The sequence below is a fragment of the Engystomops pustulosus genome, chromosome 10, assembly GCF_040894005.1.
Source record: "Engystomops pustulosus chromosome 10, aEngPut4.maternal, whole genome shotgun sequence".
NCBI classification, from domain to species: Eukaryota; Metazoa; Chordata; class Amphibia; order Anura; family Leptodactylidae; genus Engystomops; species Engystomops pustulosus.
The window spans coordinates 57171794-57243882 of record NC_092420.1 but is presented as its reverse complement, the minus strand read 5'-3'; the positions used below and the strand labels follow the sequence as shown (position 1 = coordinate 57243882).

At 42.5% G+C, this 72089-nt stretch overlaps 1 long non-coding RNA gene across 1 annotated transcript; it reads left to right on the top strand.

The window, feature by feature from the left end:
- The first annotated feature begins 33495 nt into the window (after window positions 1-33495).
- Window positions 33496-53627, top strand: LOC140104854 (uncharacterized). The gene is made up of 3 exons (XR_011850431.1): window positions 33496-33592; window positions 52164-52234; window positions 53353-53627. It is a non-coding gene; the product is annotated as an uncharacterized lncRNA (long non-coding RNA).
- Window positions 53628-72089: the final 18462 nt, after the last annotated feature.

The following is a 72089-nucleotide window of genomic DNA, read 5'->3' as shown; positions in this document are numbered from 1 at the left end:
CATCTTTGTATGCCTCTAAAACCATAGTCTTAGAAATATTTAAGATGAAACATCCTGCTGTCTAAATGTGAAGTATTGTCTCTGTTGGCATGACTTCTGCTATTTATCTTGTGTTTTCATATTTTATCTGTACCAGTGAAATTAGGCTGAGCTTTCTCTTCGCAGTCTGCCTCCTCAATTCAGGTACAATTATAGCAGAATGACACTTTGCAGGCTGCTAAAATGTTCCGATTTTAATTATCGCAAATCTTCTATTTATGGTCAGCATCTTCTTTGTTAAAAAAAGTAAAGAAAAAGGTGCTCAGGGGTTTTAGGCTTGTCTTGAGTTGTGTTATTGTATAATGAGATTTGGTTTTTATCTTTTAGTCTTAAATGAGACAGTTTTAAACACAGACGGGGAAGGTTATGGCATATTTTAAGGTTAGTTTACCTGTAAACTTATAAGCCATCACAAAAATATAACTTGGGGATGGAGGATCTTTTACCTAAGCCTATAATATCCATATCGCTGCTGATATTATTGCACTACAAACCTCAAGTGTCATTGAAGAGACATTGTACAATATAAAATCAATTTAGTGACAGTGGGCCCAATATATTATTTCTCTCCATCCACTTTTTTGGAGTGATTTAGAGTGTTTTTAGCTTACAGCCAATTTACCACTTCTGGCTTTTAAATAGTTGATAATACCAACACCAATTTTCTTGTGCAAAATTTCATGGGACTTTATTATATTTATATTCTACCAGTTATCATTTTATAAAGGAGAATCTCCCCTTTAAAATGCACCACGTAGGCGCCACAGAACCTGAGTTATCCACAGTTAAAGTTACAGTGGAGAATTAGATTAGAATTAGGGACAGAAGTGGAGCAGGTTGGTAGCTATAAATATTTGGGCGTAATCATTGACAATAAATTAAGTTGGCATGAGCATATTGATAAGGTCTCTAGACGTGCTAATAGTAATCTATTCTTTTTACGTAGACTAAGAGCATTTGACATCCAGAGGACTATGTTGGTCAGTTTCTATAATACCTGTTATGGTGAGCGCATTTGCATTTGCCCTAGTGGCTTGGGGCAACTGCATTTCTAGTAGGGACTGTCAAAAGATGAATAAAATAATTAAGAAAGCCTCCTCGATGGTGGGTTTGCAATTTGATCGATGGGAAAAACTTGTACAGTGCGGGATAATAAGGAAATTGGAAAAAATTAGAAATAATAGAGACCATCCAATGTATGGCGTGCTGCAGGCACAGGTCAGTGGTTTTAGCTCCCGTTTTATTCTCTTGCGCTGCAGGTCGGAGAGATTTAAAAAGACGTTTATACCGTCCGCTCTCGAGCTGTCAAATATCGCAATTAGGGGTAACATAGGAATGTTTTAGAAATTAAGATTATTGGAAATATGGGTTCCATTTTATTACTTTTATAATCTATTTAACTAATTATTTACTTTGTGTATTGGTGCTTTTACTCTGTCTTATTGTATATGTGTTCTTTTTATGTGAGTGTTTTATATATGTGCTGTCTTGTCAATTTTATGTATTGCTGAGGTGACACTTTAAATGCCCTTCTGGGATAATAAAGTATTATTATTATTATTAAGATTTATAGCTCCTACTTTAACTTTACAACTGTTGATATGTCAGGTTTTTTGGCACCTAGAAACACAATAGTAATATATTAAAAAGTAGATTCTCCTTTATGAAGTGAGCCTTATTTCTAGATACCACCGGTCAGAAGAAAAAGCCATTATAGTGGGTACAGAAAGTATTCACACCCCTTTTGCTATTTTATTAAACATGAAACACTGAAATATCACATGGCCATAAGTATTCAGACCCTTTTCTGTTTTTTCTCCTTCATTGAAGTTCAGCTTTGTTTAATTAAATTGATTGAACTTGATTAGGAAAGGCCTCACAACTCACAGTGCATGTCAGAGCAGATGATTATCATAAGGTCTAAGCAACTTGCAAAGGAGCTAAGAGACAGAATTGTGGCACGGCTCAGATCTGTCCAAGGTTACAAAATAATTTTTGCAGCACTCTATGTTCCTATAAGCACAGTGGCCTCTATAACCCTTAAATGTAAAAAGTTTGGGTCGACCACAACTCCGGACCATCCAGCCAAACTAAGCAAATTAAGTGTTCTATGCATTTATGTATATTTGATGGGTTTCTTTTACATCTTGGGTTAACTGGTATAATTTCTTAAAAGTTTTCTACATGATCTCCACTGCCTGGGTTGGCTAAAGTAAAACAGCAGTAATCAATATTTATCAAAAGAATCATTGCATATAAACTGCATCATCACCGTTAGGAACAATTCAAACAATATAGAATCCCCAAAAAGTTTACTATGATTAGGGTTGAAGAATTTGTCATAGAAAAGTTTTATTTTCACACAAATGAAAAACACTGGAGTTACAGAACATAATCCATAGAATGTTTTGTACAGTTTGACTGGGGGTAAGAGCAGATGGTTAGGCAGTGTGCCAAATAAAACCTCACATGGTGACAACAGCATTGGGGTGGTTCGTAGATCAAAAAGCACCAACGTTAAAGCATCAGGCCATTTCATAACTGTCCCCTTACAAAACTTAGCAAGGTTGCCGTTTATGGTATGGTGATACCTTTCAACTGTGTATTTGCTATTTAACTCTTACCATACTACAAATGGTCTGAAATATGTCCAGTGGTGGAGCTTGATGACTGGAGATGATCTGAGGAATGCCATACCAACACAAACTCTTTGCAAATTTTTGCTGCTGTTACCTCTGCATTGATACGGACACTTGGCTACACTTCTACCCAACCTGAAAATTGATTACATAATAGCTACTTTTATTTTCCAAAACAATAAATGTCTAAAGTTAATTTACAGAAAAATAATGGCTCATATACCCCCTTGTTTTCCAAGATTACTACATTATTAAAAAAAAAGATAAACCAAGGTATAAAAGGTTTTGTGCGTGAAGAGGGTACATTTTTAGTAATTCATAATTTAATCAATAGGCTTATAAAAAACCTTTTGATTCTTGAATAATTTTTCTCCACTTTTACCCTTCTCAAACATGACTAAATCCATTCCATGGCAAGAAAAGAGTTAATTTTCATTGGAAAATGTGAAGGCACGGTGAGAATAATGTGTCACAACACCACATGTATTTCAGACAAGCCAACCTCCTGCATGTAAGCTGTGCATTGCAGTGAAAGGATAATTGTACGGTAGTTTAATGCTAACTTAACTGAAATGGAGTCTGAATGGAATACACATTATTATTTTCATGCATCAACTGTTTATAAAATTATAGGCCTAAAGTAATAAGGAGTAGAGCAGACTCTATCTGCCTCCGACAGAGCTCCTGCTGCCACGTATAGCAAAGCCATGAGGACTCCATCTGCCAGGACAATGTGCATTATAATCTGATTGTCTGAGGGCCGTACACAAAATAAAAGGGTTTATAGTAAGAAGGGAAATAGAACATTAGGAAGTATTCTAGAAGTAGAATAGAGGTGGGAAAGCCAGTCATGGATTAGGTAACTACAAAGCTATTGGAAACATCTTGGATAGTTGATACTGTTGGTTCAGGTTAATGTCAAACTTGTGGTTGTGAACGGAATGTTTTCCCGATCACGACTCCAGATCTAGCCCGTCTGTGGTGCAGTCCCTGATGTCAATTGTCAACTCATTTTTATTGTAAAAGCCTTGGCTGATATATTTCTGTTATCTAAATGTCTCGATTTATGAGCCAGAGAAGCAGGACACAACTTGCCATCAATAGACAGTAGTGATGAGCAGAACCATTGAAATTAAAAGTTTTAAGAATATGTTCGGGTCTGTGTAGCAAACCTAGACACAAATATCCACCAGTACCTGTTTAACTGTGTTAACTGTTTAAATGCTACTGACAAGGGCACCAACAGCATTTAAATTACTGTGGCCATTACGTCATGATGTCATCTGGGCGCAATTATCGCCCTCAAATTGGCTTTCTAGTGCTGGCGCATAACCACAGTAGTTTTAATGCTGCAGGTGACGTTGTCAGAGTTAATTGGGGGGGGGGGGAAGGTTGAGCATAACCCAGACCCAAACCTAAAGCTTATAGTGTTTGTTTTAAAAGGTTTTTATTAGGTACATATATAACAGTTATTACAGTGCTGTACTTCTAAAGATTGTACCCATTTTACAAGGAACATAAAACAACATAACATAATAATAACCTAATGTATAAAGTTTTCCCATCCTTTCTAAAAGCATCACCATCAGAACATCAATGCATGGGGGAGAGGTCCTTTAGTGGTAAATATTGTGGGACTTGGGAGAAAGGGAAGAGATGATCAAGAAAATCAAGATGAGTTGTCTCACTTGCTTTTTTATGTCTATCTAGATAACCAAGGTGTCCATATTCACAGGAATTTAGCCCGAGAGCCAGTTGCCCAATGTGCTAGCTCTTCAAAAGGGGGGGGTCTTGCTTAGGGTGAAGTCTGAATCAGTTATACCTGTATGGTCTTTTTTTTTTTTTTGGGACTATGGAACTTTTTTACTATGGAACAAAGAAGTCAGTTATAATAAAGCATGACCAACATATATGCATCTGTATAACTTTAATATGTTTTTCCTACCACACCATGACATATATGAGTTCTTTAATTGGTCTAATTGGGACTTGATCTGGGAAATTAGAGGTACATAGTTGAGGTTGCGCAATCTGCCCACATCCTAGGAGAGTTTCATGCCTAAGTATCTAATGCTATGTTTTGGCCATTTATATGGGAAGTTCTTTTTCAATTTTCACACTTTGTGCTCTGGTAGTGTTATATAAAGGGTTTCTTAAATTCACTTTTAAATTTGAGTGATCTCCAAATTTCGAAGTTTAAAAGGTTAATGATGATGGGGGAGGTAGGTGGATGGATTGATCGTTATATATCTGATTAGGATCTCCATGACCAGTATAAATAATGTAGGTGAAAGTGGACATCCTTGCCTAGTCCTGTTCCTTATGTTGAAAAGGGCTAATAGGGTGCCATTTACTCTGATCCACACACTGGGGGATTTGTATAGGGTTAAAATTGCCTCAATAAACTGATCTAGGATCTCCAAGTGTGATAAAGTGGATTTTAGGAAAGACCAGCTTAATCTATCAAATGCCTTCTCAGCATCTGTGCTCTTCCAATATTTTCTTCACTATACCACTTCTGTACTGGTGACTGTGCCCATGGACTCTCTGTTAATTGCTTTAATACAAGTTTTCTCTCTCTGTTTGTGCACTAGGGTGGACACCATTTTCATCCCCTTATTCCCATGAGCAACCTGTTTGAACCTCAGAGTTTGCAACTAGGGTTTCAGGCTAAGCCCTTATTTGTGAGATGATCATAATAATAATAAAAATAATATTTCTGCTGGAAACTGCTTTTTTGCAATAAATAGGTAATCCACCCTATGACATGGGCCATGAGAGGAAAAGTAATAAGTGTAATTTTTATCTGTAGGGTTAGGAAACCTCCATACATCTACCAGATCCAGTTCCCCTAAGGATCTCAGAATCTTGTAAAGTTTCCTGTGTGGGGGAGGTTGTGTACTAGTGGTATCTAATAATGGTTGCAAGACAATAAGTTATATTTGCTTACCCGGTCCGCGGAGTTCCCCCGAAAGTCCATTGTCCGACCGGAATGCACTCTGCCGCGATTCACTAAGATCATGCGCCTGATATCCTGCATGTGTCGCTTCCCCACTCAGGTCAGCCAGAGTTCACCTTCTTCTTCCTGGTGCATGTAAGTGCTTGATCTTGCAACACATTTTGAAAGTTATATCCCGCGCTCAGTCCGAGTCAGTCGGATCGGCCGACAGCCCACCCCCCAACTACTGTCGCACGGAGCAGCCGTACCACAGTCTGGTCGCGTGTGACACAATCCCCGGCTAAATACCTGTTAACTAAAGGCCCAATCTTTAGAATTTCTCCTACTACTACTGTTCCCTCTGCAAAACATCATAATTTAATGCCACGGGCGACGCCATGGAGAGGGGGAGGGGTGCCGGTGCATGGCGCCGTAACACAGGGAGGGATAGGACATGTCCCCTATACTGTTGTGTGAATGTAGCCTCACACTGTCTCATGAGCTTCATCCTTATTGTGATGTATACTTTTCCTAGGCTTTATAATATAAAGTAGGAAAATCATCATTTTGCTAGGAATATGTGTTATTTTAGCACTTTGTCAGTTGGTGCTACACGTGACTAAAGAGCTGTCAGAGAGCAGCAATTATTAGTATAAGTGAAGCCACAATCTGTGTGTAGACTTGATTTATTACTTTATTAAATTATAATGTTTTTGCTTTGCTCTGTACATGTCATATGTGTCTAGTGAGAAAGAACTAGAAGAAAGAGCATTAAAAGGCACATACAGAAAAGCAAAATCTATTGACAATGTAGTATTTTAAAAAAGGTCCTTGCTGGGAGCAAATAGCTAGGATCCAACATCTCTTTGCAGCTTTTATTTAAAGAAGATAGTAACTTATTTTCTTTACACTGTATGTCGGTTCAAAGAAACTGTTGAAAAAGCTTTGCGCCACATTTTTAGACACTTCTCAAAAAAAGGGTAGGGTATCACTAGAAAGGGTTTTTTTCTGATAGAATCTTGTTAAGTTGAGAAAGAGAAACTAATTTGCAGTCTCAAGAAATATCGAGTTTGACACACGTTTTGGTGTTGAATGCATAGATATGAAAAGGTTTGTACAGTTAATTTTATAAAAGTTAAAATTATTTTTAAAACAAAGTCAAACAAGATATTGTATCTCACCATTTCACTTCCTCTCCCATTCCATCAATGCCTGCTGTCTACTTTTAGTGCAGTGATATCTTGGCAGTGGCAATGTGACTACTATCAGTAAGTGTCCTTGGTTTATCCATGCTTAAATCTGATGGTAGATTTCATTTAAGTAATATATACCTATTACAGCACAAATGATTATATTGTGCACTACTGTGCCCACATCTGTCATGAAATCAAAATAAACCATTCCCTTTTTTTGTAATTAGGATTAACAAAGTTGTTTTTTTAAGGTATTATTATCACTTTCTGAAAAGTTTACATATACTATGCAAATTAAACAATTCGGGACAGTGCATACAATGATGTCATGTCTTTGGAAATAGTGTATAGATATATAGATATGTGTATTGGCAACATCAGAGTTTATTAGAGTTTGGATGTTTTTAATAAATGCACTGCTTCTTTGTGAAACTTTATGACAAAACTCAAAAAATATCAAGAAGAGAATTGTGGACTTACACAAGTCTGGTTCATCCTCGGGTGCAATTTTCAGGAACTTGAAGGTGCCTTGTTCATCTGTGCAAACAATTTTACGCAAGTATAATCTTAAGGTCATTGTGGAAGTTTCAGCACACAGTTGGATGAGGTAAGGGCCCCTTGCACACTGCAACAGGCTGTAAGTTTGTCCTTCTGGCTTGTTGTGTGTATAGTATATACATATACTCGAGTATAGGCCGACCAAAGTATAAGCCAAGGTACCTAATTTTAACACAAAGAACTAGGAAAACCTATTAACTTGAGTATAAGCCGAGGGTCGGAAATGCGTTGGTCACAGCCCCCCAGTACATAGTCAGCCAGCCCCTTTTGTATATTACCATCCAGCCCCTGTAGTATATAGCCTGCCTGACCCCCAGTATATAGCCTGCCTGCCCCTGTAGTATACAGACTGCCAGTCCCCAAGAGCATTCAGCAAGCCAGCCCCCAGTAGAATACAGCCAGCCAGCCCCCAATAGCCTACAGCCAGCAAGCCCCCCATAATATATAGCCTGGCAGACTCTGTAGTATATAGCCTGACAGATCCCTATAGTATATAGCCTGCTAGCCCCCCATAGTATATAGCCTGCTAGCTCCCCATAGAATATAGCCTGCCAGCTCCCTGTAGTATATAGAGTCGGAATGGTGAGTACAGTGTTAATTCTTTTAATAGACTCGAGTATAAGCCGAATTAGGGTTTTTCAGCATAGATTTTGTGCTGAAAAACTTGGCTTATACTCGAGTATATACAGTACTTTTAGATGTTCATTTTAGAAGTAAGGAGGCAATAAATAACAAATACAAGAAGATTACCACAATTGTCTCTGGTTTGTCATGATGAATTTTGTGGGTTGATTTCCTCTAAAGCACCACTCTCGAACTTTATATGCTTTAATTTACCTACATTTCCTTCTTATCAATTAATTAAAACATTGTCAACTCCTAATCAACTTTAGCACAGAATAAAGGAACCCTTATAAATGCAGCTCACTACTGAATAACACAAAGTAAGTTTTATATAGTATGAAGCAAACACATTTAACAACGAATTAATCTATACAGCATACAGAGCACCTATCCTTAATGTATTTATATCTAGCACCCCACTGATGAATTGCGTTATATACAGAATCCCTGCATGAATTAATTTGTATGCTGAAACACCCTGTGATGTGGCCAATTATAAAACAATACAAGTGACTCAAAAAAGCTGCAACTTCTACTAACTAGGTTTTCCACTTGAAGAAAGATGCAGGTGGCACCACAACGTCATTGGGCCGCTCGCCATAGAAAGAGAGATACAGATATGTGTGATATTTGGCAGGTCCATACATCAGAGAGGCGATTTTGGACCTAGACACTTCCCAAATGGGCTTCATTACAATCCACCATTGGTGCAGGGATAAAAGCTGCTTCTGTTCACATAAAACAAGATTTTAAACAAATTCAGACATTAATTTGATGAACATATCTTCTAAGTGAGAGGTCTTGGTTTTTTAAAAAACTTTTATCCAACCAAAGAATATCTAAATACATAGCCAAAGGAACGTTCTCCATTACTTCCATCTTTATTATAACAGCCTCTAGTGTAAGCAGGATACAGGCATTAATAGGTTAATGATAGCTTGGTGAACCCTTTTCCTGGTGGTAGGAATGGAGCAATGTCCTTGGACAGTTCTTACCCATGTCATAAATAGGTCACATACTCTCGAATAAAATATACTATATAATAAACATGTCAAAATGACATTTGCCTACTCCCGCATGTTTAAGAACGTACACTCACTGAAATAGATATTTTCATGAAGGTAGAAGCTATATTTATCACGTGTGGATATGAACATATGGCTTTAGGAGAAAAAGTGTCTTGTAAACAAAAACAAAACTAAAAAAGACATTCAGGCACTTCCTTCCTCAGCGTCTTGAAGGATATCAGTGTTAAATCTCTGTTATATGATGTTATTTCTGAGTATATATGATTCTAGAGAATATGAAAAGCTAGAAAACAATGATAGCATAAATTATAAAGATATTCTTATCAGTTATTACCTATGAATTATAAGGCGGTTGGTAAAACCTTTCTTTAAGTATTTTACAAAACGTTCAAATTTGTTTTCTTAGATGGAAAAAGAAACAGTTTCACTCGTATTCCCCATCCAGTTTTCTTTCATCTATACCCTTGGTTCTAACATTGACGTAAGGTTTTAATATTAACTTTGTGTTGTGCAGAGTAGAGCTCTATGGAGGGGATTTATCAGTTGCGTAACTTGAAGCTGATTGGCCCCAGTGCAAATTCTGTGCTAGACCCCCAACTATGGTTTTTAGTACTAGTCTACTCATATGGGAAAATTACTCTTTATGGGCCCCCTAAACCTCTTGGGTCCAGGTTGCAACCACACCCTCTGCACCCCCTCCAAGTTACACAATTTATTGTGAGTAGCTTGAGCCTGGGTGAGTTCTATGCCATGTGCCTCCTGGGGTAGAATTATGCATAAATGCCATGATAGATTCCTCCCCTCTGTTGCTAGTCCCAACAGACAGCAGAGACCGTACAAATCATGTGACCGCTGTCCTTTCAACTCCATTTCTTTGCTTTATTTAATCGGTGCAGATCCACTAATTTCAGTGCAGTGAAATTTCACTTTAGGCTCAGATGGGCTCACCTGATAGTAGGAGAGCCATAGTTTGGCCCCTTTCTCACAAACTTATGCTTTTTTTACTGTCATGTATTTAAGTGCTGTATTTGGAAATATATATATATATATATATATATATATATATATATATATATATGACGTTTTTAACCATTTGTGCATTTGTGTTACCGTATCCGTTACATCGCCATACAAATACAGACGGTTGGCAAGTTACGAGCTTGCTCAATCCCAAAATCCGGCAGCATATGGCGCAAAACAGTATACAACATGTATTTTAAACATTGCCATAGGTTTCTATGTGGCATACAGAACGGAAATACAGGTGAAAATACAACATACCCTACATTTTTTACTTCTCAGTCATGGTGCGGTATGGTGGGCAATATGCCCATTAAAATGACCATGTTGCCCATTGTAGTGAATGTGGCTGCGTGCTACCCATTTTAATACTGGGTATGAAAGAGGCCTTATATTTTGAAGTCTGAAAGTAATGCCACTGATTGCTTGGTGACACTTGGGAACATTAATATTTACATTATTAGATAGGAACAAAACACACAAAAAGGCCTTTTCAATTTTACAAGTGGTGTCTATGCGATCGCTTATGGGACAGCAGAGGTAGTTTACAGCTGGTGTTCCGCTCTTACAGCAAGAACTGATCTTTTCCCAGACATGCAAGCAGTAATGTAATGTCACAATGACATATACATCATTAAATTTGACAATTTTATAAAAACAATGATTGTATCCATGTGTAACATCTATGCCTGTTTGGATTTCAGAGACGTCCTCTGTCCACATGACAGGCTCTCTGATTCATACTGGATCTTAATTGTGAACCACTTTACCTATAATACTGACTTTGAGTCACTGATAGGCATAAAAGGGAAGCTTGATTAAACATTGACTACATAATGGGACAAGTCACAGATTTGGTTGGAAGTGCATGTTGGGAGATTCTCCCAAGGTATACCTTCACCAAACATACCTACAACAAAATGTGATCAAAACTAAGGTTAAATATAAATAATTTTAATATCTGAAAATAATAATTCCTCAAACTGTTACATACAGTAGATGGAAAATAATAAAAAAGACATAGAAAAAATGTATGTGGGAAACAAATATGTAACAAATTGGAATCTCGGGTAATTGGTGGTGTTTCAGGACAATAATATAGTGGTTTATAATATTATGTGTTTTTCATGCAATCGGTTTCCAAACTTTATGTTACCCCAGAAATATGCTCAGTGTTTGTAGTTTTCTGCTGGCACAAATACTGTGACATTAATAGATCTACTGCCATGAGTAGGAGTAGAATGCTAAAATACTGTACCAATGATCAAATGGAGATAAAGACATGGGTGCTTAGTATCTCTTGCCCCCTATGCCATGGTCACAATGAAGATGAGGTGTCCTTGCGGTAATGTGGATGAGCTCAGAGTCGTTGATTAGAGGTGTCTCTGTCACCCTGCGTTAGTGACATACTGCTCTCCGGCTGACAGGTCTCATCTACTCTGCTGTTCTTTGCAGTAATTCCGGCTGAGTGTGTGACTCTCTCCCTCTGACAGCTCATATATTTTACATCACTCACCTCTTATGACTTATTTCAGCTCTTAGACCTAAAGCTAGTATTCCTCTTTAACTCTTCAACTGCATGAACTAAATATAATAGAATATCCTAGACAGGGTTCTGGTTTAGTGAAAATGTCAATCTGGATTTTTTACATCAAAATTTGCTTTCAAGGAAACAATATAGCATGGAACATATAGACATATGCGAATAAGCTGTAATAGGCAATAAAGGATTTCCTCCAGCACGCATACAAAATAGATTAAAAATATAGACTTCCTTTAGTGTTACATGTTAAAAGGGGATATATATCCAAAAAGACAGGACAAAAAGATTGGCGGGCCTATGTGTTTCAACCTCTTTTCATTCAGCTCTTAACCTGTGTGGGAGATTTGGCCCAGTAGAGACCGTGGTAGCGGGGTGCTGTGATGCAGTTCAAGACAGTGACACCAAAGTACAGTCCAAAACAGGTCTAGCCTGTGTTTATTTCAGCAGGAATCATAATAAAACAGCCTTCACATTCAGGCATCAAAACAAAATAATATCCTACCCGTCAGGGTGCTAACTAAACACGTATTCCACTAACTCACCACTATACAAAATCACTTGGCTGCTCCAGGCACAGAGGTCAGGGCTGTGTGCTCTCCAGCCTCCTTCCAGAGAGAGAGCACATTCTGAGCTCTGCTCAGCCACTTTATGCAGACTAATTAGGCTGCTCCCATCACCTGTGTCCAAGGTGCTGGACAACATAACCTCAGCACTAAGGCCTTGCATAATAGCAAAACCTAGGGGAAACATACCGCCCATCCACAGTTAACCCCTTCAGTGTCTCACATACCCTCCCCCTCTGTTTGACCCTGTGGGGGCGAACACTTTTGGCCATCAGACAGTGGGTACGAGACAGGGCATCGCCATGCTTTCCTGCTCGATGTTCCACCGTGAATTTGAAATTCTGCAGCATTAGGAACCACCTTGTGACCCTGGCGTTCCTCTCTTTGGCCTGACTCATCCAGGTGAGGGGAGAGTGATCGGTCACTAGTGTAAACTGTCGCCCTATCAAGTAGTATCTCAGGGATTCCAGAGCCCATTTTATTGCCAAGCCCTCCCTCTCAACTATGCTATAGTTCTTATCAGGAGGTGTGAGCTTGCGGCTCAGGAATGTCACAGGATGTTCCTCACCCTCCACTACTTGGGACAGGACAGCCCCTAAGCCCACGTCAGAAGCGTCAGTCTGCACAATAAAGGTCTTGGTGAAGTTAGGGGTGATCAGTACCGGTCCCTCGCACAAAACCGTCTTAAGTCGCTGAAACGCCCCCTCAGCCTCTTCACTCCACTTTACCATCACCGCCCTGCTACCCTTGGTCAGGTCAGTCAGGGGTGCCGCTATGGTAGCAAAATCGGGGATAAATCGGCGATAATAGCCCACTATGCCTAGGAAAGCCCTCACTTGCTTCTTGCTCATAGGTCGTGGCCACTGCTGGATCGCCTCCACTTTATTTACTTGGGGTTTGATGACACCTCGCCCAATACGGTACCCCAGGTAACGGGCCTCTTCCAGACCCAGCGCACATTTTTGGGGGTTCTCTGTCAACCCTGCTGCCCTCAGGGAGTCTACCACTGCTTGCACCTTGGCCAGGTGACTCTCCCAATCGTTACTATAGACTATGATGTCATCCAGGTAGGCCGAGGCATATCTCCGGTGAGGTTTTAGCACGAGATCCATTAACCTCTGGAATGTGGCGGGAGCCCCATGTAGCCCAAAGGGGAGTACCACGTACTGAAAAAGCCCATCAGGAGTAACAAAAGCGGTCTTCTCTTTGGCCCTGTCAGTAAGGGGTACCTGCCAATACCCTTTCGTCAGGTCAAGGGTGGAGAAGAATCTAGCCTGTCCAAGTCGTTCTATCAACTCGTCAACCCTGTGCATGGGATAAGAATCAAATTTGGACACCTCGTTCAACTTCCTAAAGTCATTGCAGAACCGTAGGGAACCATCAGGTTTGGGAATCAACACAATAGGACTCGACCAGTCACTTTTAGACTCCTCGATAACCCCCAGGTCTAACATCTGCCTGACTTCTTCGGATATGGCAAGCCGGCGCGCTTCAGGGACCCGGTAGGGTTTTTGGTGTACCCGGATGTGGGGTACGGTTATGATGTCATGCTTGATGACTGAAGTACGTCCCGGTAACTTAGAGAACACATCCACATTTCGGAGCACAAACTCCTTCGCTTCCTGAATCTGGGCCCTGGAGAGGGACTCCGAGATCCATACTTCAGGCACCTTGGCATCGGGTACACCTACCTCCGGTGTCACCTTCTTGGGGACAGACGCTTTTTCTACTCCCGCGGCCATCAGGGGCTCTCTTTCCCTCCATGGCTTTAGGAGGTTCACGTGGTATATCTGTTCGGGTTTCCTTCTCCCCGGCTGAGATACCTTGTAGGTTACCTCCCCCACTCTCTCCATGGCAAGTTCTTGCCATTTTGCCAAGAACTTGCTCTCAACGGTGGGCACCAGAACTAGCACTCTGTCGCCTGGGTTAAAGGTCCTGAGTCTGGCTGACCTATTGTAGACTCTAGACTGGGCTTCTTGTGCCCTTGTCATGTGCTCCTTTACAAGGGGCATTACCCCCGCTATGCGGTCCTGCATAAGGGAGACATGTTCTATCACACTACGGTGGGGGGTCCTCTCCTGTTCCCAGGTCTCCTTGGCTACATCCAAAAGCCCACGTGGGGAACGGCCATATAACAGCTCAAAGGGTGAGAAACCTGTGGAGGACTGGGGAACTTCACGTATGACAAACATCAAATAGGGCAACAAACAATCCCAGTCCTTCCCATCTTTGCTGACCACCCTCTTTAGCATCCCCTTCAAGGTCTTGTTAAACCTCTCGACCAGGCCATCTGTCTGAGGATGATACACAGAGGTGCGGAGCTGTTTAACCTGCAGTAACTTACACATCTCCTTCATTACCCTAGACATGAATGGGGTACCCTGGTCAGTCAAGATTTCCTTGGGGAGGCCTGTGCGTGAGAATACCTGGAACAGCTCCCTAGCAATATTTTTGGAGGAGGTGTTCCTTAATGGAACCGCCTCGGGATACCGCATAGCGTAGTCCAGGATAACCAGGATGTACTGGTGCCCCCTTGAGGATTTGACTATGGGGCCAACCAGATCCATGGCAATCCATTCAAATGGCACCTCTATGATTGGTAGCGGGACCAAAGGACTCCTGAAGTGGGACACCGGGGCAGTAAGTTGACACTCAGGGCAGGAGCTACAATACCGGTTTACCTCCTCCCACACCCCGGGCCAGAAAAATCTCTGCAGGATCCTCTCTCGGGTCTTCTCAGCACCTAAGTGCCCTCCCAGCACATGTTTGTGTGCCAACTCTAGCACCAGCCTAGGTGAGATTGGGGTACTACAAGTTGCTCAACCTCCTCACCCCATATCTGGTCGACCCTGTACAACAGTTCCCCACCAATCACCATTCGGGGGTATATTTTGTCAGCCCCTGGTATTTGGAGTACCCCATTTATCACCTTAACATTCTCCCGTGCTTTAAACAAGGTAGGGTCCTGTAGCTGTGCAGCCCCAAAATTTTCACGGGAAATCTCCAGGTCCGGCATGTCGGCCACCTCCTCGTGGCCCTCGACCTCACCAGCTAGGACCTCTAGGGGAGAGAATTCATCACATGGGGGTCACCCCTACTGCTGGTGTGGGTACATTGGCCTCAAAGGGTTCAGGGGCCAAGGCCGGACACATGTGATGTCCATTATCTGCAACAGCACCTGCGGTGGGTCTTTGTCTCCAGAGGTCCCAAAACACCGGTAAGTCTCTGCCGATAATAGCCTCATGAAACAGGGTCCCCACCACCCCCACTTCATGGGTAATAGTACCACAAGGGGTATGTAGGTTGATGACAGCAGTGGGATATTCGCGAGTGTCCCCATGTATACACAACACTCCCACTTTCCGCCCACTGTATAGTCCAGGATCAACCAAAGTTCCCCGCTCCAGGGTGACCAGACTCCCTGAGTCTAGCAAGGCTTCCACCGTGTGACCACCGATTGTGACCATACACACTTGGGGTTCTGTATCCGTGATCGACTCGGCTGCCAGAACCGGCCGGGCAAACAGTGACACTCGCCGGGTCTGGTTGCAGTCCATTGGCTCCACTGACAGTGGACAGTTGGCAGCAATATGGCCCATTTCATGGCATCACCAGCACTGGATACGGCTATGACCTCTGTCACGAGCCTCACTGGGTTTCTGGGAATCCACGCCCCCCAATGAATCCCCTCCCAACCTGACATGTCTCCCCTTTTTCGCAGTAGCAGTCTCACCAGATGGTTTGGTGACCCTGTCACTGGCACTGCTTCGTGTGGGAGAGATAAGTAGAAGATCCTCCGTAGCCCGATATCTCTCTACTAGGGACACGAGTTCCTCAGCATTTGTGGGACCGGCCTGTCCAACTCATCGCTGGAGCCGAGAGGGCAGAGAACGGGTGAACTTGTCAAGAACCACTCTCTCGACCATCTGTGCTGGGGTGCAGTCCTCGGGTTGTAGCCACTTCCGGACAAGATGGATCAGGTCATGCATTTGGGAGCGCGGGGGTAGTTTTTCAGAGTATGCCCACTGGTGTACCCAGCTGGAACGAACTTGTATGGTGACCCCAAGATGAGCCAGAATCTCCGCCTTTAGCTGGGGGTACTCACGGGCCTCTGTTTCACTCAGGTCGAAGTAGGCCTTCTGCGATTCGCCTGTCAGGAACGGCGCCAGGACATCTGCCCACTGCTCAGCTGGTAGCTCCTCTCGCTCAGCTACTCGCTCGAACACAGTGAGATACACCTCCACGTCGTCGGTCGCCGTCATCTTTTGTAAAGCCTTCTGCACTGCAGCCCGTGCGGAATGCTGGACAACCGGGTATCCTTGCAAACCAGTATGGGACCCCTCAGTAGTTGTTGCTTGCGGTGCTGCCATAATGCCAGAAAACTTTTCCATCATCAGCTGGAACATGGCTCGGGACTCTTCCTGCTGCTGGCGGGACCTCTCCTCCTGCAGCTGGAACATGGCTTGCTGCTGACGGGACCTCTCCTCCTGCTGCTGGCGGGACCTCTCCTCCTGCTGCTGGAACATGGCTTGCTGCAGCTGTCGATTAGCCTGGGACTCTTCCTGCTGCTGGCAAGACCTCTCCTCCTGTTGCTGGAGCATGGCTTGCTGCAGCTGTCGATTAGCCTGGGACTCTTCCTGCTGCTGCTGGAGCATGGCTTGCTGCTGCTGCCGATTAGCCTGGGACTCTTCTTGCAGGTATTTAATAAAGTCCTCCATCTTGGCTTTATCCTGCAATTTGCCTGCTGCTTTCACCCAGGCCATGCACTGTTGCAGGATGTAGCAAGCCTTTCAGGTGTGTGTCTTTTGAACTGGCCGCAATCCGAAGCACCATATGTGGGAGATTTGGCCCAGTAGAGACCGTGGTAGCGGGGTGCTGTGATGCAGTTCAAGACAATGACACCAAAGTACAGTCCAAAACAGGTCTAGCCTGTGTTTATTTCAGCAGGAATCAAAATAAAACAGCCTTCACATTCAGGCATCAAAACAAAATAATATCCTACCCATCAGGGTGCTAACTAAACACGTATTCCACTAACTCACCACTATACAAAATCACTTGGCTGCTCCAGGCACAGAGGTCAGGGCTGTGTGCTCTCCAGCCTCCTTCCAGAGAGAGAGCACATTCTGAGCTCTGCTCAGCCACTTTATGCAGACTAATTAGGCTGCTCCCATCACCTGTGTCCAAGGTGCTGGACAACATAACCTCAGCACTAAGGCCTTGCATAATAGCAAAACCTAGGGGAAACATACCGCCCATCCACAGTTAATCCCTTCAGTGTCTCACACCTGTTTCCCTAAAAATAAGGGTCAGGCAGTAGGTGTTCTCCTTAAGGAGACATTGCCAATTAAGGCCACCTTAAAGGCATGTGGCGTCTTAAAGCCATAGATGTCCACTAGGGAATTCTTTGAAGAATGCAAATAAGTTTTTCAAGGTGTTAAATGGAAAACAATACCTCATTTTGCTACCTTGAAAGGCAGCCTCCTTGAGATCAAGTATGACCTATAAGAAATCTAAAAACATGATGTGGGATTAAGCCAAACCAGTATATCTATTCTAGAAGGAACAGACTCCCAACTGTAGACAGCACTGGTATTGTTTTCCATTTAACACCTTGGAAAACTTATTTGCATTCTTCCCTAAAAATAAGACACTCTCCCAAATAAGACCTAGTGAAATTTTTTGGAGCTTAGAAATTGAAGACCTCCCTTGAATATAAGACCTAGTGGCAGCCATTGCTACAGCTCCCCCCAAGCCATACAGTATACAGTATTAAGTTACTGCATGAGGTTGTGACATGGGTAAAGAAATCATGGGATTACATCAATAACTGTTGGGTTGCAAATGTGATACAAGCAGCTACCTGTATAAGGAGGGGTCCTTAAAGGAAAGTTCTAAACATGAGAGCTTGCAGTCAATGATTAAAACAGAGTCATAAGAATTTCAGCATGAAATTCAGAGTTTGAAGAGTTATAAGGATATTCAAGGAGTTGTTGTCCTAATGGTCATCAAATAAAAAATGTTGCTTTTTGTTCATAAATTCCAGGATTGATAAATGTACCATAGATTGTTGTACATGGAAATAGAGTCATTAGACTTTCTTGATGAATTTCAGATGGTTATGCTGATGTATCTGATGACATAGCTACAGTTTATTACAAATGTTTTTTGGCTCAACGATAAATATAAATTCTTGTTCAAGGAAGAATAAGTTGGTCCAAGCGTGTATTACAGAAGACCTGGCCACCGCTAAAATGATAGAAAGCACATAAAATAAGGACTCAATGACAGGCGCTTGATCTGTGATAAAATACTTCTTTTACTGGCACAATTTGTGTTAGCCCTGCACACTATATTTCAAGAGGTGCAACTCAGGAAGGTTTGCATACTGGTCTGATATTCGTTGAGCCATTATGAGAAGTGTTATATCACAGAGGCAGCACCTGCCATTAAGTCATCTTTTGTTAATAGGTTCATTACAATATTATATAGTACCAAGATGTTCCACAATGCTGTACTATCATGGTTTTCCTAAATTATATGATCACTGATATCAGAATATCATTAACCCATCTCCCTCAAACACTAGATAAACCCATAGGGATAGAGTTAACCAGGCATGCTGATCCAAGGCAATGCTCTCGCTTAGCATTACATTGCTCTGCCTGTTGCTTCCATGTACCAAAATTTAGCCCCCCATGGGTCCATGTATAATTAAGCTGTCTGAACCTCAGTCAATGCTAATGTCACCCAGGCTTTATTAAGATGTGTATGAAAGTACCAAAGGCCCACTAGATTCTCTTCCTGCCTACAAGCACAATCCATTTCCTCACTATACATTGCTACCGAACCTTAGATACTTAAAGGGGTTCTCCAATATCTACAAATAATTGATCACATGACCATGGATAGATTTCTATTCACTGAAAGTAAACGTAGAATCTTTCTATAGAAAGATAACAATCAGAGTTCTAAAAAACCATGAGCAATGGATACATAAAGTGTATTGGAAAATTGCATAACTTTTCCTTATGTAAACAATATCAAATATTTGCAGAAAGTGGACAACCTCTTTAAGCTTAACATATTTAACATTGGCAACAGCTAATGGCAACATCATTTGAGTTGAATGTGCAAACAACAAAATCACAAAAAAATCCTCAATGGAAATAAAATGTATTAACCAATGGAGGCACAAATTTGGAGTCACCAACAAGACACTCATTATTGTGTGTTTGCCACATTTGCCTCTGAACATCACATGTTGTGAAAACAACTTGTAATAAATCATTCTTAATTTGTTTTGCTGGTTTAAAAATTGTAAAAATTTCCCAGACAATAAATATTTGCTTTTAATATAGTTCTGAGAGAAACAAGGCTTATACTCAATGTTTTTTTTAGAAACACTTTTTTTCCACCTATAACCTGAATGGGGGAGGATTTGGTTCCATCCATGTATGTGTAAAAGGTGTTGTTGGCTAGTATCTGAGCGAGATGCTTGTGCAATGAGAAATGCGACAAACATTGATTGCTTTTTCCAATATGTCTTTTCTGTAAAAAAAATGACATTTTACAGTCATGATTTTTTTTTTCTGTTTATCTTCTATTGCTTATAAAGTGGCAGCAAACTCTGCAACACTGTTCACATATTATAGTTGCTTAGAGATAAGAAAAAGTAGACACACGTGAGATACACAAGGCGTTTGCCAATCCCATAAACACTATCCAAATTCTGTAGTGGGATTAGACACAAGACTTCCATAGATATTCATTAATTATTCTTCTAGTAAAGGTTGTTGTGACCTTAGACAAATTTGTATTTTACGGCAAAAAGTTTACTTTGGAGAAACATTCCAGATTTATCAAAAGTGGAACAATCTGAGTCCCTTGATTGTCAATATTCTTGTATCGTCGAAGGTAGCCAGGGATAAAGAAAATTGCATTATCTTCTAAAAGAATCAGCTACACGCTTGAGAAGAATATACAACTTTTCATACTTTTACACTTAGAGGGACATTAATCATACTCCATAACTCGTGTTCCAGCATATGATGAACGCCCTCTGGTACTGATGGAAGCATCGAGAGGCTCAGGCTTTATGAAAGTTTACTGGCTGAGCAGGTGCACAGGTGGGGGGTAGGAATGCCCCATGCTGGCCGACTCCACTGCCATATGCAACTCCCCCATATACTCCCCACCTACTTGGCATGGTGGTGGAAAGGAGGAAATCATTGAACTTACTGGCCTTGTGACCATCCTTGTTAGATGTATGGGTATCCAGTTCCTAACTTCACCAGTGATTTTTTTGGAGGGCCAGAGCACCTACAACTAAGTGTACTACCACACACACACACACACACACTACAAAAGGTACAGCAAAATGGGAGGGATATATCACCACGTTGTTTGGTTTTTTTTACTACTGTTTGAGAACTGTTTGAGCTGCTACGGGGCCAGAGCTAATTGGGGGCATGGGATGGACTGAGTCAAAATTATCAACGCTCCTCTCTCTGGCCCATCCCTCCTAGGGGCGCAGAGGCAGAGCAACCAGGCTCGTCTACACACTTAATCTGCAGTCCACTCGCATGCCCACCCGCTTCCCGCTGCCATTCAACATCACAGCCACCTCCCCACCCCCACAGCCACCTGCCCACAGCCGCCTCTGCGCCCACCTCCCCGACCACACAGCCACCCGCCCGCAGCCACAGACGCCTCCCCACTGGCGGCCAAAGCCACCTCCTCTACCCCACAGCCACCCGCCTTTCTGACCACGCAACCATCTGTACACGGCCACAGCCGCCTCCCTGTCCGCAGCCACAGCTGGCTGCTCGCCCACGGCCATAGCCACCTGCCCGGTCGCACAATGCCAAAGCCAGCCGCGTGGGCTGCTGACACCTACATGCCTATAGACGCAGCCACCTACATGACCCAGCCACCTGTATGCCAAAAATGCAAGTATAACCTTATATATGTATGCATAGTTATGTGAGTAAATGTTGTATGTGTGTATATGCTGCGTGTGTGTATTTGCTGTATGTGTATATACTGTAGTGTGTTTAAGCTGTATGCATGTGTGTCTATATGCTGTATATACTGTATGCCTGTCTGTTTATGCTGTATGCATTTGTGTATATGCTGAATATACTGCATGCATGCATGTATTTGTTATATGTATGTGTGTGTATATGCTGTATGCATGTGTGTTTATCCTGCATATACTGTATTCATTTGTGTGAATATGCTGAATATACTGTATGTATGTGTGTATTTACTGTATGTGGTGTATATACTGTATGCATGTGTGTATGTGCTGCATATACTGTATGTATGTGTGTATATACTGTGTGTATACAGTATACTGTATGTGTGTATACGGTTTAGTGTAGATTTGTACCGTGTTAGCCATGGAGAGCAGAAGAAGAGTGAAGAAAAACGTATTGCCTGATTTCTTCACTCTTCTTCTGTATACGCTTTATGTAGGTATGTAGATGTATGTATATATAAGGTGTGTATGTATACGTTGTATGTGTGTGTATATATGATGTATACGTTGTATGTGTGTGTATATATGATGTATATGTTGTATGTATGTGTGTGTATATGCTATATGTATATGAAGTATGTGTGTATATAGTGTTTTTATACTACATGTATGTGTATACACAGTGGTTGTATGCTGTATGTAAAAATATATGATGCATATATCCAGTATGTATGCAAATTTGATTTATATAAAGTGTGTGTTTAAATGTATGAATGTGTACATACTGTAAGTGTACAAATACTGTATAAGTTTGTTTATACTGTATTTATTAGTTTATAAATGTGTAGATGAGCATATAAATATGTTCGTATTAGTGTATACATGTATGTATGTGTGTACAAGTATATAAAAGTGAATGCAGAATGTTATGTGTATGTATTTAACTGTATAAATGTGTGTGTATATATGAGTGTGTAAAAGTGTGTGATTGTATATAAGTGTGTGTACAAATATGTATAAATATTTTTTAAGGTGAGGGGGGGCCCCATGCAGAAATCTGCAATGGGGCCCTGCTTCTCCTAGTTATGCCCCTGACTTTCATTATGCCCTGTTCAAACATTTGGAAGTTCAGGTTCTTGGAGTTGGACCCCTGTCAATCTGAGGATGACACTCACATATAGATGCACCCTTCCCAACCTGTGCTTACTGTGTTACAGACTGCCACTATGCTACACAAAATACCTAGACCATTATAGAAACAGCTGGCACAAGTAAGCGTGGTAGTTACATAGGTAGTTAATTTAATTTATGTTACTACCGTGCTTACTAGTGCCGGCTTTTTCAATATCAATCTGCTTTAACCTTGCCCTAAGGGAGGTGCCGATTTTAGAATTCACAGCACACGGCTGTGATGCAAATTTTTTTAATATCATTTCAACCAATCCGTTACAACTAGATCATATCATATTTAGAACCATTTATTTATACTGTCATTTATGAATAGCAGTGAAAAATGGTTGATAAATGGGTGGTGCCAAATGGACATTCTTGTGACAGACGCTATATAGTATAAGAAAAATTCACAGAAAACCCTTAAAAGGACGTAGACCAACTTTTACATAGAATCATAGTATATAAGGCTGAAAAAAGATGCAAGTCCTTCAAGTCCAACCATTAAGAATTAATGTTTTTCCCCAAAACTTTTGATATTTTTTCTCTCCAGAAAGGCATCCAGGCCTCTCTTGAACACGAATACATAGAGTCCGCCATAACAACCTCCTGCGGCAGAGAGTTCCATAGTCTCACTTACAGTAAAGAACCTTTGTCTATGGTGATGGTAGAATCGCCTCTCCTCTAGGCGTAGAGGATGCCCCCTTGTCCTGGTCACAGGCCTAGGTATAAAAAGATCTTTATTAGTTTCAAATATTGTATAAAATGCTTTTCTAAAAGTAACATAATGTCATGCTAAGTTTACACAATATGCCATATGCTAGTGATCAGACTTGTGGCTTTGTGGACCACCCTGCAAGGATGGGGGATACGAAATGTAGTCTTGCAAATCTTTTGTTAGGATGTTTTGATATTTTGTTGAATTTAAAAAACTGGAGTTCTTAAGCAAACGGGAGAGCAGAGAAGTGTGGACACAACAGTATAACAAAAGATGTTTTAAGCATAGAAACAAAATAGATTTTTTTCTTTTATTCCCTCCTATACCTACAAACACTCACGTCTCCACAGACGTCCAGACAAACCTTTTTCTTCTGCAAAGAAAGGTGAAAGAAAAAAGTACAGGCTTCCTTCTAAAAGAAAACCAATATGTGAAATTTGTTCTCTGAGAAAAGGGAAACAATCTTAGCGCGTCACATAGAGTCCGGCTTCTTTAGAATACGGTTCTGTTCATTCAATAGTGAATACAGCTTCACACTGCGCTGGGGTTTTCTGATTGTCGCATGGATTGCTCGGGCCATGAACATAATACTACTATTTATAGCTTGTTTCAGGAAGATGCTATTGAAATACATTTACAGTACTTAGGATTACACCCCATGATTGTACACACTAAACACTCTTTTTTTAATAGGTTGCACAAAACTGCATAAAATCAAGAAAATTTATCTAATATAAAGAAGATACAGCAGTGATTTGGTACAAAATGACCTTTCCACAGAATCAGCTCTTGTCGATCACACATTGTGGGGCACATTTACTTACCCGTCCGAGTCGCGATCCCTGATCCGGACTCTCCGTCGATGATGCACTGTGCCGCGATCTACGTAGATCCTGCGCCCGATATCCTGCATGTGTCGCTTCACCTTCTTCTTCCCGGTGAATGTAAGTGCTTGGCTTGCAACACAAATTTAAATGTTAAATCCGATGCTTAATCCGAATCTGTCAGATTATCCGGCGGCCCTCCCCCTCCGATTTGTGTCACGTGAAAGCCGGTGCAATTGCGACACAATCCAATAATGTGCGACGCGATCCCTGAAAAGTCAGGAAACCCAATGGAAAAGCGGCTGCGGGACCCTTAGTAAATAAGCCCCAGTATGTCATCCATAGGTTAAAGTTGTATGGAGGGGGCTTATGGGCTGAGCTCTATTTATAGAGGGAAGGTATTTGCAGTATTTTACAGCAGATTCTACTGATAACTTCCACAATCCATTCTGGCACTGATCGTGGCAGTGAAACAAATAGCTGCCTCAGTCAAAACCAGCACCTTAACAGCAATTGTACACAGTCGCCACCATATTGTTACCGATCTGCTTCATTGTGATGTCATCGCTGATGGTAGCTTCTGAAGGAAGAATAGTACTTTTCCAGTATATTGCATAAGCAATCAGACCCCCTATGGCTCACCCCTATAGATCACCTCCCTTTCCCTAGATACATGTACAGGCAGTCCCCGGGTTACATACAAGATACGGTGTGTAGGTTTGTTCTTAAGTTGAGTTTGTATGTAAGTCGGAACTGTATATTTTATCATTGTAATACCAGCCAGAACGTTTTTGGTCTCTGTGACAATTGGATTTTAAAAATGTTGGGTTGTCATAAGAATCAATATTAACACTAAAGCTTTATCACAGACACATTTGATAACTGTTATAGCTGTTTATTGTAGCCTAGGACTAAAGTACAATAAATTACCAATATCCAGAGGTCCGTTTGTAACTAGGGGTCGTATGTAAGTCGAGTGTTCTTAAGTAGGGGACCGCCTGTATACTGTAAATGTGTGATCTGGACTTCACAGTGAAAGACATAGAAGCAAATACCACTAGAAAACGACAGCTATGTTTTTTTGTCAGTTAAAACATTTGGAAATTATTTCCACACATACACAGCTGACACCTGCCTCTAGCTGCTGCAGTTGGTTCAACTGCAGCAACTGAGGCCCCTCCACACTTGCGTTGCAGATCACATTAGAGTTTGATCAGGGTGTGATCAGGGTTTGGTCAGTGAAAAACTGACATTTTGCATCAGAGTTCAATCAGTTTTCAGTCAGAGTTTGTTCAGTGTCTCAGTTTTTCATGTGCATTTTCCATGTAATTTCAATGCGTTTTTCACGCACAGATAATGCGCTTGAAATGACTCAGGACTGAGCTCTATCTTTTCTATGGCGTGAAAAAAAATGCAAGTCTGAAAAAGGCCATTGAACGCAAGTGTGAAAGGGGCCTAACAGTGCTGCCTTTTGGCTTTGTCATTTATGTCATCTTGCTGTCATAGAATATTATGAAGACTCACTGTAAGTCTATGGTAGAACTTTGTCATTGTTTTTGTGCTGAAATTTAACTGACCCTGACTGCCTAAATTATTTCTTAAGACTATGGGGAACATTTACTTACCCGGTCCTGTCGCGATCCCCGAGTTGCATTTCTGACAAGGATGAAGTCCGGCGCGATTCACTAAGATCGTGCGCCCCAGAGATCCTGCACGTGTCGCTTCCTCGCTGAGGTCTGCAGGAGTTCACCTTCTTCTTCCCGTTGTATGTGACTGCATGTCTTGCGACACAATTTCAATGTTAAATTCTGCACTTAGTCCGAATCAGTCGGCTACGCCTCCCGATTTGTGTCGCATAAAGTTGGTGCGATTGTGCCAAAATCCGATTGTTTGCGCCAAAAACCCCTGTTAAATGTGTTGCAAATCGGAAATAGTTGGGAATGCAGTGTGTGAACCCTTAGTAAATGTGCCCCTATGTCTTACCATTTCTTCCAGAGTGCAGCAACATATGGTGACACCTCAACAGTGCCTGGTGGACAACAGCATAGCTTTGGGGTCACTCCATCAGGACACTGCATATGTAGGTTTCATCCATGTAACATTTGCACCCATGACTCTTCCAGTGTAACATAAATACTTCTTTGCTGCACATCTTTCATTTGTGGTGCTACACAGCCAACAATTTAGGTGGAAACTTATTCACTGGGCCTGTAACAAGTTGAAATGAATAAATTTAGTGCTGAGGGAGATAATCATATTTCACCAAACCTATTGCTTAGATAATACGGAAGCTAACTGCATACAGTCCTGCAGCGCACTACCTGTAATAGGCTTCACTGAGATACTTACAATGGCATACAATGATGAGATAAATATGACTCTGTGCTATGAAACTTATACACAGTTTTCAATGGTTTAATACTATGCATGAGCAATATTCTGAATGTTCTGTTATCAGAGACTCATTTTTTAGAAATGTTTCAACATTGTAACGTGCTTTGAAGAAATGTTTATGTGAAATCCAGCAAATACAAGACTGTGACAAATGTGACCAGCAAATGCTAATTAGCTAAGTGGACAGGAGATGGATGGCACCATCAGCACTACTGGGCATCTCCTGGAAGGAGCTAATTGGTTCTATAGAGCTTGTATCAGGCAATAAAATCACAAGAGAAATTGTAAGTTTATGTATGTTTTGTTGTAGATGCTACTTGTTACTTACACATTTTCTCATCCCAAAAATGAACATTGTTTTTAGTTTACTAAGTTCAATATCTGCAGGAAATCTTATGTGATTGATAAGTTTCAATCATTCTCTAAATCTTTCATTGGAAAAATATTTTAAGATGAATGTCAGTTTAACAATAACCTTAACTTTTTCGGATATTAGCTATATGCTTTCTGTAGGTATGACAGTGCCGGGGCCATACTGGGCATTTACAGTGTTACCCAACTCCTTTCTTGCGTTACTAGAATAGTTGAGCTTTACTTAAAAGGAACCTGTCAACAGATATTTACCCTATTAAAGTGACCCTCCACCAGTATGTTGTGAAGCAGATTTACATCTTCCATACTATGGTTTCTCATAGGGCCTACTGTTGTGGCACCATCCAATAGATTAACTTTAAAGAGAGATATAAATTGGTTGTTTAGTCATGGAGGAGAAGAGTTTAGCACGGAAGTCAAGTTCTCACTCACTCTATTTTGTTATTTGTCAAACAACAGATCTCGAAAGAACTAGTAAGTAATATGCCTGGACCCAGAGCCATCAATAACAGTGAAGAGGTCATTCTTGGGCGAGAAGAACTTGATTTCAATGGTAAACTCTCTGCTTCCATGATTTTGTATAACCAATTACATCTTGCTTCAATAAATTTTCCCAGATGATGCCACCATCACGATGGTCCATAAAAGAAACACGGTAGGAAAGAAGATCTGGAAGATGTTAACCTAATTTACATCCTATTGGTAGAATGCACAAATTTCAATAATCTGACACACCGGCATGGCCAGTGTGTGCTCCCACAGCAACCAATAGTCACAGTGCTCCACCAGCAGCCACAATAACCCCACAGTGCCAAATTATGCATCAAAAGAGATTCTCTGCAGCCACAGAGCCCTCCCAGCAGCCACAGTGACCCCACAGTGCCCCCCCCCCCAGCAGTACTTGCCTCCCCTGTCTGCCTGTGGAAAAAAACCATTTACTCACCTTTTCTAACTCTAAAACAGTGGCAGTAGTCTTTTTCTCTGGTCCAGTGTGCACCCACTTTTTTGCCAGCTCTGAAGCCAGTACACATCATGATATCATCACATCATGTGTGCTGGCTTCAAAGCCTGCGTGTACAACTAGCACACATGGGAGAACAAAGAAGACAATGAGTGTTGCTTCAGAGGAGCGAGGAAAAGTTGAGTTTTGGAGTAGCTTGTACATATGCTGTGCTCCCGACTAGCGCGCTATAGGGGTGACATATAGTCATAGCCGAGCCAGATAACAAAGTAGTCAGCAGGTCTGCAGGTTTTGACACCCGTACCTTAGAGTGTGGAATTGCACCTTAATATTAACCTACTGTGTATTACAGAGGAATATTATTGACTGCCTTTGAAATAGACAAAGAAACCACATTCCATATTTTTATCAAACACATTGCACAGCTCTGAACTTGACTTGTTTGTGGATGAGAGTCTACAGCTTTGTCCTTTCTAATGTTAATACTTCCTCATCATAAATACTTAGACAAGCAGAGTTATTTGATATTCAGGATAATATAGACTTAGCATAAGTCAAATTGATCTGTCAATGTGTCCTATAAGCAGTTACCTCTTCCATCGCTAAACGACGACCAGACACAAGTGAGGATGGGGTTAAGACAAAAAATATAGAAATAACAGGTTCTTAGCCTAATAACATTAGTAGACAGCACATTGGAGATTTTTTCTTCAGACTTCAAGACTCCACATTGAAGGCCCTCAGCTCTTCAGGTAAAAGGCAATATAAATATTTCAGAATACACACACAAGATTGTACATGAATGGTCTCAAAGGAATACATATGATGTGCCTAGCATTAGTCAATTCTCATGGTATTATATCTGCTTAATCTCTAGGGAAACTAATTAATATATAAGTCATAAATCTTGAGAGTGTAATCAACAAATTAGTCAAGTTGTATGTGTAGTAAATACAACTTTTATTACTAAATCATTTGCTTTTGCTGAACTTTTGCAAGAATAAGAAAAACTCTTATTTAGAGTCTACTATAATATGAAATAAATTACAGTTATTATTACTGAGAAGCATTTGGGCAACTTGAAGAATGCTTAAAATATGTCCCGAATGTTCTATTGTTCTATTTTTAATGGTATTTTATTTATTTTTGTATAGAAAAAAATGGGATGTCTTCTGCATGTTTTCACATGCATTGCTGGTTGCATGGCAGATTCTAGCCTTTTTTGCTTCCCAAGGCGAAAATTAAAATGACACCCTTCCCCCAATATCATCACCCCCTTCATAATTGGCCCACTGAATTTACAAACAAAAAAAGAAGGTACATCCTGATTAGAAAATGTGGATAACATTTCCAGACAACATCACCAGATAATTGACACTACTGATACTACACAAGTAGTCAGTCAGTGACAGACATTAGTGGCGTCTTGTACCTTACATGTGATGACTCGCTCCATCAGGAAAAGGACTTCATTATGACTTTTCCCGGTAAAGACTTTTCACTTAAAATTCACAGCCAAATATGTTCAGCTTTATGCAGCACATCTCCACACTGCGCCCCTAAAAATACCACAGTTATAGTGTAATGTCACCTGGATAATAATGTCCCACACATGTGTTTTGGCCTTTAACATTAGTAATAATTATTTATAATGCAAAACAAAATTACAAACAAACATTACTCCATATACAACTACTATAGTTTCCGTATATACAGCCCCCTTAAGTAGAAATAGCCCCCCTTGTTTTATTATTATATAGCTTAATGATCTACAGCCCCCCCATAGATTTATTGAAAAGCCCCCTTTGGTTTAATCAGATCCAGAAGTATTATTATACAGCACTCCCATAGTTATAGTAGATACAACCCACATAGTAGATACAACCCTCACATTTAATGATATACAGCCATAGTATATATATATTTGTGGAATTTATTCCCATCTTCCTACTGGATCTCTAGAGCTCAGCCACAGTGATCTAGGGGTTCTTCTTTAACTCTCTCACCAAGACCCACAATTGCTTAGTTTGGCTGGACGTCCAAGTTGAGTATGAGTTGTGGCCATCCCATACTTCTTACATTTAAGGATTAGGAAGGCCACTGTGCTCTTAGGAACCGTGAGTGCTGCAGATTTGCCTTGCCACAATTTTGTCTCTAAGCTCCTTGGGCAGTTCCTTAGATCTTCATTGTGCCTCAAGGCAGATGTGGTCCTTGCTGGTTGCTCTCTCCTGTTCGGCATGTAATCCATCAGAGAGTTTGAACTATAGCATTTCTCTTTGCCCTCTTGAGTGCTAACAAAAAGTCATGCTAGAACATGGCTCTCGTAAACAAAGTTCTTTTCCGAAATGGGTAACAAATAAAACATGTGCAAATTTACACTGAAACTGTGTCTTTCATACGTTGTATGAAACCACTAATATAAAATCTTTTCTAAATTGTGACACAGATTATGAAGCTTATGTCATAGAGTGCACTACCTTTGATATCAAATATGTAGAATCAGCAAACACTTGTTAGATATTGAGAAGAAATCCACAGTCATATTGGGTGCATCCTGATCTAAATACAAGGCATTCACAGGATATGAACTATAGTGAAGATATAATTACGGTATATTGAAGTCATTCATTTATTTACATGTCTGGTTGATTTGTGACCCTAAACCAACTACAGATCCTTATGGACTTGTGGTTTAGGGTCCCAAATAAACCTGTATGAGGACTGTTTAGGACCGATTTTTTAATATGATGCATTAAAAGGGTTTTCCCACAAACAAATCCACAGGATACGGTCTAACTTGCTAAATTGGTGGGGGTCTCAGTCAGGGGAACCCCACAGATCAGGAAAACTGTGATCCAATGGGATTCAATGTACGCCAGTCGGACCCTTCACTGTTCCACAAGATGACCATATCAACCAATTGCATATAGTCTGACTGTCCCATTCATCTCTATTGAGGTAATGAAGATTTCCTAGCACCCACAGGAAAGGTCATATCTTATTTGGTGGGAAAACCCCTTTAAATAAAGGAAGATTTTATGGCAATATAGTATGCTCTTATTTCTCATGAATCATAATGCTAATTTATGTTGAATTACTATTATTGGGTAGAAATTTATGAATTCAAGATTTTATTTTTAGAAAAATTACATGAAAATAATTATGTGAAAATCAGTACAGTGCAGAACACTAAATGAAGACTTCTAGTTTTCACAATATTGCATGAAAAGTATTGCTAAGACATACAGTTGAAAGGAAAAGAAAGCCTCTGAACTCTTACAGAAAACCTAATGTAAAATTAAGAAAATCAAAAAAGCAGGGCTTCATTCTACTGAAACATCATAGAACTGAGAGACATTGTTGCCATAACACCTAAAGTCATTGAGAGTTATGGAAAAAGCATAAATCAATGAATAAAAGATGGAAGAACAGCGTAGATCTCTGTGAGAACTACGTTGTTTCCGTTAAGCCTGAATACCACTGACAGTCTGGATTAGACTATCAGCAGGACGTGCAGCTGCACTATGTGATCTTGAGAGTTATTTTTAGAGAACCGCTGTAAATATTCCTTAAATGTCTATTTTATTAAATGTGCACCAAAATTCTGGTGCAAAGTAAGATAGACCATAGTCGTTATATGCACAAAATTTATCATCCAATCTCAATGTCTGTTTAAATCTGTTGCATTTTCAACTGGATTACTGTTTATACTGGTGTATAAGATGAGTTTTTCAGCACAAAAAATGTGCTGAAAAACCTCACCCCGGCTTTTACACGAGTCAATAAAAAAATAAACTTACATACTCACTTTCCAGCACCCCCAATGCTCGGCTCACTGATGCTTGGCGCGGCTCCTTTTCTGTCTTCTCCGCGATGCTCTGGTCCGCGCGGCTCAACTACTGTCTGCTGTAACAGCCGGCAGAGACGTGCACTCTGCTGGACGGCTTATTCTATGACATCATTAGCGGCCGCATCATAGTGTGACCACGGCCGCGGGGACCACAGCATCACAGAGAAGACAGAAGCGGAGCCGCGCCAAGCATGGGGGAGCTGTGCCGAACATCAGGGAGCAGCAGTGAAAATCGGGACCACCTGAAGGTGAGTATGTAAGTTTATTTTTTTAAGTGCTGGACAAACTGGGGGCTGGCTGGCTGGCTACTAAATGTGGCTGGCTGGCTACTAAATGTGGCTGGCTACCAAAGGTGGCTCGCTTATAAAGGTGTCTGGCTAATAAAGGGGTCTGGCTGGCTACTAAAGGGTGCTGGCTGTCTGCATACTAAAGGGGATGGGTGTATACTAAAGGGGGCTGTCTGGCTATATACTTAAGGGGGTAGCTGTATACAACTGGGGGCATGCTGACTATTTACTGGGAGGCTGTGACCAATGCATTTCCCACCTTTGGCTTATACTCGAGTTTTTCCAGTTTTTGGTGGTAAAATTAGGGGCCTCAGCTTATACTCGGTCGGCTTATACTCGAGTATGTACATAATTTTAATGTTGTTGTGCACTTAATTTTTGTTACTTCTTTGTTTATCTCAAATCCCATGAGGTATGGTAACCCCATTCAAGAGTTTGATTGTGACAGTAGCACAGAATCCATCCTCTTATTAGGTTTCAGCCATCACAGAGTTGTGCCTAGTGTTGCCTTTTTGTTCCTAATCTCAAAATATTGTCAAGTTTAATAAATTTGTCCCTTCATGGTGCGGTAGCGGGTGTATGAAGAGGGCTCAGAGGCACTCTTCATACACATGGGGTGTTTGCTGCATAATACAGCAAACACCTACTGCTAACACCCGCGCAGCCATCTCATCACTCCCCTTGATGTCAGTCGTCATGACAGCCAGGGGTCTTTGCAAGACCACAGGACTTGTCATTTTTGAAGATCTGTTTCAAAGTGCTAGTGGCAGATCATGTGCAAAATCCCCATTCACTACTATACTGTAGTGCGGCAGAGTATGGTAGGAATATGATAACCTAAAGTACCATAGGGAGTATAAAAAATAGTTAAAAATGTTTTAAAAAAGTTTTAAAAAATAAAAGTTCAAATCACCTCCCTTTCCTTAGAACTGACATAAAAATAAGCAATAAAAATCATAGACATGTTAGGTATTATCGCATAGAAGCAGTGAAAGAATTTGTGGATTGATCTTAGAGTGACTATGCCACCTCCACGCCATACAGGGGTGCGGTAGCCGGCGGAGTGGGTGGGCAGGAGGCGTTTCCGCTTATGCAGGTGGCATGGCCACTATCACTGCGTATGATAGTTCTCCCCATGTATGTCTAGCAACCAGCTAAAGCATGTGTGACCCTAAAGCTTATCAAGGTAAATAAGCTTCACAGTAAGACAAGGTCTTCTCTCATCTCATCTGAAATAAGTCATACTTGCTGGTATCATTGTGATAAATTCTACTTTAAAATGATATTATTACATCTTTCCTGTTCCAAATGAAATATTTCTCACTTTACTCAGCAGTTCTGATGTAAGTGAAACCACGCTGACTAATGATTTTCGTCTTGATGCAAAAAATGTTAATTAACAATATTAATTAATATTTTCCATCTTTTGCAAAAACTGACCTTGGAACTCTCATTGAAAACACATACAACCTCGTCGTCTCCAGTCGCAAAGGGGTTAAAAAAACAACAGCACTTAACAAACAGGGTTCATGCCATTGTACTGAGGTGCAGAATTTCCTTGACTAGCTGGGACCGGGTAATGATTCTTCTGACATTACAGCAAATTATCCAATGTTACTCATTGGGGCAGCGTACTGCAGAGCCGAAAGGTGACATTTCCATTTGAAAATGTCATTTCTATGAGCCCGACGTCACCGAGCTTCAGTCTGTAGAAGCATAGCTCTGCCATTCTCTGGGGAGGGCTAGCACAGTTTTATTTCTGTGTAGTGTGAACTTGCATTACAAATGTAACCTTGCTCTGTTTTAGTCCCAAGAACAGTTGAAAATGGATAGGTGAGAAAAGAGCTGAGTGCTCTGGAAGTCTGGAGCTTTGCAATCCTGGGACAAGGTAGGCAAAACAAGAGTCACACTCTCACACCCGCAGTGTCCTCGCACCTCTCTTCACAGATCATAATTGTTTTTTTTTTCCTTGTGTTCTGCATCCTGGAAGAAAACTCTGGGAGTTATTTCTGTGACTTGGCTCAGACAGAGCTTAACAATGCAGCAGATATATGGCATGGAGATAACATGAAGAATTATGTTTACCACCAGAGAGAAGCAGCATCTGTTTACCGGAATATAGAGGGGCTCTATGTAATCTACGGTGAACCATGCACCATATATGTGGAGCACATGATCCTGGAATTTAACTGGTTCATGCCACTTTTTTCTCCACGTAGCTGTGCACAGTCAAGCCCCATTGTATATTAACCCACTGAGGCTAATATACTGTACATATGCAGAAGCACGCAGGGATGACCAAAGCTCGGCCATTTCTTTCTGCTGCAAATACATAGGCTGTTTTGGGATTAGATTTTGAGATAAATGACTGCCTTAAAGGGGTTGGCCACAAAAGGTATCGCTGCACATAGGGGCTGGGAGATGAAGCAGGGTAACCCTGCTACAGGAATTCCTGAAAAACTCCTATAATGGGGTCAACCACTAATCCCAGACTTTAACACAGTAAGCATAAGACCCTTAGATCAATAGGTACCACTGCTTATGAGCAGATCATAGTAGCAGAGAACTATTAGGTTGCCGACTGAAGAAGAAGAATCCAATGGGCCATTTTTCACAAAAAAAAGGCTTGAAGTTTATTAGTAAAATAAAAATTGGATTGTCTTCTGACTATTTCTTTTAATACTGTGTATATGCAGTCAGGAAACCATACAACTTTTTATTTTATGAATAAACTTTTTTCGTGAAAAAAGGCCAATTGGCTTATTTCGGTCATCATCTTAATAGCTCTCTGCTACACAGATATGCTGATAAGCAGTGGTACTTTAAGGATTTCAAAAGTTCTTTGGAAGATGTTTTTTCGACCAGAGAAAGAGCGACGGCTGTGGCCCCTATATGTTTCAGACAGTGGGGCACATTTGGTAAACCTTAAACATAGGGCGTGCAACATGCTTCTGTCAAATTCTGCTTTTGACAGCCTCCTTCAGTGACAAAATTTGTGCCACTTGTAGAACAGTGCAGCCGCGACACAAAAGGGTCACATGCGACACATATGTGGCATAGAGCCTTCTTAAATACATGTGCAAGCAGTCCAACAGAAAACTGTCGCAAGGACCTTAGTAAATGTGCCCCAGTGTTGTATCTTCAGGTGAGAGGTTAATAACACACTATATCTATCACTGAGATTTTGAAAAAAACTCTGCACTAGGAAGCACCCCTTCTCTCTTGCTTTTCTCTTTAAGACCATAACATGGTCACCCATATTATACTTAGCCTGTTCAAATTTGCATTAGCCACCATGATCTGCAAGTCACCTGACCACCGGGCAGCAGGAGTCAATGGGGCAGATTTTCTTATCCTGTCCATTCGCGATCCAGCGGTGCGTTCTCTGCGCTGGATTCGGGTCCGGCCGGGATTTATTAAGGCAGTTCCTCCGACGTCCACCAGGTAGTGCTGCTGCGCTGAAAAGTATCGGAACGCGCTGGAGTTCACCGAGCCGGGCTGAGTGAAGGTAAGTGTAAGCTCCGCTGCGGTTTTTCCGAATCCGATCGCGTGCGCCAAAATCTCGGGGCAATTCAGGGGAAATCGGCGCAAATCGGAAATATTCGGGTAACACGTCGGGAAAACGCGAATCGGGCCCTAAGTAAATGACCCCCATTGTTTCCTGTGCCATCATGTTTTCTGATGGCTTCTGGCAGATGAAAGGGGCTTTGCACTCATCAATGTTTACATGCACCCTCCATCATAACCACTCCCATATGCCAAGAACAGTAAGTATTGCACAGCCCCCAAAAATAAGCTGAGTCCCCCGACAAACACCATGGCACTAGGAGAGTTTTACAAAATTACCAAAGTATATCAACATAAAACCTTTGTTTTGCAAACGTGATGAAAAAAAATGATAATCACAATTTAGAGAACAGCAATAACTGTAGCGCAGAACAAGATTATAGTTACATTTTCTGAAGGTTACTGTCACCAATCAGTAGGATCAGTAGGTCATTTTCTTGACCTTGGAAAACATATTTGCATACTACACGGATCTGGTGGGATTTTGGACCAATCAATCTGTATATGAGAGAATTTTTTGTAATGTGCACAAAAAAAAAACTGTCTGTGCCACATTCACCAACAGTTTTAGACAATTTTCAGGCATTTCTGTGACTAGTACTGAAAAGGGGTGTGGTCAATAAAAAGGGTGTGGCTTTGTTCCAAAAAGTCAGTCTGCCAAAAATATGCATATAAGGAATGAAAAGTCACAATTTCTGAAGCATGGTCAGAAAATTGCAACTTTTCCCACATTTAGCCACCTGAATAGCACTTTTTGAGGAGGGGAATGGGGGAACAGGTGGGCAAGTGCCCACTGCATGTACTATAGCCCACACCAGAATCTGGCTCAGAACTGAATGAGGAAGTACATGATACAACAGGGATAAACAGGTTCAGTTGTTTCTCCAATTGCCATATAACCCCCATAGTCCCATTTGGGCTCTAGTCTATAGATATGTGCTGTTTTTTCTTTTAAGGAAGGTTTATATAGTTTATAAAGGTGATGATTTAAGCCACAGTTTGGTCATAGGGAGGACAATTGTAACTTTTTCATACCCCCCCCCCCCTCCATTGTAGTAGCATCCTCCAAATGGCCAGCTGGTGTGTAGGGTCCAAGCAATGTATTTATTCTTCAATGAATTGAGGCATCTTGCACATGGTTCATAGTCCTTTATTTCTTTGTGGCTTCTCCCAGATTGATCTATGCATCTGTTGATGTGCCTTGTGAGCGACTGTAGTTTGTAGTTCTATGGATGTTCCCTGGACATTTTCTACCTGTAACCCATAATACATTTAAATAAAAAACCAGTATTTATATACCTTATATACTCGAGTATAAGCCTAGTTTTTCAGCACAAAAAATGTGCTGAAAAACCCAAACTCGGCTTATACTCGAGTCAAAAAAATAAATAAATCAAAACTCGCCTTTCTGGCGGCACCCGTAGATCTTCTGTGCGATCCATCCGGTATTGTTGTGCTGCACGACGGGGAAGGGGGGGCTATATACACTGGGGCAGGGGCTGGCAGGCTATATACACTGGGGCAGGGGCTGGCAGGCTATATACACTGGGGCAGGGGCTGGCAGGCTATATACACTGGGGTAGGGGCTGGCTGGCTATATACACTGGGGCAGGGGCTGGCTGGCTATATACACTGGGGCAGGGGCTGGCTGGCTACATACTGGAGGGGCTGTGACCAATGCATTTCCCACCCTCGGCTTATACTCGAGTCAATAGGTTTTCCCAGTTTTTTGTGGTAAAATTAGGGGCCTCGGCTTATACTCGGGTCAGCTTATACTCGAGTATATACGGTAATAGAAATTGTTTTAAACAACCAATGCACATGTGGTGGTGGCATCATTGAAGTATAATCCATTCCGGATTTTGTAAATATTGTCCAACCTACTTCTATTATGTCTATTATGTTCTCAACAATTCAATTGTTATGTGACCCTTATGTATGGATTTTAAGCAGCTCCAAATAAAATACTGAAGTTTTAAAAGAAGGAATGTTGTGCTGAGGATTCAAAAAATAGGAAAGTTAAAGATCGGCACTCCAGGCTGTTAAAAAGTTATCTTCTTTATTCCAAATTCATTAAAAAGAAATAATCATGTTGCATTGTCCAAGAGACCTACGCGTTTTAACATAAACATAAGTTCTTACTCGTGGTCTGAAGGGCATCTGCAAAGACCTTCATTTTAAAAAAGCACATAACAGGTGAGTGGAACCATATTGATTGACGCATGCGCAAAGCAGAATAACTCAACAAATTGCCGTGCAAGCGAACAGCAGAGTAGTTAACAAATAGAAAACATTTTACATAATAAACGCATGTTACAAGGAAACTAGAATCTAGTATATGCTCCAGACATTCTTACTCCAAATAATTCAATATAAATACATAGTATGAGTCTTGCTATCCAGGCCACTAGGCATGCGTGTATCTAATTGAAGGATCCACAGCATCTCCCCATTGTGGAGTTTGTGAGTACGATCTCTGCCTCTGCTTGGCGCGGTAACCCTTTCTATGCCAGTGACCATAAGACTAGTTAGTTCTCCATCATGTATTTCTAAAAAGTGTTTAGATAGACTAGATATATTCCTATCTGTTAATCTGACTCTAGATCCATCTGTCATGTGGTCTGAAATCCTTTTCTTTAAGGGGCGAATGTGCTGGAGAATTGCCTCAGGATGCTTAGTACCACTGAGGGAGATACAACGGCCTTCCCAAAGCTGATCTTGAAGGAGGTCACATGATATGTAGCTAAGGCTATCCCGATTGTGACTGAATTTTAGGCTGAAATCGATTGTTCTGCGTGTTTTTACCTGATAGTCCAAAACCTATTTTCAGATAAATAGAATATTGAAGGGTCCCATGAGTGAAGTGCTGGATCCTTTCTTGTTTGCAGCCAACCAGTGGCCCAAGAGATCACAGAAGTAATAATGCATCATTCACATTGACGTGTACAGACCCTCATGGAGTTTTTCCATTTTAGCTCTAAACCCCCATCTGAACTGCTGGGGGTCTATTGCCAAATAAAAACGGACAGCATGTAAAATAAAAATGAATGAGAATATCTTAGCGTCTGAATTCTGAACAAATGAGGCATAAGCATCATACACTTTAAATCACGTTATAGAAAGGTGGTTAGATACATTTTTACAAAGTGGTTGTAATGTAATTTAATTAGGCTTTTCATTAACAGAGGAGCTGTAAAACACTTGCAGTGCTTTGCTTCCCAACAAGTTATAAAAGGAGGTGCAAAATATCAGTTTTAGAACCATGACGAAGTAACACTTTTAGGAAGGCACAAGATACTCTTTTTTTTTCTTGTCAGCTGAAGCTTTGAGATGGAAATGTCTAGAAACTATAATGGTGCGCTGGCTCCACCTTTGTGAAAACAGACTGTGCTGAGCTTTCAGAACATTTTTCCAAGCATGCTGGCAGCACAGAAATGTTTCAGAAATAGGTAAAATTATGTTGTACAGCTTTAGTTACCAACATGTCTACATTTACCTGCAAGCTATAATCAAGACGCACCAGGATGCTTAGCCTAAAAACATATGCTGTTTTAATGTAAACATTTTAATAGAAAAGTCTGATTAATAATTTAAGATGAGGTGGAGAGTGGTACATGCACCATAACCTCGCCATGCCGCCGTTGCCGTCTATGGGGACGAACTTGCGGCCCAAATTTGTGGCCGCATGTATGTCCCCCCAGACGGCCGTGTGAATGAGCCCCAAGCTTTGTTCTGATACGTGCTTTCGTCACTATTTCCGAGAGCTGTTGTGTGTATTGTTTAAGCAGGGAGTGTAATAATATATATATCCCTGTGTGTGTATAGCGGTAGTGGCTTAGCGATTAGTATTACAACCTTGCAGGGCTGGGGACCTGGGTTCAAGTCCTAGGGTCAACATCTGCAAAGAGTTTGTATGTTCTCTCAGTGTTTGCGTGGGTTTCCTCCAGGTTTTCCAGTTTCCACCCACACTCCAAAACATACTGGTAGGTTGATTAGATTGTGAGCCCCATTGGGGACAGGGAATGATTTGAAAAGCTCTGTGCAGTGCTGCATAATCTGTGTGCCCTGTATGTATGGCGGTAATATTTATCCCTGTATGTATGGCGGTAATATTTATCCCTGTATATAACTAGGTAATATTTATCACTGTATATATAGCTGGAATAATTATCCCTATATGCATGGCTGTAATATTTATCCCTGTACAAATGGCAGTAATATTCATCACAGTGGTAAAATGAATCACAGTTTGCCCCAGGTTAGTGATATTATTTGTCCTTGTACAGTAGTCTTTATTATAAGTATCGTGGTACTTATGTTGTTGTAATGGTGGTGGTCATCATGTAGCACTATTATTTGGACCTTGTATAGTGATTGCTGGTAATTTTTGGCTAAATTCCAGTGTTATCACTTTGTGATGGATGTGTTGACTTTGGTTTGCAATTTGGGCACTCAGTCTCTAAAAGGTTCGCCACGACTGACCTAGGTACTAGGGGTGGATTTATCACTAGGTTGTCTGTTGTACTACAAGTTGTAGTTTAAACTTTTTTCCTTAGTTGAGACAAATTAGGTATCAACTTGAAAGTTGCAACAAAAAAGGGCAAAAGTAGTACAAAAAACAGACAATGCAGTGATAAATCTCCCTTTCCCCATGACTACCAAATCTTGGGGCTAAATCCCTAAATAAGGGATGTACTGTAAAAGAACTAGCCAAGAAAATAATTTAACTTTTTGAAAAAGGTCAGGTCAAGAACTATTCAATTTAGTGTTCACCACCAGTTTGACCCTTGAGTCTGTAAAAATCAAGTATTGGCCTCGTCCATAGTTATTGGTCAAATTGTAATAGGTTTCTTGTAACAGAGTAGAGAAAAAAAAAGCTACCATACTGCAAAATGACTATACAGGGTAAGTAATTAATTGTACTGTAGGTGGTGCTTGTATTTCTTTTCTCTGTTGAACCAGTGCCACCATCATGCAGAAGGCTTCATATTGAAGGCTCGGTGATGACCAGATTCGTAGTGCTGGTCTGTGTCAGCCAAGGGAAATTGAATCAGGAACAGATCAATGTCTTAGAGCACATCTCATCTATCAGTGCCAATGCAACACAAGTCTATATTTTTCCAAACATTGACGCTTCCTGAACCCAAATTGACAATAAAAATAGCCGCTGCAGCACTTACTTTAATAGGAGAGGCCATGGAGTCACTGTAGAAATTTATTTTGGGTTATTCCCACATAATAGGAGAGGGGACGTAAAGAAATAAAGCTATGCTCCATTGTATCCTTGCATGACCTTGGCTACAAGGCTTTATTTATGGATCTTCAATCAAGGGGAAAAATTGCCATACTAGGGAACTGCACTCAAAATAAAAAAGTCCATTCTATGGATGTGCTCAACACTTCATTCAAGCAGCTTGAGAAATTAACTGTTTTATCTGGAAATCAATATTTGACAATACATGGTAGATGAAAAAGACTACATACCTGGTGTCTTCTGTTCTACCCCTCTCCTGTTTTATTTATCATATTTAACTGAAACTATGTATTAAAAAAACCAAAACATCCTATTTCTATTAGGTGACTACTGCAGCCAATCCCAAATCCCAGGCCTCCGTGCTGCCTTTTTTTACAAATCTCTGATTACTGCTGAGGTCCGTTCTAGGTCATTTTAGCGAAGGGGGGGGGGGGGGGATCTCCACTGAGGCCATTGATTGGCTTCTGCAATTGCCTGGCATTGATGGGATGTCACTGGCTGAAAAGTAGTAGCTGCCTCAGAAATGGAGGAGCAGGGGAAGGTGAGTATACATTCTTATTTCTTTCCAGCAAAATATTTTAATCATGAGCTGGAAACCCCCTTTAAGTTAAAAGAAAATTTTACCAATCCCTACTTATAACTAGTCTCATTGCTCTCTCATTGCCGTAATGTAATTGTAATCCTTTATGTTACCATTCAGCATCAGCATCTTTACACTAATAATTTATTGATGCACTGTATGAAGTACAGGCGGGTTATTTCTGCAGATTGTTTATTGTTAGCAAGAGTTTTTATGTTCTCTCTGTGTTTGTGTGGGTTTCCTCCTGGTCCTTTGGTTTCCTCCCACACTCCAAAACATACTGGTAGATTGATTAGATTGTGAGCCCCATGGTGACAGGGACTGATTTGCGAAGCTCTGTGCAGCAGTACATTATCTGTATGCACTATATAAATAAAGGAATGATTATTATTATACACCACATTCACAGTGAGAGGGAGTGGTGGGGCTGATGGGGGCCATCCATGGCTCTAGGGCAGGTCTATAGTCTGCACAGGTAACTGGAGCGCACAAGAGGAATAATGACCTGCCCATGGTTTACATGTCCTTTTTACAAGCACTGCAGTTTGCTTACATAATAATATTAATAGTAATAACAATAAAAAGTAATAACAATATTTTCACCAGAAATTCTCCCGGGCCAGTATCATGAGCAAGGCATAGGTTTTATACTCACACCTATCATACATGATTTATACTTTACTTCTAATAAAGTAAATTTTCTTCCCATAATGAAGGTGCCACAGCAACTATTTTTTGTTAACGTTTCCATGTGTGATTCTATAATGGGAGATTTAGTACAATGTATCAATGAGGTAACCTTATCATAGCTTAATAGCTTCTACAAAAGCAAATAAATATAATGCAGATATAATTGTAGAAACCCATTATTTTCTTCTGCTGTAAAAGCGCATCAACAAGTTCTGTATTTGGCATCAAATCTCCTGTTCTGCGGAAATCGCCAAATCTTTTGGGACATGTTCAGGCCAATCTGTTTGTTGTTTTCTCATTGTGTTCGTACAAACTAAATTAGACAAATTGTTAGAAATCAGCATTCCCTTGTGCTGTATAAACCAAGCAGCTAATATGCTCAGGAAACTTAACCAGTTTTCTGCCACTAGAATTGATGATCTATTCACATGAACCTCCATAAGGTACAAAGGGTAATATTTATCCTGCAATTTTAACTGTGACACATGACAATTGCCTTCTCTTCTCACCCCAGCTATTAAACTTGTTCCATGATGAAAATATATCCAGAAGAGAATTATGAAAGTGTCTATGGCGATGTGCAAATGCGATCATAAATGGATTGAGAAACAATTAGGATAAAGGATAGTAGATAATTGTCATGGGCTACTTGGTCAATACGTAATTATGATGCTACACCGCAATGAGGCCTATGTGGTAGTGATGCCTTCCACGTTGTATAGGCCTAGTTCGGTCCTTCCACTTCTTCCACTTGCCCAGCTACATGTCTACACCAACATTCTCTACTGATGAGGCTACTGGAGCTACTACTACTGCCAATACATCACAAAAAGATAAAACATTGCCACAATTATGATAAAAATATATAAATTCATCAGAATCTTGATAAAATGTAAGAGGTAGCAGTATGGATGAACACCTAGAGGTGTGGTGCTGGGCATCAGGTCAATAAGAGTATAATTACCATAGTATCAGAGGCCGACCATAGGGGACACAAAAATCTTTTTGAAATCAACATTAGAGCCTGGGTAAAAATGACCTTCCTGGTATCAGTTTCCCTTTAAAATGTAGTTTTGATGTTGTTCAAATGTTCCATTTTACTGTTGTAGATATAGCAGGTACTAAATACCTGGTCAAATCAGAGATACAAATTTCTTCTGCACCATATTCCTTCCTAAACTGCTTCTTCTGCAGCTATGGTTACTGCTATTACTATGCTAAACATTTGGGTATCTGTTCCACACTGTACTGTTGCCACCACGGCTAATGCTGTTACTGTTAGGTATTCTAATATATTACATAGGCTGCTGAGTGAGTGCAAAGAAATCACACCAAAACTGGAGTATTTTATAAAGATCTTCCTCAGCAGGAAGTGGTACAGACCAAGAGGAAGTAGTTCTGTTCTTTAGTGCCGACACATAACCTTATATCGAAACTACTTTGGGGAGGGGGGCTTCACAGTGAATACATAGATGATTGGTTGTCTGATTATCACATGATCATTGCAAAGGCATGTAGCACTACAGCATAATTTCCCCATAGTACATATATGGCTGTGATAGATTCGATCATGCCAATGTCCCCCTGAAGTAGAAATTGTAACAATAGAAAGAAGGACATCTCCTTGTCCATTATGTTCTGTACTATAGTGCGGCTACTGCCACCATGGTTGAATTTGCCACTACAACCCTACAGTGTCAAACATCTTGTACCTTGTCCATCTAGTTGTCCTAACTGACCCTATAAGAGTCAATATTATTTGTGAAGACTGTGGCACTATAAGTTATGGCATCAACTTAAACCTGCCAAAAACAAGTTCCTAGAATAGGTCAAAAAGAGGAATTCAGTATGCTCTGGTTTTTTAACATAAAAAGTTCTATTGTCCATTTTAGAGTATGTTCGACCAGAGATTGACCAAATTTATTAAAAAGAATACAACATCTGGGAGCCACAGCATGAAAATATAAACTAAAGTTTCCTGTAGTGACTTATTTGCAACAAGGCAATAGTTTGGTAAAAAAGTAATTAACCATTAACTTTAAAATTACAGGTGTCTAGCAGAGCGAAATAAAAAAACCCAAAAAGAGTCTAAATGTCATCTTGGTCCTGACTAAGCTCATATTCATCAGCATGAGAATGGAGAGCTAGTGGTTGAGGCAAAGCAGGTCTTCTACCATTGATATATAATTGGATACTGAGTATGATTTTTTAATAGGGAGTGCGCCATTTACAGGCGTTTTATGGCTATGTTATACAATAGCTGTATAAAATAATCCATGATTTCATTGTAATACAATCCCATTATAATATTAGTCTAGGTTGCTACATTTTCATGCCTAATTTTGCTTCTGTCCATTATCCCTAAGAGGCAGTCGTAAAAATGATGGTGACAGATACTCTATCTGATTGCTAAAATTGGGAACCTCGTTTTTGTTATATGGTAATGGAAAATTGTCATTACAAGCCCCGATTCCTTTTACAGGAGGGTGATGTTTTTCCGCTGTATTATGAGCCGTATTCTGCTTTTGATAGCACAGAATTACACTGCACGCAGAGAGCTCTAGAAATCCAAGTCTTTTCTTGGTAATATCATCTTCTTGTTGACTTTGGATGCCGGTGTTATTTCCTCCCAGCCAATGGATTTACATCTCACACACAGCGCACAAGAGAGACGGTAAATTTCATATCACTCCATCTAATCTACATTTACTATTCATAGAGATTTCACCTGGTTTACTGTGGGTAATTGGATGCTCTTGCAGCTAAATTAATTCTCTGATTCCCCTTAAAACTTGCATTATCACAGCCTCATAATTAAAACCAACAGGTTATCGAAACAAAGTATCTGATTTACTGAGCAAAGGTTTCCTGCAGTATCTGACAAGATTTTTCATTGTGTATGCAGTACTTTTATGTCATATATTATGTATCTGTATATTCTGTCCACACTAACTTGATATAAATGCAAATTCACTAGAGAGATTAGATAACCCTAAGAAAATAAAGATCAGAGAGAAATAGATAGATATCTGATCAATAGATATATCAGATATATCTATAATATAATAATCTATAGATAATAATAAATAACTGACATAATAGATAGGTAGATAATTGTCAAGTGATAGGCAGATAGTAAGATAGATAATTGATAAATATGTATACTGTATATAGATAGATGAATAATAGATAGTATGTAGGGATGAGCAGACGCGTTAAGGTTTTGGAATCCAAACATGAAAGTTGTGTTCAGGTTTGGGTTACCACCACAGGAAGAGTAAGAAAGGAAGATGATAACTAGATAATAAATCTAAAATTTATGATAGATAGATAGATACTAAACAGAAAAATGAAGCAGCACAGTCCCTATGTGGATAGGGACTAACTTGCTTGGTCGTAAAACCCCTTTAATCCTCCTGCCCAAGAGTCCAGATATACAAAGTTTAAAAGCAAGGCAGCAGCCCCAAAAAATGAAAAAATGGTGATCCTCACCTTCTGCAATGTTTCAAGTTTGCCATGCAGATACAACGTGGCAAGAGGGGAGATAAAGATTACCATTTTTCACTAATATTTGGGGTTCTCCCTTGATTTTTAGATAGATATAACTAGAAAGTTCAATCAACACCAAAAATCTTACTTCATGAAATATAGAGAAATAAGACACAACTGAGTGCACACCATGTGGGGCCAGGCATCAGGTCCTTCATGTACAAAATCCAAAAAAAAATTAAAAAATGTCTACAAATAAATACAGTGGTGGCCAAAAGTATTGACAGCCTTGCAATTCTGTCAGATAATACTCAATTGCAATCACAAATTCTTTGGTATTAATAGCTTTATTTTGTTTGCAATGAAAAAACACAGAAAAAATAAAAAAAAAATTCAAATCATTGATCATTTTACACAAAACTCCAAAAATGGGCCGGACAAAAGTATTGGCATCTTCAGCCTAATACTTGGTAGCACAAACTTTAGGCAAAATAACTGTGAACAACTGCTAACCATCAATGAGTTTCTTACAAGGCTCTGCTGGAATTTTAGACCATTCTTCTTTGGCAAACTGCTCCAGGTGCCTGATATTTGAAGACGCCTTCTCCAAACTGCCATTATGAGATCTCTCTACAGGTGTTCTATGGGATTCAGGTCTGGTCTCATTGTTGGCCACTTTAGAAGTCTCCAGTGCCTTCTCTAAAACCATTTTCTAATGCTTTTTGAAGTGTGTTTTGGGTCATTGTCCTGCTGGAAGAACCAGAACTAAAGGATCATGGGACTTGTAGTTTCCAGTGGCAGCCATCTTGGTGATAACTACGCCTACTTTAGAAAGCCCATAACATTTTGTGAATCATAAAATCAAACTATGTGTACTGCCTTTTTTGTGCTTTTTTTTGGATTTTTTGGATAAAGGGAAGTCCAGGGCAGCACAGTGAATAATTGGGTGCTCAGCCACAAGGTCTCTGGCCTCAAACCTTTTGCATATAGATCCACAGAAAAGGCAAGATTCCTGTACAATGGTACATTCAAAATGCTAAGTTTTGGTACCACTTCCACCACCAAGCTTGAGGACAGCAGCCTTTTCCTTTATGTGGTTCTAGATAGATATATAGATAACTGATTATAATTATATTTATTAATTATAGATACTGTTCCCGTACACAGGGGCGCAGATGCCATGAGGCGAGTTGGGCATCTTGCCTCAGACGGCGCGCCTCCTGCTGGACGAGGGGGCGGCACTATGCTCCCGCCTGCCTGCCGGCATGTTCCAGTCCTCCATCGGGGACACCGTGCTTCTGGCCACCCCTCACTCTCCACATACCTCCTGGTTCCCCACCTCCTGGTTCCTGGGTCTCCCGGCCCCCTCTGTTCCACAATCACCCCTGCTCTACTCCCCACTCTGCTCCCGGCTCCTGAAGTAAGTACTGACAGCCAGAGGACCCACTATTAAGCCTCTAGTTATTAAGCCACGGTCCTCCTGCCTGCCACTCTCCACATATCTCCTGGTTTCCCCTCCCGCTCCTGGCTCTCCCGGCCCTGCTCCGCTCCCGGACTCCCCCCCCCCCCCGCACTCCGCACCACAGCCAGCCCCCCACCCCATTACGCTCCCGCCCCCCCTGCCTCCGCTGCCGCCGCCAGAGGTGGCCGAAGCCGAACCAGGATGAGGGCCATAAAAGAAAGGTAAAGTTACTTTATCTGTTTGTATATAGGTATATACGTGTTTGTAGATATACACTCAGCGGCCACTTTATTAGGTAAACCTGTCCAACTGCTCGTTAACACTTAATTTCTAATCAGCCAATCACATGGCGGCAACTCAGTGCATTTAGGCATGTAGACATGGTCAAGACAATCTCCTGCAGTTCAAACCGAGCATCAGTATAGGGAAGAAAGGTGATTTGAGTGCCTTTGAACGTGGCATGGTTGTTGGTGCCAGAAGGGCTGGTCTGAGTATTTCAGAAACTGCTGATCTACTGGGATTTTCACGCACAACCATCTCTAGGGTTTACAGAGAATGGTCCAAAAAAGAAAAAACATCCAGTGAGCGGCAGTTCTGTGGGCGGAAATGTCTTGTTGATGCCAGAGGTCAGAGGAGAATGGGCAGACTGGTTCGAGCTGATAGAAAGGCAACAGTGACTCAAATCGCCACCCGTTACAACCAAGGTAGGCAGAAGAGCATCTCTGAACTTTGAGGCAGATGGGCTACAGCAGCAGAAGACCACACCGGGTGCCACTCCTTTCAGCTAAGAACAGGAAACTGAGGCTACAATTTGCACAAGCTCATCAAAATTGGACAGTAGAAGATTGGAAAAACGTTGCCTGGTCTGATGAGTCTCGATTTCTGCTGCGACATTCGGATGGTAGGGTCAGAATTTGGCGTCAACAACATGAAAGCATGGATCCATCCTGCCTTGTATCAACGGTTCAGGCTGGTGGTGGTGTTATGGTGTGGGGAATATTTTCTTGGCACTCTTTGGGCTCGTTGGTACCAATTGAGCATCGTTGCAATGCCACAGCCTACCTGAGTATTGTTGCTGACCATGTCCATCCCCTTATGACAACAATGTACCCAACATCTGATGGCTACTTTCAGCAGGATAATGCGCCATGTCATAAAGCTGGAATCATCTCAGACTGGTTTCTTGAACATGACAATGAGTTCACTGTACTCAAATGGCCTCCACAGTCACCAGATCTCAATCCAATAGAGCATCTTTGGGATGTGGTGGAACGGGAGATTGGCATCATGGATGTGCAGCCGACAAATCTGCGGCAACTGTGTGATGCCATCTTGTCAATATGGACCAAAATCTCTGAGGAATGCTTCCAGCACCTTGTTGAATCTATGCCACGAAGAATTGAGGCAGTTCTGAAGGCAAAAGGGGGTCCAACCTGTTACTAGCATGGTGTACCTAATAAAGTGGCCGGTGAGTGTATGTGCACATGCTGTATAAGTGTTTATGTATATTCTGTATATGGTGTGTGTGTATTTGCTGTATATATTTGCGGAGTGTGTATAAGCTGTACATACTATTTGTATATATGTATATATGCTGTATCTATATGCAGTATTTGTGATACTTATCAAGGCACATATTTTGTACTACATGGCAGTATTCTGTATACATTTTATTCTACATACGGCACGCTGTATGTGTTTTATACTACATGGTAGTACTCTGTATGCATTTTATACTACATGGTGGTACTCTGTATGCATTTTATACTACACGGTGGTACTCTGTATGCATTTTATACTACATGGCGGTACCCTGTATGCATTTCATATTACATGGTGGTACTCTGTATGCATTTTATATTACATGGTGGTACTCTGTATGCATTTTATACTACATACCGATATGCTGTATGCATTTTATACTACATGGTGGTACGCTGTATGTATTTTATACTACATGGGGGGGACGGTGTATGCATTTTATACTACATGGCGATATGCTGTATGCATTTTATACTACGTGGTGGTATGCTTTATGCATTTTGTGCTACATGTCGGTTTGCTGTATGTATTTTATATTACATGGTGGTACTCTGTATGCATTTTATACTACATGGCGATATGCTGTATGCATTTTATACTACATGGGGGGACGCTGTATGTATTTTATACGACATCGGGGGGATGCTGTATGTATTTTATTCTACATGGCGGCATGCTGTATGCATTTTATACTACATGGTGGCACGCTGTATGCATTTTTTACCACATGGTGGCACACTGTATGTATTTAATACTACATGGCGGTATGCTGTATGCATTTGATACTACATGGTGGTGCGCTGTATGCATTTTGCATTGCTTTATTTTCACACCAAACCAATATGAGGGATCTGGTCCTTACACTCCCTGATATATAACATATATGGGAGGGGGCGTCTCTCTATGGCTCGCCTCAGGGAGCAGACAGGCTTGGTACACCCCTGCCCCTACATCATAGTAATTTGTTCCCAATACTGAAGATAAATCTAGGATGTTATTTTCACAAGCCCTTATGGCTCAAAAAAAAAAAATCAATCAAATGTGAAATAAGGAGATAAAGGTTTTTATTTATTTTTTTATGTCCGACTTTAACTGATTGTTGCATCTTTAAAGTATGCTAAAAAATACATGAATCACTATTTTACGCTTTCAGATGTTGCTTGGTATGAGAAAACCACAGCTACTGTAAATACTTTAGAATTGCTGGGATTTAAATTGTAAATTGCTTAGTCATTTTGAAAATCTATGCATAAATAAATAGCTCAAGCTAACATTATAACAGAATATAATATGGCTTATGTTGAGGGGTGAATAGTGAACTAGTTGTCTGTGTGCTTGTACCTTTCTCTGCTTTTCTCCCCCTGCTGCTTCTGGCCAGCAAACCTTTGTCTCTGTCCACTATAATTTCTAAAGACAAACGGATTCATCTTTCACTGTCAGCATTACCTGTGTCTTACCTGGGCTGCTAAACCTGAGCAGAGGGTGTGCTGGGGTTGTATAGCCTGCACCATGCTATATGTGTTTGTATTTCTGGTTACTTGTGTAGATTGTAAGCTCCTGTTTATTTTAAAGGGAGACTATTGTGATGGATACATAATACATGGATAATTAATTAATAAATGTATCTTTTGTATGATATTTGTTTTGAATGGTACAACCCAAAGGTCTATCCCTTTAACCCATTCCCGACCTTGGACCTTGAAAAGGCATGCGTTTGTGGTCTGTGTTTTAAAACACATGCCATTACTTGCAGAAACAGCAGGGAGAACAAGGTCGCTGTGTTTTTACAATTTCCAAGAGACACAGCAGCAAGCTATTAATGCACATCGAGTGTTTTTAAAAATGCAAACACAAACAAACATTTGAAATAAACATGCGCAAAAATGCATGCGTTTTCAATGCGTTGGAAATTGCAACAGAAAAATGACAAAAACACCATGTGTGTCACCGGCCTTAGGCCTATAAGGCTTTTGTGTTCACCTCCGCCTTGATTGTGGGGTCCGGATCATTTCTATGGCAACCCCAGGCTGGACCCCAGAACTGCATGCAGCTTAATTAAAATGTAAACAACTGGCTAAACCACTACATATAAAAAAGTGAAATTCACAACACAAACTACACATATAACTAATCACTAAATCTGTAACAAACTGTACAATAAAATAAAAGCATAACTAAACCTGTACAGTGAAACAAAGTGTCAGTGACAGTGTATGGGAGCCCAGTTGTATGTGACAGCCAGGATCACGATAGTCGCAATCACTGCTTCAAACGACACAGTCAAACATGACAGCAGCATCTATAGGGCTTCCCACTTTCCCCTCAATCGTCATTACCGACGCACCTGGTTCGGGGGGCACCGAAGTCTCCATGATGGCCCCAGGGTCCAATAAAGGACATCCAGACTGTCCCTGTTTGTGACGGGATATGTCACTTTGCATGTCAGCCTATACTGTAAAATCCAACCCAAGCCGTAAAATCCAATCCCACAAGAAAATGGTGATAATGCATTTATTCACCAATTTCACTCTATTTCCTGCTTCCCAGTAGACGGCATAGAATATTAAATAGTTTCAATATGAAGTGCACTTTGTTACACAGAAAAAACGCCCTCACACAGCTCTCTACATGGAAAAATATAAAAGTTATAGTTAGTGAAGGTTGGGAGTGAAAAATGGAAATGCAAAAACAAAAAAGGGCCTGGTCGTTAAGGGGTTAACATAGGGCATGCAACACAATTCTGTTGGACACTGCATGATAAATGTGTCGCACAGGAATGCCCCATTATGTGCATAATTTTGTGTCGCATCAGGCAAAGTGTAGCCGCGCCACAATTGTTTTGTGCGCCAGAAATGCTTCTCAGACATTTGTCTGACAGAAAACTGGCGCAGCGACTTTAATAAATCTGGTCCAAAATCTTCACCACTTTCTCTTTGCAATGTACAGAAGACTTCTTAGCAGCTGTTCTCCAACTGAGCTCAGAGATTGCTCACCATTAGAGATTGAGGAAAATTAGTTAAATGTCATATGTTATTCAAGTAAAAATGCTTCTCCACATAGACACATGGGTGGAGATTTATCAGCACTTCTATGCCAGTTTTCGAGCGTGGGGCGTCGGGGCATTTTAGAGCGCTTCATGCTTCCCTCTGCCAACAATCTTTTTGGAGATGAAATTTTAATTTTCCAGCAGGACTTGGCACCTATCCACATTGCCAAATGTACTGATATCTGGTTTAATAACCACAGTGCATGATTGCCCAGCAAAGTCTCCTGACCTTAAAGGGGTATTCCCATGCAGACAAGTTTCTTATATGTACTCAGGATAACAAAATAACACATTCTCTAATTCACTTTAATTAACAAAAATACAGCATTTCACAAATATCCAACCTGTCTCTATCAGTCCTGGTGTACTTAATTTCAGTTGCCCCTAAATACGACCCTGAAATTTCTAACGTAGGGGTTGAGCTCTGCCCCCCTGCATTGCAGCACGGAGCTCACTCACTGCTGCACACTGAGACAAAGAATCTGACTTCCTGAGGCAACAGCAGCCAGAGGAAAACTACAAGCTACACACAGATAAGTTATGTGGGGAGGCACAGCAGATCTAGTGTATAGTGGAAAAGCAGAGATGTGTCAGATACCAGTACAATGTTCAGAAACCAGATGAAAGTGTTTATAAATTGCATTTTCTGCTTACAGAGCTAGATGGATTATAATGTATCTGCTTAGAGAGCCCCGCTCACACGATGGGATTTTGCACTGACCAGCCTAGGGTGTGATAGGAGCTAAAACAGCAATAAAACTGAGTAAATTGTGAAGTAAAGGTTTTAAAATGATCTAGGGGATTTCAATTTGAGAATTTTCTTTCATAGGAAAACGCCTTTAACACCACAGAGAATCTATGAGGTATTGTCAAGAGGAAGATGAAAGACACCCAATGCAGGTAGGTCACCTCTAGCCTACAACAATGTAGCATCTATCCAAATAAATATAAGTCTATGGACGTACCTCTACTGGAGATATTGCAAGATGTTGAGAAGAGGGCTATCCTCTTTGATTTTGGTCTATACTTTAGAGCAGTGAAGGTGAACCTTTTAGAGGCCGGGTTCCCAAACTACAACCAAAACGCACTTATTTATTGCAAAGTGCCAGCACTTTTGTTGCAGCATCTCCCTATGGGCCCCTGTACAGGAAGAAGCCTATAGGAGCTCTAAAGATAATCCTCCCGTTTGCACATTCAAGATTGTGTTGCTTTAAAATAGCACTGAGAGCAGCATTTCTTGAGTCGCCTGGGACTACAGGAAGATTCTTTGAGTTCTATGTCGAGTGCTATATTGATGGCTCGGGTGCCCAAAAAGAGGGCTCCGAGTGCTACCTCTGGCACCCGTGCCATAGGTTTGCCACCACTGCTTTAGAGCATATCTATTAAGGTTTTCTATCTATTGCATCATTTGATAACCATTATGTGTGTAATGATCATTATTAATGCTAATAACAGGATTGGCAGTTGCCATTTGGCATATTAATTGTTTAGGCAATTAGAGATCAAACAAAAGTGAAAACCTTTACTTGATTTCTCTTCACTTTTTCTCTCTATACCAGGTGTAGTATATAAATGCATAAACAGTTAGTATTGGCATTTATAGAGGTAGATGATGGTGTATCCTTCTATAACATCAGCAGGATCTGACACCGACCACCTCCTCCAATCAGCTGATAATGAGTAAATGGGAAGTAAAGTGCGGCCACTACACAATGGACAGATCTTTGTACTTCTTGCTTCACACACCTGGGATTCCCTTGGTGCTTTGGCTATCAGCTCATTGGTTCACAACTTCACAATGTGATATCTAACTATAGGCCATCAAAATCTAAACTCGGGAAAACCACATATAAGTATCCCCATTTCTGAGGAAGGGACTGTGTAAATTAATTCATGGTTATGGATGTAAACTAAATTTGACCAAATTCTTTTAATGGTCAGTTATAAATTTTCTTCATTGGAATCTTGGTGAATATTATGTATTTTTTTTATTCTCATATACATGTTCTGCATTATAGGATATTCTTATAAATGTCATATGAACAACCATAAGCTACACAGCAAAGGACAAAGCACAAGATAATGCCACATAGAAATTCCTGCAGTCATTCCCGTTTATCCATTCTCTATATAAACACAGGGGAAGATGGGAGAATATGCCTGTAAATATTAACCACCATCAAGTGATTGCCTGCTCTGGAACATCCATTCAGCCAATTAACATCAAAATCAGGACACTATAATGTGTATTTTCCATTGCATTGATTTGCTGAATATTAGCAATCAATCAGTCTGTCTTGCCTCCTTTTTATTTGCTGTGTGATTTATGTATGGCGGATAATTTCTGTCTCTTGCACACACTTCTCATCATCACAGTATTCATTCCAGGCACATGTATATTAGATATGAGCTACTTCTGCCAATTGCAGACAAATCAAACATAGAGGATCTCCCAGGTCTGGAGCCATTGTCAGGAGTTCTGTTGCTTGCCAGAAATAGCTTCCTTTTAAAGCCTTGCCAGCACCCCTGCTAATTTGGCTAATTAGAGCTGCGGAAGAATGATTGTCATGCAAATGGGTAATCCCTGTGTGTGCCAGGAAAGGAATACACATGGCATGGCCAGCACCTGGCGCTGTGAAGGTAAATACAGTCTGATGTATTTCTGTTTTAGGATCGAAAGCATTCTTATTGACTCCTTGGTCAAGGTCCAAGATGGGGAGTGCAGAGAAATATGAGGCGAAGGATTAGGAGACAATCAGCACATACATGCAGAGAAGTGTGAGGTCACATCCAGAAATGAGCATTTAAAAATGAATATACATGAAGCGCATGTTGGTATTCATTTATTAAAGCGACCTCTAGTGATTCTGAGAATAGGGCCATTTTTCATTCTTAAAGAGAACCTGTCACCAGGTGTTATCCCACTAAATGTCTAGTGCAGTGGTGGTGAACCCATGGCACGGGAGTCAGAGGTTGCACTCAGGGCCATCTCAGTGGGCACCTCGGCCATTACCCAAGCACAGAGTACACCAGACAGCACTCAAGGCCTCCTCCTGCAGTCCTGGGCTACCCAGGACATGCCGTGTTCCGTGCTATTTTAAAGCTACCATCACTGGCTTCCTGGGACCACAGTAGGAGATGTAGACAGGGCTATATTATCATTGGAGCACCTGCTACACATTTCCTAAGGATGCCAATACGATTGAAAGCTGTGACAAAGCAGGGCGAAATAAGTTACTGCTTAATTTGCCATGTTGGAACTTAAGTTGATTTTTGTTGTAGTTTGGGCACTTGGTCTCTAAAAGGTTCACCATAACTGGTCTAGTGGGTAGGGCATGAAATGTCCTTACCTGTTCACCTATAAAAAATGTCCCCCAAATTCAGGCGACTATGACTCTTTTTATCTCACTTTTACATGAGATGAGTCTAATCATGTTTGCCTGGGAGATTTTTTTTTATAGGTAAATGGGTCAGATTCCCCTTAAAAGAGGAAATGTATGAATTACATTTGATACCCTACCTGAGGAGGCTAGTAGTTTAGTGGGGAAAAACCCGCTGACATGTTACCTTTAAATGCCAGTGGGCAATTTGTGGGCAACTCTTGTCCTTGTTCCATAACATATGGAGGCAAGAATAATGATTCTCCATCTGAATATCCTTATATGAACCAACGCAGAGGAATTATCTAAAGGTAGAAATGACCATTCATATCAGTGCTTTAGGGAAAATGCTTGGCAAGGTAAAGCAGTCTCCAAAATGGCAAGTGATTTGGCAATGGTTCCATAGCTAGACCTGCAATGAGCAATTGGCTGAACTTCCAAAGCCTGGGGTGCCATCCAGATGTTCTTTGAATCAAGTGTCAGTATTTGCATTTTGCAACTCCTCCAAGGAAGCCATTTTTGTCTAGTGTCTTTCTTATCGTGGAATTGTCCCGAAAATGTACAAGTGCTACCCTAAATAAAGAAGATTCGTAGCACCCAATACTGTATTATCAGTTTTATGTTACTTGCTTTTGGCATTCCAAATATATTCAAGTTCATAAATTGCATTATGATTAATCATTGCATAATGAAAGTTCATAATTTGGCCATTTGTGAAGGTGTGTTATTGTGGAATTTTGAACATCAATCTTTCCTAATGCAAGTGACGCCTGCAGTTTTTAAAATAAATTATTATATATTTTTATATTGTCACATAATTTCTCCAATATTTTGAGAGAGTTGAAATTTACAAGTGCAATTATTGATTCCATTGTAAAGAGCAAACTCAGTTTGGATATTGTCATATTGCCTTTTGTATCCTAGATCTTTCCTCGTGTATGATCAGCATAAAAGTGGTTTACTGTAATATCATGCAAGTAAGATTTGTCTTGGATGTACACCCAGGTTGTTTTTATTTAGAACATAATTTACATCACATTTTAAAGATGTTGCCCAAGATTGAAGGCTATTAATTACTGTATATTTAATTAATCATAGTTAACCGTAGATATTTTCAAGTATAAGAGTTTTTCGGCACAAAAATCTGCTTAAAAACCTAAACTTGGCTTATACTCATGTAAAAAAAAAAGGTCAATACTCACCTTTCCGAGATCCCCTCTGGTGCTCTTCTTACATCTGACAGGTTCATGTGATGTTGCAGAATGCAGGCTATGACGTCAGCCACCGATGACATCAAAGTGTGTGCATGGCAGTCGGCACACACAATGTGATGGCAGCTGACATAATAGCCTGTGCACCGCAACATTGCGTGGACCTGCAACTGCTGGATGTAAGAAGAGGACCTGCAGGTGGTTATCAGAAAGGTGAGTATTTACTTTCTTTTTTTATGTTTTGTGAAAACTGGGGCTGGCTATATACTAGGGACATGCTGGCTGGCTATATACTTGGGGCAGGCTGACTATATACTGGGGCAAGCTGGCTGTCTATATTCTGTGGGCAGACTGGCTGGCTATATACTGGTCATAGAATAGCTATCTATATAATGGGGACTGGCTACACACTGTTGCTGACTGGTTATGCACTGGGGACAGGCTGGGTGGCTATAAACTGGGAGCTGGCTATATAGTGGGGCTGGCTTGCTATATAATGGGGCTGGCTATATACTGGGGGGTACGTGGCTGGCTAGCTATACTGGTGTACAGATGGCTAGATAGCTATATACCAGGGGGCTGGGTAGATATATACTGGGGCTAAGGGGCTGGATGGGTATACACTGAGGGGCAAGGGGTTTACTGGCTATATACTGGTAAGAAGGGGGCAGAATAGCTGTATATTGGGGGTTGGGTGTGACCAAAGCATTTCCCACCCTAGGTTCATACTCAAGTCAAGAAGTGTTCCCAGTTTTTTGTTGTAAAATTAGAAACCTTGGCTTATATTTTTGGGTAGGCTTATACTCGAGTATATACAGTAAATTCTAGATAAAAATTACATACCTCGATCATTACCTCCAGTCCAATACAGCGCCTCCCATCATCACAGACCTCGTTGTTATACACATCAAGAGCATGCACCCGCTACAACCCAAACAGGCCACATCATCAGGCTATCAGCGGGAGCATCCTTTTTACATGATAACACTACTGAGCCACATAAGCATGGATTGTCTTCCATGCCTTTCACATGGGGGTCCAATGGTGTCCTGACTTCAGACATGCGGGATACTGAAAGATAACTAAAGATTTAATAATTCACCCAAACATGTTGTTCCATTCAAAAAGCCAATGTTTGAGATGGATAACCCCTCTAACAATTGACAGCTGGAATACATTATGATTTACTCTATTGCCTGAGCCAGAAGCAGACAGTGGGCTTTTGGGATTATTGCAGGCACTTCTCTCATTGACGTAGCTGCATTTATCATTCATCATCAGTCTGAATAACTTTATACGTAAACTTACCTCACATCACATATCATTGGATTGAAAATGCATGTAGCTGCACAGGATCAGCATACATGATGGGTTGTCTTTTATTTTTCCATTTTATTTTAAGTCTTCTTTGTTTCATATCCTCACCATCCTTGAAAAAATACATATACTACTGTTTACATTAAACCCATTATGAGGAAAACCAAGAGATTTGTTACCTAAAGTAGTTCAGTAAGCTCATCTATCCTTTTACATCGAAACATTGGATAGCACTGGATTTCTAAAAGAGACTGATCAGTTTTCAGAAGTGCACATGCTAGACTTGCATAGTTTAAATTAGAAATGGTACAAGTCCCAAGGGCATTCAAGGGGTTAAAGTGATTTGAAACCCCTTGCTATTTTCCTGACCTTATCACTTGTAGGGATCACTCTGTCTCCATCTTGCAATGTAATTACAGAACCATTAGAGGCTTGTCCACTGTCATGTTGCTAGAGTTTCACTTGAAAAAGAGATCAGACAGTCAACCCTTTCTTATTTCACAGGCGCCTGTCTCCATTCACTAGAGACAAGAAGCAACTGGACCACTAAATGAAGTTCTGGGATTTGTGATGTCAATAGATTGCCTGATCTGCAGCAACGATTCTCTGGTAATAGTGAATAGAGTAATGGCACTATAGTACCCAATATACCAGAGTTTATGAGTATAATGGAGCTTGTTGTCCATCTAACAGATTGTGAAATGTATCAGAGTGGTATTTCGATGCAAGTTATATATCATACATGACTGAGAGGTTACAGTCTTAATTCTGTTAACCAGGAAAAATTGCCAGTAGAAATCAATAAATCTCCAATAGAGATGGGTGAACTTGTTGAAATTCGGTTCTACACAATTCGCCGAATTTTTTGAAAAATTAGATTCGACCGGAATCGAATCATGACGAATCACGTTAAAAAAAAGGTATTTCCTGGATGCAGAAATTCTGTAGGGTGTTGTAGAACATTGTGCCATACTCAAATATGCATAGGAAGCGTGGTTTCGTCTTCAAACAATGCTGTGTTTTAGTATGACACGCACGTGACAGCCGCGGCTCTTAGAATCGCTTCACTCTTCAATTCCATGTGCACTTACAGAGGCCAACTTCACCAAATAAGTGAAGTGGGAATACAGCATGACAAAGTAACATCTGTGCCAACTCGAAAGGACTGAGCTGAGGGCAAAGATCCCACTATAACATCAAAGAGTTCACTCTTTTTACAATGACATCAGATGATTCCATAGATTACGACAGAACCTGTTCGGTGAAATGCGGATACATGTAGAAACCCCCCAAAAGAGTGCACAGGGTATCAACAGTAATTCTTCATTGACGTCAATGATCATTTTGCCCTTCATTTCATCAGTCAGTGTCCGCTTTAAATCGGTCAATAATCCATCATCAGTATTGCTAAAGCCATAAACAAACAGGAGTGGATCCAAAACAGAGATGAGCAGTAAATGGGATATTTGCATATTATCTGTGTTCTGTATCCACTCCTGCTTTTGGCTATCAATCCTCAGTAGAGATGAGCGAACATGCTCGTCCGAGCTTGATGCTCGTTCGAACATTAGCGTACTCGAAACTGCGCGTTGCTCGGACGAATACTTCGCCCGCTCGAGAAAACGGCAGCTCCCGCCGTTTTGCTTTTTGGCGGCCAGAAACAGAGCCAATCACAAGACAGGAGACTCTGCACTCCACCCAGCATGACGTGGTACCCTTACACGTCGATAGCAGTGGTTGGCTGGCCAGATCAGGTGACCCTGGGATAGACTAGCCGCTGCCCGCGCTGCTCGGATCATTCTGTGTCTGGATGCCGCTAGGGAGAGAGCTGCTGCTGGTCAGGGAAAGCGTTAGGGTGTTCTATTAGCTTACTGTTAGGCAGGAGTGATTCTCCAAGAACCCAACAGCCCTTCTTAGGGCTACAATAACGTTCTACTTTTTTTTTTTTTTATTTGCATCTAGTACCATTTTGTGAGGAATTAGCAGGGGGACTTGCTACCGTTGTGTTTAGCTCTTAGTGGCACACATATCCACCTCAAACACCAAAGTGGGAAAATTTAGTAGGGGTTGGATTTCAATTAGGCACAGTCTGCCATTTTTCCTTTTTTATTTTACGTTTATTTTGTTTAATAACTCAGTGTCATCTCATCTGGCATAGTAGTGTGCTTTCATACTTGGCTAGAAAATAGCCATAGGAGAATCCAAACGGCTTACGCCTACAGTAGCGTTATATATTTGATTTCTGGTTGATCTGCTGGTGGCTGTACTTGCTGCAGTGCATCTACTAGCCAATTGTGAGCAATTTGTAGTGAGACTTGCGACCGCTGTGTTTTGCGCTTAGTGACGCACATATCCATTGCAAAGACCGAAGTGGGAAAATTTAGTAGGGGTTGGATTTCAATTAGGCACAGTCTGCCATTTGTCCTTTTTTATTTTACGTTTATTTTGTTTAATAACTCAGCGTCATCTCATCTGGCATAGTAGTGTGCTTTCATACTTGGCTAGAAAATAGCCATAGGAGAATCCAAACGGCTTACTTACGCCTACAGTAGCGTTATATATTTGATTTCTGGTTGATCTGCTGGTGGCTGTACTTGCTGCAGTGCATCTACTAGCCAATTGTGAGCAATTTGTAGTGAGACTTGCGACCGCTGTGTTTTGCGCTTAGTGACGCACATATCCATTGCAAAGACCGAAGTGGGAAAATTTAGTAGGGGTTGGATTTCAATTAGGCACAGTCTGCCATTTGTCCTTTTTTATTTTACGTTTATTTTGTTTAATAACTCAGCGTCATCTCATCTGGCATAGTAGTGTGCTTTCATACTTGGCTAGAAAATAGCCATAGGAGAATCCAAACGGCTTACTTACGCCTACAGTAGCGTTATATATTTGATTTCTGGTTGATCTGCTGGTGGCTGTACTTGCTGCAGTGCATCTACTAGCCAATTGTGAGCAATTTGTAGTGAGACTTGCGACCGCTGTGTTTTGCGCTTAGTGACGCACATATCCATTGCAAAGACCGAAGTGGGAAAATTTAGTAGGGGTTGGATTTCAATTAGGCACAGTCTGCCATTTGTCCTTTTTTATTTTACGTTTATTTTGTTTAATAACTCAGCGTCATCTCATCTGGCATAGTAGTGTGCTTTCATACTTGGCTAGAAAATAGCCATAGGAGAATCCAAACGGCTTACTTACGCCTACAGTAGCGTTATATATTTGATTTCTGGTTGATCTGCTGGTGGCTGTACTTGCTGCAGTGCATCTACTAGCCAATTGTGAGCAATTTGTAGTGAGACTTGCGACCACTGTGTTTTGCGCTTAGTGACGCACATATCCATTGCAAAGACCGAAGTGGGAAAATTTAGTAGGGGTTGGATTTCAATTAGGCACAGTCTGCCATTTGTCCTTTTTTATTTTACGTTTATTTTGTTTAATAACTCAGTGTCATCTCATCTGGCATAGTAGTGTGCTTTCATACTTGGCTAGAAAATAGCCATAGCAATAGGATAGCATCGTTTGGTTTTAAAAACTCAAAAACACAAAAAAAAAAAAAAAACACAAAAAAAGTTAAAAAAAAATTAAAGCTATAACTCTCATTTTAAAAATGTTTAACCCGAGGGCTAGGGGTAGAGGACGAGGGCGGGGACGTGGGCGTCCAACTACTGCAGGGGTCAGAGGCCGTGGTCCTGGCCGGGGTGAGACACCACCTGCTTATGAGGGAGCAGGGGAACGCCGCAGAGCTACACTCCCTAGGTTCATGTCTGAAGTTACTGGGACTCGTGGTAGAGCACTGTTGAGGCCAGAACAGTGCGAACAGGTGATGTCGTGGATTGCTGACAATGCTTCGAGCAATTTGTCCACCAGTCAGTCTTCCACGCTGTCCACCCATGTCACCGAAATCGCCACTCCTCCAGCTCCTGCACCTCAGCCTCCTCCCCCCCAGTCTGCCCCCTCCCAGGAAAATTTGGCATTTGAACCGGCATACTCTGAGGAACTGTTTTCTGGACCCTTCCCACAGTCACAAACCACTTGTCCGGTTGCTGCTGAGCAATTTTCCGATGCCCAGGTTTTCCACCAGTCACAGTCTGTGGGTGATGATGACCTTCTTGACGTAGTGGAAGTGTGTAAAGAGGTGTCCGACGATGAGGAGACACGGTTGTCAGACAGTGGGGAAGTTGTTGTCAGGGCAGGAAGTCCGAGGGGGGAGCAGACTGAGGGATCGGAGGATGATGAGGTGACAGACCCAAGCTGGGTTGAGAGGCCGGGTGAACACAGTGCTTCTGAGACGGAGGAGAGTCCTCGACCAGAACAGGTTGGAAGAGGCAGTGGTGGGGCCAGACGGAGAGGCAGGGCCAGAGCTGGTGCATCAGCGCCAAATGTGTCAACTAGTGAAGCTCCCGTGGCGAGGGCTCTTGCGGCGAGGGCTAGATCTTCAGAAGTCTGGAGGTTCTTTAAGGAAACACCGGATGACCGACGGACTGTGGTGTGCAACATTTGCCAAACCAGGCTCAGCAGGGGTTCCACCACTACTAGCTTAACTACCACCAGTATGCGCAGGCATATGAATGCTAAACACCCCACTCAGTGGCAACAAGCCCGTTCACCTCCGGCCGTGCACACCACTGCTCCTTCCCCTGTGTCAGCTGATAGTCAGCCGCCTGCCCAGGACCCTGCCACAAAAACCCCATCGTCGCCTCCACGATCCTCCACAGCATCCACCAGCGTTCAGCTCTCCATACCCCAGACGCTGGAGCGGAAACGCAAATATAGTGCAACCCACCCGCACGCCCAAGCCCTTAATGTGCACATCTCCAGATTGCTTAGCCTGGAGATGCTGCCCTATAGGCTAGTAGAGACCGAGGCCTTTCGCAACCTCATGGCGGCGGCCGCCCCTCGGTATTCGGTCCCCAGCCGCCACTACTTTTCCCGATGTGCCGTCCCAGCCCTGCACCAGCACGTGTCAGACAACATCATCCGTGCCCTGACCAACGCCGTTTCTGACAAGGTCCACCTGACCACGGACACGTGGACGAGTGCTGCCGGGCAGGGCCACTATATATCGCTGACGGCACATTGGGTTAACTTGGTGGAGGCTGGGAGCGAGTCTGACCCTGCGGCTGGTCATATACTGCCGACACCGAGGATTGCGGGGCCTACCTCGGTCCAGGTGTTTCAGGCCTACTATGCCTCCTCCTCCTCCCACCCCTCCTCCACCTCCTCCTCCGAACTACCATCCGTGGGCACGGCGCCATCAGTCGGTAGCTCTAGGCACAGCAGCAGTGCCGTCGCTAAGCGACAGCAGGCGGTGCTCAAACTGCTGAGCCTAGGCGATAAAAGGCACACCGCCCAAGAGCTATTACAGGGCATCACGGCGCAGACTGATCTGTGGCTGGCACCGCTGAACCTGAAGCCAGGCATGGTTGTGTGTGACAACGGCCGTAACCTGGTGGCGGCTCTGCAACTCGGCAGACTGACACATGTGCCATGCCTGGCCCATGTGTTAAATCTGATAGTTCAGCGTTTCCTCAAGACATACCCCAATCTGTCAGATTTGCTCACGAAGGTGCGCCGCATCTGTGCGCATTTCAGGAAGTCCAGCACAGATGCTGCCACTCTCAGGGCAGCGCAGCGCCGCCTCCAACTGCCCGCTCACCGACTGTTGTGCGACGTGCCCACGAGGTGGAATTCAACACTGACCATGTTATCCAGAGTTTACCAGCAGCGCCGAGCGATTGTAGACTGCCAGATGTCAACTTCCACCAGAACTGGTAGTCAGGTCAGTCAGCTTCCTCAAGTCTACAATGAGGAGTGGACGTGGATGTCTGATATCTGTCAGGTGCTGAGTAACTTTGAGGAGTCAACACAGATGGTCAGTGGCGATGCCGCCATCATCAGCCTCACCATCCCGCTGCTTGGCCTGTTGAAAAACTCTCTGATCAGCATGAAGTCGGAAGCTTTGCGCTCGTCACAAGAGACGGGGGAAGAAGATTCCCTTGTTGATAGCCAAAGCACCCTCAGGTCTGTTTCTCAGCGCATATCGGAGGAGGTGGAGGTGGAGGAGGATGAGGAGGAAGAGGAGGAGAATGTTGGCGAGACACAAGAGGGGACCATTGTTGAGTCCTTCACTGTTCAGCGTGTATGGGCAGAAGAAGAGGAGTTGGAGGAGTTGGAGGAGGAGGAAATGGACAGTCAGGCCAGTGAGGGGAGTGAATTCTTACGCGTTGGTACTCTGGCGCATATGGCAGATTTCATGCTAGGCTGCCTATCCCGTGACCCTCGCGTTCAAAGAATTTATTCCAGCACCGATTACTGGGTGTTCACTCTCCTGGACCCACGGTACAAGCAAAATCTTTCCACTCTCATCCCTGGAGAGGAAAGGAGTGTGAGAATGCATGAATACCAGCAGGCCCTGGTGCACAAGCTGAAACAGTATTTCCCTTCTGACAGCGCTAGCGGCAGAGTGCGTAGTTCTGCGGGACAAGTAGCGAGGGAGAGTAGGCGAGCAGGCAGCTTGTCCAGCACTGGCAAGGGTACGCTTTACAAGGCTTTTGCCAGCTTTATGTCACCCCAGCAAGACACTGTCACCTGTCCCCAGTCTCGGCAGAATAGGGCTGATCTTTACAGAAAGATGGTGAGGGAGTACGTAGCTGACCATACCATCGTCCTAAATGATCACACAGCTCCCTACAACTACTGGGTTTCAAAGCTGGACATGTGGCACGAACTGGCGCTGTACGCCTTGGAGGTTCTTGCCTGCCCTGCCGCTAGCGTCTTGTCCGAGCGGGTTTTCAGTGCAGCTGGTGGCATCATCACTGATAAGCGTACACGCCTGTCGACTGACAGCGCTGACAGGCTGACGCTTATTAAGATGAATAAAGCCTGGATTTCTCATAATTTCCAATCTCCACCAGGTGAAGGAAGCTCAACCTGAATAATTGATCCACTCCTCCTCCTCCTCATTTTCCTCCTTCTCCTCCTCTTTGTACAGTAAAGCAGAGGAAACTGGCTATTTTTTGACAGGGCCCACTGGCTCTAGCTATAGTACTTTATGCATTTAATTTTTCTGGAGGGCCACCTACCCGGTCCTCTGTTTTAAACAATTTTTGGGAGTGCCACATACAGGCACTCAATCTATTCAATTTTTCTGTAGGGCCACCTACCCGGTCCTCTGTTTTAAACAATTTTTGGGAGTGCCACATACAGGCACTCAATACAGGCACTCAATCTATTCCATTTTACTGGAGGGCCACCTACCTGCTCCTCTGGTTTGAAAAATTTTTGGGACTGCCACATACAGGCACTATCCAAATTAAATTGTCTCCATAGCAGCCTCCACACGTTGTCTCCATTGCTACCTCCAAAAGTCGTCCATATAGCTGCCTCCATACATCGTCCCTTTATCAAACGAGGTGTGTCAGGCAGAAATTTGGGTTGTTTTCATGGATTCCACATCAAAGTTGTTAACTTTGTCGCCACCCTGCTGTGTTATCCACAAAATATACTGGCAAACTTTTATCATTTACCAATATTATTTCAGCGCTTCTTGCGCATCTGTTTACATTCCCCTCACCCGGCATATCCTAAACCTATAAGAACGCTACTACACTTGATCTTATACAAAAGGTTCTTAGAAGTGCTGTTTGGGGAGTAGCCTAGAGACAGGGGCTTGGATTGGCGAAAGCTCGCCTGGCAGCGGAGCGCCAGCTCCATGCGCATCAGCCGCTTCTTGCGCATCTGTTTACATTCCCCTCACCCGCCATATCCCAAACTTATAAGAACGCTACTACACTTAACTTGGTGCAGGCTGGGACCGAGTCTGACCCTGGGGCTGGTCATATACTGCCGACGCAGAGAATTGCGGGGCCTACCTCGGTCCAGGTCTCAAAGGCCTACTATACCTCCTCCCAACCCTCCTCCACCTCCTCCTCCTCCGAATTACCATCCGTGGGCATGGCGCCATCAGTCGGTAGCTCTAGGCACAGCAGCAGTGCCGTCGCTAAGCGACAGCAGGCGGTGCTCAAACTGCTGAGCCTAGGCGATAAAAGGCACACCCAAGAGCTATTACAGGGCATTCCACATCAAACTTGTTAACTTTGTCGCCACCCTGCTGTGTAATCCACAAAATATACTTGCAAACTTTTATCATTTACCGATATTATTTCAGCGCTTCTTGCGCATCTGTTTACATTCCCCTCACCCGGCATATCCTAAACTTATAAGAACGCTACTACACTTGATCTTATACAAAAGGTTCTTAGAAGTGCTGTTTGGGGAGTAGCCTAGAGACAGGGGCTTGGATTGGCGAAAGCTCGCCTGGCAGCGGAGCGCCAGCTCCATGCCAAGATCCAACTAACATAGTTTTAACTGCAGCACCTTTAATCTACTACTAGTTCACTGCCTCCATACATGGTCCCCTTATCAAACGAGCTGTGTCAGGCAGAATTTTGGGTTGTTTTCATGGCTTCCATGTTAACTTTGTCGCCACCCTGCTGTGTAATCCACAAAATATACTGGCAAACTTTTATCATGTACCGATATTATTTGAGCGCTTCTTGCACCCATTGGTTTGAAGCCTGAGTCCATTTAGGGTATGTCGCCATGCCACTCTCTAGCCTGCTGCCGCTGCCTCTGCATGCCGTCCCCTATAGTGTCAGGGTCAATTATTGCATGTTTTAGATGCTATCTAGCTTCATTCTGTCACTCTGTCATGGCCATGCTGTTGCCCATAATTTTGGCATAATGGTGCGATTATGCAGCCTCAGAGGCATCCATGCATGCTGCCCCTGCTGTTTCCTGTCCATTTCCGTGGTGTTTCCATCCTTTTCTGAGGTTCCCAGGTGTTTGGCCAAGCTTCCCTGTGCAGAGCCTTGGTCCCCTTGAAAAATGCTCGAGTCTCCCATTGACTTCAATGGGGTTCGTTATTCGAGACGAGCACTCGAGCATCGGGAAAAGTTCGTCTCGAATAACGAGTACCCGAGCATTTTAGTGCTCGCTCATCTCTAATCCTCAGGCTTTTCATTTCTTCTGAAAGATGAAATGAAGGGGAGAACTAAACATAGTGGCAACGTCATAGAGCAGTATAGGGTGAAAACAGCATTATGTAACACAGGGTGTTCCAGGGAGACAGTGGTCAGTTGGCAGCAACATGAGTAGGCCGCAGAGTGGTACAATAACAAATTATGGAGGTGGCGGAAACATGGTAGGCACAGAGTGGTACAGAGTGGAACAATAAGAGAGTTTGGAGGTTGCAGCGGCAGCAGCAGCAGGAGGCCACAGAGTGGTACAATGACAGTGTGGAGGTGGCAGCAATGTGGTAGGCCACAGAGTGGCACAATGACAGAGTGTCAAGGTGGCAGCAGCAGGAGGTCAGAAAGTGGCATAATGACAGAGTGGAGGTGGCGGCAACATGGAAGACCACAGAGTGGCACAATCATAGAGTGTGGAGGTGGCATCAGCAGAAGCAGCAGCAGGAGCCCACAGGTGGCAGCAACATGGAAAGCCACAGAGTGTCACAATGATAGAGTGAGGCGGTAGCAACAGCAGCAGGACCCCACGGAGTATCACAATGACAAAGTATGGAGGTGGCAGCAACGTGGTAGGCCACAGAGTGGCACAATTATAGAGTGTGGAGCAGCTGCTACTGCTACCAGAGCAGCAGCAGCAGGAGCCCACAGTGTGTAACAATGACAAAGTGTGGAGGTGGCGGCAACCTGGTAAGAGACAGAGTGGCACAATGATAGAGTGCATAGATGACATCAGCAGCAGGAGCCCACAGAGTGGCACAATGATAGAGTGTGGAGGTGGCGGCAACCTGGTAAGCCACAGAGTGGCAGAATGACAGAGTGGAGGCGGCAGAATCCTGGTTAGCCACAGAGTTGCACAATGATATAGTATTGAGGTGGTGGCAGCAGCAGCTGAAGCCCACAGAGTGGCAAATGACAGAGTGGAGGTGACAGCAACATGGTAAGCGAAGGAGTGGCACAATGATAGAGTGTGGAGGTGGCAGCAGCAGGAGGTCAGAAAGTGGCACAATGACAGAGTGGAGATGGAGGCAACATGGTGGGCCACAGAGTGGCACAATGATATAGCATGGAGGTGTGTCAGCAGCAGTAGGAGCCCAAAGAGTGGCACAATGACAGAGTGGAGGTGGCAGCAACCTGGTAAGCCTAATAGTGGCACAACGATAGAAGGTTGAGGTGGCGGCAGCAGCAGGAGCCCACAGAGTGGCAAATGACAGAGTGGAGATGGCAGCAACATGGTAAGCAAAGGAGTAGCACAATGATAAAGTGTATAGTTGCAGAAGCAGGAGCCCACAGAGTGGCACAATGATAGATTGTGGAGGTGGTGGACAATTCCAGTCCCTGGTAAAGATGGTGGGAGGCAGATGGAGCAACTGGCAGCAGATGTGTGGCATCAGGCGGGTGGCAGCATCAGAATAGTGGCTGAGGCAGGTAGTTAGAATAATTTCTCAATATTTGGGGGGAGGCGTCATGGCTGATCTATTCTTATGCATAAGGCATTGGTGTGTTGAAATCACGGCCGATCCAAGCCTAATTTATCTTGACAAATGTCAGTCTCTTCACATTACGGGTGGACAAGAGGGTTCTCCTTGGGGTAACGATGGTGTCCGTTGCACTGAACACCAGCTTTGATGCCACACTACTGGCCGGGCAGGACATCTTCTAAACTGCAAACTTGCGGCCAACCATCAAGTTTGGCAGCCCAGTAGTCCAGGGGATTTTCTACCTGAGGTGGTAAAGCGTTGTCCAAGTAGGCCACCACCTGCTGGTGCAGGGTCTGCTCCATGTCCTCCTGCTGCTGCTGGTGGCGGCTACCATCCTCACTTGTGAAGGGCTGACACTGCCTTTTTGGTAAAACAAAATTGCGGCTTGGGACTCTCCACCTTGGTTTGGCACAAGCCATTAGTTCTCTGAAGGGTGCAGAGTCCACGACTTGGAAAGGGAGGGACTGCAGTAACTGCAACAACTTAAACAAGAGCACGGTCAGCTTCTGCACCTTAGGATGGCTGGACGCATACAGTTGTCTCTTTGTAATCGCCTCACACAATGACTGCTGGCGCCATGTGTAGCGAGTAGACAGGAGCATCTGGAGCAGGAGATGATGTCAAAGACAAACATCTCCCTTCATCAGAGGTGCTGGAGCCTCCAGTGGCAGGATGGACCTCCACATCTTTTCCACGTTTCTACCAGGCCATTGGATGGTGACACTGCATTTGTTGAGGCAGGGTCGTGGTGCCAACATTAGCTCTCTGGCCATGCTTCACTTTCTGCCCACAGAATCTACATATGCACATGCTTGGCTCCTCTGGTGCCACACCGCCGAGGTGGTGATTTTACTGCCAACACTCTGAGCGCCTACTAACACTGCTGCCTCGCTTACTACTTACTTACTACTCTACTTACTACTCGCTACCCTGTACCACTGCTTACTTGGACCTCCAAAGTGGGTTTTGCACCCAGCGGCCGTTTGGCTCCCGTCCTCGCACTGCTGCCACCCTGCTGACTCACAGCCACAGTAGCAACTTGCTGCCTGCTCCGCTGCTTGATGCGCAAACTGACACTCACTTCGCCCGACAATGATGAATTCCTTGCTAGTCCTGGCTCCCAAATGCGATCGGCTACATCATCGTTAATTTGCGTTTCCCTGTGACTGCTTTTCTATTCAATTGTGTCAGTATGCACAGCCTGCCCACTGCACAAAGCAGCGGATGTCTGTCCCACCTCTTCACTGCCAAGCAGCTGCTGACTGTCCTCAAACACTTCCTCCTCACTGTATAGTGGCACTGAGCCCAGCCCACCTAGTAACTCTCTGGCTGAGGGAAATGAACAGGACAGAGGCTGGTTGAGGACACGTGAGGGCCGTTAAACTGCTCCTGGCACATGCCAACTAATTGCTGTATCTGATGAACCCACGGACTCTTGGCTGGGGTTGTCAGATGTTATATTTGAGGAATTGGGTGACCTAGTCAACCAGTCAACAACCTTTGGGTTGTTGATCAACACACTGCCACCAGATGACAACGGCAGTTCTGCCCTCACACAGTCACCCCTGCTGCAATGTCCCCCTACTGTGCTGCTACCTGTGCCTGCTCCACCTGCCACCTCTCTGTCTGACATAGTGGTTAATCAACTACGTGGATTCGACATGTTAGCAACAAAAAATTTTTGGAATTTGCGTTATACAGATACCCCACAGCGGACACCCTTGTAGAGGAGCAGAAATCACTACAGTAGCTGTATGGATATGACACAGATTTCTTCCTAGTCGATTCAGTAACAAAAAATAACTGCTATTTGGTGTATACAGATCCCCCAAAATGCACACCCTGGGATTGGAGCAAAAATCGCTACAGCACAGTACGGTAAAAGCAGCTAGACGCAACAGACAGCACATGCAGTGTGAAATGCCGAGATTGCAAATGGCTGACAGTTTTCATAGGGCTGTGTGACATCACATAAGCCTGCTGGTCGCTGATTGGCTTACAGGTCTGCCCATGTGATCAAAGGTGTTCCTTTCTCCTTCCCAGAGTTCTCTGCCCCATGTATCACGTTGTGATCGCGCCCATTTAGCTAAAAAAGCGGGGGGGGGGGGGGACTGTTCCTACGAATCAGCGTAAATTCCGGATTTGTGACAAATTTTCCGGGAAATTCAGATTGAATTCCACATCGTTCGAATTGATTCGCCCATCTCTAATCTCCAGTGCCCTTACAGACCTAAATAAAGAGAGTCATAACTATGCTTGGCATCTAACCATTAAAGAGGACCAGTGAGGTCAGTAAAACACATTAGCTGCTCATACTAAAGTAAGTAGCTCCCTAGCCCTCCCTAGTTATAGCACTGTCAAATCTGTAGCTTTATTGGAACAAAAAAAAGCTGGGAGTAGCTTAAAGCGCTCCGGCGTATTCATGAGGCGGCGGTCTGGGGGGCGGCCACTCCCATACCATGTGCTGGCGGTGACTGCCAGGCTCGATGCTGCAGTCATTGCCTCCTCAGAGTGCCCCCTCTTGAATACACTGGACCACTCTAAGCAAGGTCTGTCGATCTATCTGCTAAGTACTGGAGTGTTTCTAAGCTTTTCGGTTTGTTCCGATAAAGCTACAGATTCAACAGTTTTATAACTGGGGGAGGGTTATATAAATAAGGTTATAAAAATATCCAAAGAGCTGGAGATGCCCCTGTCTCTTTCAGTACCTAATTTATGTACTCCCCCATTTCATTGTTATGCACCCCTTCACCAGATAGCCTGATGTCACCAGCTGATACGCATGTGACTGATCACATGGCAGTGACATCAGTAAAGCCTGCTAGTTGCAACAGTGTGTTCTGCTGTGCGGCAGCCGGCTGTCACCGGAGAGCGCTGGAAGCTGTGTTGTGATTATAATAAGACATGAGAGGATGTGTGAACAGCTGTATCTTCCAGAAACACATAGGTAGAGGCTGCCGCTCAGCTGAACACACTGTAGACACTAGTAGGTTAAGGACCTTTACTGACGTCACAGTTATGTGGTCAGTCACATGTGTATCAGCCGATGACGTCACCTGGCTGTCTGGCCGCAGAGAGCGCTGGGAGGGGTGCGTAACAATGCTGCAGGGGCGGGTTAGGGGTTCATAAAACAAGTATCAGAGGAGCCAGGAGGAGCTCGGCCAATGCGTGTAAGGCTAAGGAGTAGCCCTTCAATTTTTTCTACAAGGCCAAGTCCCTGTTCACTTTGGCGTTGGATCTCATTGCAGATAATATCCAGCATGTGGATTCTCTGATTGGGTTTCCTGTGCAAGTTGCAGAGAGACTGTTCTCAGCTGCAGAGGCCAGGCAGCAATTCTGCCATCCCCAGAGCAACCTCCTGCGGCAGAGAGTTCCATAGTATCACTGCTTTTACAGTGAAGAACCGTTGTCTATGCTGATGGTAGGATCGCCTCTCCTTTAGGCGCAGAGGATGCCCCCTTGTCACTGATCACAGGCCACAGGCTTAGGTATAAAAAGATCTTTGGACCGTTCAGGTATTTGTACATTGTAATGAGGTCTCCCCTCAGTCGTCTTTTTTCTAAACTGAATAATCCCAAATTTTGTAATGTGTCATTGTATTCTAATTAGAGATGAGCGAGCACTAAAATGCTCGGGTACTCGTTATTCGAGACGAACTTTTCCCGATGCTCGAGTGCTCGTTTCGAGTAACGAGCCCCATTGAAGTCAATGGGAGACTCGAGCATTTTTCAAGGGGACCAAGGCTCTGCACAGGGAAGCTTGGCCAAACACCTGGGAACCTCAGAAAAGGATGGAAACACCACAGAAATGGACAGGAAACAGCAGGGGCAGCATGCATGGATGCCTCTGAGGCTGCTTAATCGCATCATTATGCCAAAACTATGGGCAACAGCATGGCCATGACAGAGTGACAGAATGAAGCTAGATAGCATCTAAAACATCCAATAATTGACCCTGACACTATAGGGGACGGCATGCAGAGGCAGCGGCAGCAGCGGCAGGCTAGAGAGTGGCATGGCGACATACCCTAAATGGACTCAGGCTTCAAACCAATGGGTGGCAGAGAGGAACCAAAGGAGGTGAGCAAGAAGCGCTCAAATAATATCGGTACATGATAAAAGTTTGCCAGTATATTTTGTGGATTACACAGCAGGGTGGCGACAAAGTTAACATGGAAGCCATGAAAACAACCCAAAATTCTGCCTGACACAGCTCGTTTGATAAGGGGACCATGTATGGAGGCAGTGAACTAGTAGTAGATTAAAGGTGCTGCAGTTAAAACTATGTTAGTTGGATCTTGGCATGGAGCTGGCGCTCCGCTGCCAGGCGAGCTTTCGCCAATC